General features: G+C 46.3%; 2 protein-coding genes across 3 annotated transcripts; both read right to left on the bottom strand.

Moving 5' to 3' along the window:
* Positions 1-838: 838 nt before the first annotated feature.
* On the bottom strand, positions 839-35,463 carry SNAPC4 (small nuclear RNA activating complex polypeptide 4). Its single transcript, XM_034427134.2, has 23 exons — positions 35,363-35,463; positions 33,724-33,867; positions 33,152-33,192; positions 32,011-32,178; positions 30,415-30,540; positions 28,069-28,147; positions 25,992-26,073; positions 24,224-24,328; positions 22,787-22,859; positions 22,484-22,648; positions 22,089-22,236; positions 20,368-20,474; positions 19,101-19,195; positions 18,319-18,413; positions 17,421-17,506; positions 14,615-15,019; positions 12,261-12,353; positions 9,593-9,821; positions 8,484-8,554; positions 7,713-7,820; positions 6,704-6,728; positions 4,066-5,702; positions 839-1,845 (listed from the first exon to the last, which is right to left on the bottom strand). The coding sequence occupies exons 2-23, from the start codon at positions 33,854-33,856 to the stop codon at positions 1,756-1,758; spliced, it is 4,161 nt and encodes a 1,386-aa protein (XP_034283025.2). The 5' UTR covers positions 33,857-33,867; positions 35,363-35,463; the 3' UTR covers positions 839-1,755.
* A 2,126-nt stretch (positions 35,464-37,589) lies between these two features.
* ENTR1 (endosome associated trafficking regulator 1) lies at positions 37,590-52,607 on the bottom strand. Of its 2 annotated transcripts, none has more exons than XM_034427140.2 (8): positions 52,040-52,607; positions 51,425-51,546; positions 46,732-47,124; positions 44,164-44,237; positions 42,157-42,268; positions 41,263-41,325; positions 40,107-40,246; positions 37,590-38,163 (listed from the first exon to the last, which is right to left on the bottom strand). In XM_034427140.2, exons 1-8 carry the CDS (start codon positions 52,113-52,115, stop codon positions 38,067-38,069), a joined length of 1,077 nt encoding a protein of 358 aa, XP_034283031.2. In that variant the 5' UTR covers positions 52,116-52,607; the 3' UTR covers positions 37,590-38,066. The 2 variants fall into 2 exon arrangements, with proteins under 2 accessions (XP_034283031.2, XP_060548750.2); XM_060692767.2 differs by having other exon boundaries at positions 51,783-52,200.
* Positions 52,608-54,330: the final 1,723 nt, after the last annotated feature.

Below are 54,330 nucleotides of genomic sequence, written 5' to 3'. Positions count from 1 at the left end.
AATTATACATCAATGGAAAGATTATTTAATCAAGAATGTAATGCAATAACTTTTATGAAGAATTTGCTATTAGAATAGCAGTTACAGTATAAAGAAGAAAAGTGAAACCCGTAGAAAAAAATGACATATACAAAAATGATCCCCATGTCAGTTAATACTTCGTTGGGTAACCTTTAGCATGAATGACGGCCTTATAACGTCTTCCCATGGAGTGAACCAAGTCTTTTAATTCTGCAGCTGTTATCATGTTAAACCAAGATTGAATGATGGCTTCTATTAACTGGGTTTTATTGCTGGGTCGCTTCTGACTAACACGTTTCTTTAGTCGGAAAATCCATAGATTTTCAATTGGGTGAAGGTCTGGGCTATTCCCAGGCTATTCATTCCAGCAGTGGAATAGGATTATCTTCAAACTCCCCCCCAAAAAAGTGGTGTTATTAGCCATCAAAAATACACTTTTCCACAATTTTGGCCACTACTGTATATATAAAGCCCTCTCTCAAGATTAGCTCCAGGAGGCCAGAGTGCAACAGTGAAAGCATCAAGGAGAAACTTCCTAACAGTGAGGACAATTAACCCATGGAACAGCTTGTCTCCAGAACTTGTGGATGCTTCTTCGCTGGAGGTTTTTAGAAAGTGACTGGACAACCACTTGTCTGGAATTCTATTTGCTTGAGCAGGGGGTTGGACTAGAAGACCTCCGAGCTCCCTTCCAATTCTGTTGTTCTGTTACTGGCCAATTTGGGTGAGCAGGACTACTTAACCCTGCCTTTACACACATGCGAAGCTTCCCCTGCTAACATCTCTCCTACCGGATGGTCCGAAATGAAACCCAGTCTCGTGAAACACAAAGATTTTAATGCAAAACAGACAAATTCAACTTGGAAGAGAGTAAAAAAATTAAACACGTGTTCGAAGCAGCTGCTATTCCAACTGTGGGAGCCCGTCGTTTGCTTACTCACGCACGAGGCTACACAGGGATTCAACTGACAAAGACATTTTAGAAGTATAATTTTGCTTCCTTTCTGTGACCACACTGTGCTCTGGGAAGCAAAATGAGAAGCAGTCCGTATAACCCAAATAGCTTCCTCCAAGGACCCCCATAAGTCGACAGAACAACTGCCAATAACTTCCTTGAAGGTCACTCCTATCACTGGGTTGAAGTATCCTTGGGAGTTGGTGTGAGGGAGAAGGGAGCCCACAAGAAGCTGCAACACAAAAAGTTACAGGTCCCAACAAAACAAACCCTTATCATGGCTTAACACCAGATCTAGCATGTCGGGACAGTCCCGCTGTCGCAAATAAGAGCAAAAATGCTGTTTGTTTGCCAGGCAGTGCGGTGTTCACACTGCAGGTGGACAACTAGGACTCCTGCCAATGTCCGCCAAGTTTCTATCCTCCAAAGTCCCAGAATTCTCTGTGTTGATCATGTCAGCTGGGGAATTCTGGAAGCCGCAATCCTCGCCTTTGTGGTTACGCCAGATTGGTGAAGGCAGCTTTAGAAGTAAGGAAGGCAATTTCCCCGCATCCGTAGACAGGAGATGCTGCTCATAATTGTCAAAATCTGCCCAGTAGCCAAGATGCCAGAGGTAGAATTTTGCCGCCCCAAAAAACTCGATCCCTCCCTTGGCTTTGGGGTTTCATCTCTGGGCCAAACACAGGAACAATGAAGTCCAGAGGGCAACCGAACTCCCCAGAAACACACGCTCAGGTTTAGGAATAAAGAGAATAATGGAAGCAAAGGGGCTGCTGCCATCACAGAGGGACTCCTCTTTTCCGGAGCCGCCGGCTTCTCCGGGTTCTGACTGGGCTGCTGTGGTCTGAGTCGACATCCGTTCCAGGCTCCTGAAAAGAAGACAAGATTCACAGATGCAGCACGAGACACAGGCGGATTCCTTGGCCTGGCATGTTGCCTGCATCCTTTGCTCCGTGGTTTCAGTCTCCCCCCCCAAAAAAAATTCCCAAGGAGTGAATTCAACTCTCAGGATTCCCACAACTGGCAGAGCCAAATCTGAGAATGCTACTATTGGGCAATTCTCTTCTTGGTCACCAAGAAACATGGAAGATTCAAACACACACACCCCACACACAAATGTTTTCATACCCAGGGGGAGGTCTCGCTATCTTTATCTGGATATCTCTATTCTAAGCTTCCTATACCCAGAGCCTTTTTTTTTTTTTTTTTGGCTTCCACCAACTTATCATGCTGATTTTACAGGTTGGAAGGCCACTCTGCTCAGACTAAGCACACAACCCTATTTGCTTTGGAAAATAGCTTGATCCCTTCCTCTCTGTGGCAGCCCCCCAAATATTGGGAGGCTGCTATCCTGTCTCCCCTGGTCCTTCTCTTCACTAGACCAGCCAGGCCCAGTTCCTGCAATCGTTCATCGTATGATTTAGCCTCCGGTCCCCTCATCCTCCTGGTTGCTCTTCTCTGCACTCTTTCTAGCATCTCAACTTCTTTTTTATAGTGTGGTGACCAAAACTGGATGCAGAACTCTAAGTGTAGTCTTACTAAGGCTTTATAGAGGGGTATTAATACCTCCCTTGATCTTGACTGTATCCCTCTGTTAATGCAATTTAGAATTGGATTTGGTTTTTTTGGCTGCCGCTGCACACTCATAGCTCATATTTAACTGGTTGTCCACTAAGATTCCATGATCCCTTTCACACTTCCTGCTATTAAGCCTGGTTTCACCCAGTCTCTATGTGTCCTTTTGGTTTTTCATGCCCAAGTGTAAGACTTGATTTTTCTCTACACTGAATTTCATTTTGTTAGATAGGGCCCAGTGTTCAAGTCTGTCAAGATCAGTGGTGAAATGTAAAATTTGTTACTACCGGTTCTGTGGGCGTGGCTGGGTGGGTAATATGACTGAGTGGGCGTGGCCAGCTTTTTTTTTTTTCATTTAAAACCTGACGATCCCAGCTGACTTGCCTGATCGGCAGAGGCTTTTTTTCCCCTTTAAAAACATTTTTTTGGTCGAAGAGGTTGTTAAAAAATGCTTTTAAAAGCCTCTGATGATCCCAGCTGAGCCACGCGATCATCAGAGGCTTTTTTTTTTAACTTTTAAAAGCATTTTTTTGGCCAAAGAGGTTGTAGAAAAAAATGCTTTTAAAAGTAAAAAAACAGCCTCTGATGATCTGGCGGCTCAGCTGAGCAATGGGGTGTGGGGGGCAGGGATTTTTGCTACCGGTTCTCCGAACCACCCGCCTCCATAGCTACCGGATCAGGCGATCTGGTCCGAACCGGGAGCATTTCACCCCCGGTCAAGATCCATCTGGATCTTGAGCCTATCGTCTAGGTTACTTAAATGGCGGACAGGACCACTTGTCCGCCATTTGCTTTTGCTCACTCCAGCATGAATGAGGGGTTGGGCACATTCTGGGATCCCCCTTTTACTTAAGCAGCATTATTTTGGGGGACCCAGCCGTCCTCCTTTCTCCATCACAGCACCTGCCCTGTGGAACAACATCCCGCCAAGATCCAGGGGCCTTCAGCTCTCTCGGCCTTGCGGAAGGGCCCACAATCTTGATCGATCGTTGGACATTTTTGGGTGTGGTGCCTAATTGACCTATTGTTGATTGTTTCGCCGTTCTTAAAACGAATTAAAAACCAATTTCTTTAAGACTTCAGAGATGTGTTATGCTGCTTGTAGCTGTTCATTTGTATTTTTTTTCTTTGTTGGAGTTTTTATTCCTTGTTTCAATTTATAGGTGTGGCCATGAATAGCAATAGCACTTAGACTTACAGTATATACCGCTTCACAGTGCTTTCCAGCCCTCTCTAAGCAGTTTTACAGTGTCATCCTCTTGCCCCCAACAATCTGGGTCCTCATTTTACCCAACTCGGAAGGACAGAAGGCCGAGTCAACCTGGAGCCTGGTGGGATTCGAACTGCCAAACTGCTGGCAGCCGGTGACCATCAGAAGCAGCCTGCATTACTACATTCTAACCTCTGTTCCACCATGGCTCTTAAATTGCATATTTGTGCTAAGATATCACAGGTCTACTTAGGAAAAAAAGCACTAAAATATCTCTATTAAGGATTCCCACCACCAAGATTACCTCCAGTTCCCCATTGGCCTCCGTTGTCTCAGCAGGGCCATCTCTGGTTGCTCCTTGGGGTTCTCTCTCAGCCTCCTCTTCTTCTCCTTCCTCCTCCTCTTCCTCCTCTTCCAAAGACGAGCTGGACTCTTCTCCCTGGCTGCTCTCCCACCACCTGCCCCCCGAGAGGGTCGTGGCCACCCTGGGAGGAGGCAGCGCGGCCAGAGCAGCTGGGAAACTGAAGGCCGCCAAGAACCGTTCTCTCAGGAGTTGATAGGCAGGGTTGTCCTGGAGTTTCTGGCGCACCGTGTGCCTCAAGGCCTCCAGGTCTGCCTGGCTGGCCTCTTCCCGCCGCCCTTCGGGGCCCAGAAGAGAGGCAGCGCTCTGCTCCAGGGACGGTTTATTCAGCAGCAGCGCCGAGAGCGTTTTCAAGCTGCACAGAAACGGGGGCAGATAAGGCAGGCCCCTTCCCAGCGAGGGAGCCCTCACCCCCTGGCTCTCCTTGGCCCATGCCTTCACTGCCGGCTCTGCTTCTAGGGAAAGGAGACGAGAAAGGGGGGAGGCTGTGCCCTCCTGGGGTGGACATGGCATGGGGCAGGCCTGCAGTGCTGCATCAGAGGGGACATCTAGAGCGGCTGGGCCTTGAGACAAAGCCTCTGAACTTGGGGTGCTGGCAGCAGTCCCTCCAGGCAAGGAAGGTGTCCCGACACAAGCAGCGGGTGGAGGGTACCGTGGTACTGTGGAGTTCCCAAGAAGTGGCAGAGGAGGAGGGGGGATATCCGTCAGCCGAGTGCCTGCATCGCTCTGTGGGCAGCCGGAAGGAAGGCCCGCTTGCATGGGGGGCCCCTCCATCACCGGAACCCCCATAGTTGCGGCGGGGATCTCGACTGAAGTCTCTGCCAGCTGGCTGGGATTTGTCGGAGTGCCACTGGCCAGTGGCTTTCCTTGACTGGGGACGCTCACCAGGGTGATCGGGAGAAGGCCTTGAGGAGTCACCACCCAACTGATGGGCAGGGTGGGTTGGACAACTGCACTGGGCTGTGCTTGGGCAGCTACCAGGTGGGGTAAAGCACCAGAGGCTGGAGTGGGGCAAAGGGCATCTGCCAGGATGGAGTTCACGTTAGCAGGAGGTCCAGCAGGTGTTCCGGCCACTTCAGGGTTTCTCTGAGGCGAAAAGCCCTCTTGGCCGCCATCTCTGCCTTCTTCTCTAGCGGCCTCATCTTTGTCCCCATTGCAGGGAAGGGTCCTCTCCTGAGAGCCCCCCGCCAGGTCTGCAAGGGAGGCCGAATCCCTTCCAGGAAATTGCCCCAGAGTCCCGGAAGCCAAAGCAGGAGGCGGCCTTGGTGACACCTGGCTGGCCGTGAGAGCGTGGGGGCCGTTGGCCAACGGGGCGATGGGACCCCTTGTCTGTGGGACCATGACAGAGGTAGAGAGGAGCAGCTGAGGGGCGAGGAAGATCTTCTTCTGGGCAGCCTTGCTGGCCATCTGTTCGCGCAGCCTCTTCTCCCGTAGCAGCTCCGAGACGGTTTTCAGCTTGGGGGCCGGGCCAGGTGGCGAACGGGCCTTCCATGTGTTGGTGGGGACGGGCCCCTCTTTAGCCTTCAGAGGAATCAGCTTCTTGCTGGGTTGGCCGCTGGCCGCTGGGAGGCCAGGCTGAGCTGGGCAGAAATAAAGCAGAAGCTCAAATTTGGGATTTTTGCAGCCACTCCACTAAAAAATAAACTAGCTTCCCAAAACCCTCCCTCCAGCTGCGTCACTTGGAGACAGGACACAACCCACTGGTGAAATCTGAACTGGTTTGCTATCAGCTGTGCCGCACGATTTAGCTTCACTATAAAGTAGGATGTCCCGCTTTCTAGCAAAGCTAAACCGCGCGGCACAGCTGATCCCCCCCCTGCTGTTCTACTTACCTTCCCAAGCCTCCTTTAGTACGCACCAAAAGGAGGCTTGGAAGGTAAGAACAGCAAGGGGGGGGAAATCAGCTGTGCCGCGCGGTTTAGCTTTGCTAGAAAGCGGGACATCCTGCTTTCTAGCAAAGCTAAACCCTGCGGAACAGCTGATCGTTGGAAATATCAGTTCGGAGGAACCAGTAGCTTTTTTAAACTACTGGTTCGGCTGAACTGGTAGTTTTCATCACTACCGGTTTGCCCGAACTGGAGCGAACTGGTAGTATTTCACCCCTGACACAACCCTGTTAGAGGCCAAGGCTCTCCTCTCTGCCGGAGGGCCCTCCATCCTTCCAAGTCAGTGCCTAACTTCACAGAGTCCTCCCTTTGTCCGCCCTTTGGCTCTGAAATCTCAGCCAGCCACTGCGCTAGAACCCTCTATTGGCTCAATTTCACCTTCGGGCATCTGCTCCTGCTACTGGGGAAGTCAGGTAGGAAGCATCCAGGCAGGGGCCACAATGAGATCCAGGGCAAGGAAAGGCCTCTGACAGCAGCCCGAGGGGTTTGGAGCCTGAGATTTGAGCACAGGTCCCGAGTGTCCCATTTTACTCCCAGGCTGGTGATGCTCTTTGGACCTGGCATGCGCTCTCGTCTCGTGCCCACAGATTGGCACTTGGACCTGGCAAGGACTGCAAAGTAGGCCAGGAAACAGCACCCTCCACCCCCAGCTCTGCAGGGACACTGGAAGCAAAAACAGAAGGAGACACACACACCTTTGCCATCCTGTGAAGACGAGGGCTACAAAAGAAAAAAGAATCGGCTTCAGAGACTGGCAGGTTAGATCCAGTCTCTTCCCCTGTCCCTGTGCTTATCTAACAGGGGCAATTGTTTTTGCCCAAACTCTCCCACACTAAAAATGCAGGCAATGACCTTGGATTTCCTGCTTGAAAAGCAGGTATTCCGTTTGGGGGATTTGTTTAGTAAACTATGAACCTATTTCTGATCTATCATCATCCTCTTTTAACAACCCCATAATCCCTTGCAGGGTGGAGTCTGGGCAATCGAATGGAGCTAGCAAGAGTGTTTATTGGCCGGATGCCTTTCCTGTTGCCAATGCGGAGTTTTGTTCAGCAGATATATTCTCATTGTACCGAGAGAGAAATATCTGCCTCTACCTTGGTGGTGCAGCGGACTAAGTGCTGTTAAGCGCTAGCACTTAGCTGCCAGCTGCCTGCAATTAGTGCGAGTTCAAATCTCGCCAGACTCAAGGTTGACTCAGCCTTCCATCCTTTCGAGGTAGGTAAATTGAGGACCCGGATTGTGGGGGCAATAAGCCAGTTTTGTATAGAACAACAAGGCTTGGGGGCAGGGGGGGCGAAAGCCCTAATAAGCAGGTATATACAAAAAAGTGTGCAGGCTATTGCTATAATGCATTGTAAGCCACCCTGAGTCTACGGAGAAGGGCGGCATATAAATTGGACTAATAAATAAATAAATAAATAATACCTAGGATCAAACTCACAGCCTCCTAATTGTGAGGCAAGAGCTTCACCTCTAGCCCACCGCACCACTCTACCTATTTCTGATCTATGATTTCTGGAAAAATCTATCCACCCTAATTGATGTGAAGGACTTCTAACAAGAAGAAAAGCCCCCAAGGATGAAGGTGAGCAGGGATTCCAGCTCTCCATGGCTTCTCCGTTAACAATGATCTTGCCCTGCCCGTCCTCCTCCTCCTTCTCCCCCCTTGGTCTTAAAGAAGAGACGCAAAGGAGGCCAGACCTGCTTGCTGTTGCCCACAGGCGCAACGATGGCCTTCAGCAGCTCCGGCTGCCGAGATTTCCTTCTCTGAATCACCTTCATGCAGCCGTCCACGTCGATATGAAGGAGCTGAGAGAAACAGAGTGAGGGGTCAGTCTCTGGGCGAGGCGAAAGGCATCATGGGAAAAGCATGTCTGTGCAGCCAATGTTAGTGTAAAATTGGAGGTGCTGACCCTTTAAGAGCTGTATGCAAGGACATTTCATTTTTAATGAATGCCAACATTCAAAGTAATAAAGTTTTTCTAGTCTATATTCTATTTTCTATTATTCTAATTTCTAATATTCTGTTTTCTTTCTTTTTCTATTTCTATTTCTATTCTATTATTTCTATTTCTATTATTTCTATTTCTATTTCTATTATTTCTATTTCTATTTCTATTTCTGTTCTGTTCAGTTTTATTTCTATTCTATTCCACTTTCTATTCCATTTTCTATTGTCCTCTTCAGAGAATTCAGAGGCTTTGAATCTGGATCAAAAAAATAGATGAGCCAAATACCCCAGATAAGCCAGGATCAGGGTGGAAATTGAGGCCCAGTTGTGCGAAGATACGAATTCCCATGCTGGACAATCCCAGCAAATCTGGATGGAGCTCCTCTGGAGACTTTTGACTTCCTGCCCCTCCTGAACTGAGACAGCCTGGTTTCCCCCCCCCCCCAAATCTCCCCAAGGATGCCTGACTGGAGGCCACTTGGCTGCAGCCCTGGAGAGGCGCAGGGGCTGGCGATCTTCACCTGAATCAGGAACGTGAACAGAGGTGTGCTTGTGAGGTGGGCCGTCTGCAGCTGCCTGAAGATCATGTCCGCTGGAAGGAGAAAGAGAAAGAGGCTCTCAAACCCTTTGCATTCTTTTTCCTCTCGGTGCTTCGGAGAATAGCTTGACTCCCTCTTCTTTGTGGCAGCCCCTCAAATATTGGAAGACTGCTATTGTGTCACCCCTAGTCCTTTTCATTTAACTAGACATAATTCCTATTTCTGCCCTCATCACATGAGCCACGGTGGCGCAGTGGTTAGAGTGCAGTACTGCAGGCTCCTTCTGCTGACTGCCGGCTGCCTGCAATTTGGCAGTTCGAATCTCACCAGGCTCAAGGTTGACTCAGCCTTCTGTCCTTCCGAGGTTGATAATATGAGGACCCAGATTGTTGGGGGCAAGAGGCTGACTCTGTAAAACCGCTTAGAGAAGGCTGTAAAGCACTGTGAAGCGGTACATAAGTCTAAGAGCTATTGTTATTGTCCGTCCTTCCTTCCTTCCTTCCTTCCTTCCTTCCTTCCTTCCTTCCTTCCTTCCTTCCTTCCTTCCTTCCTCCCTCCCTTCCTCCCTCTCTCCCATAAGTCTGCCCTCTGCCAGCAGTTCAATCCTGACTGGCTCAAGGTTGACTCAGCCTTCTGTCCTTCCGAGGTGGGTCAAATGAGGACCCAGATTGTTGGGGGCAAGAGGCTGACTCTGTAAACCGCTTAGAGAGGGCTGGAAAGCATTGAAAAGCGGTATATACCGTGTTTCCCCGAAAATAAGACCCTGTCTTATATTTTCTTGAACCCTGAAATAAGCGCTTGGTCTTATTGCCATGTGCTCAAAAGCCCGATTGGGTTTATTATCAGGGGCTGTCTTATTTTGGGGGAAACAGGGTAAGTCTAAGTGTTATTGCTATCCTGCCCTCCCGAGGGGCCTCTTCCTAACGCGGTCCAAGAATGGAGCCAGAGAGTCTCAAGAGCTGTCCTGCAGGGATATTTTCATGGGGATTTCTGCACCGAGGACGACACTGGACTTGATGGCGTTACGACCCTCTCTAAATTGACCCTTCGAGGCTTCCTTAACGCGAGGCTGCTTCTTGGATCGCAAGTACCTTTTGACTTGCGGGAAGCCTCCTCCTTCATCCGGAGGGCCCACTCCTGCACCATGTTCCCAGCCCAGGGCGTGACTGCCACCATCAATCTCCGGTAGAGGGTCGTCTTCCTTATCCCGTCCTTCTGCCGGCCAGCTCCATTCGTCAGAGTGGCCAGCGGGGCCAACTGGGAACCTCTGGGGCCAACAGAGGAGCTGGAAGCAAAGCGTTTCTTTCTTCTGATTTCCCGCTGGGAAGGACAAAGAATAAGACATGTTTATGCACGGAGGATTCATCCGCTGAACGTCTGGCCTTAGGAGGACCTCATTCCCGGGACCTTGAGGTACGAAGACATACATCTCCCTCAAGCCATCCAGCTGAATACGTCTTCCAGCCCTTCCTTTCATAAGCAAATCCCATTTTAAATCTGGTGCCCCAAAGCCTATCCCAGAAGTCAGCAACCTGTGGCTCTGGAGCCGCATGTGGCTCTTTCATCCCTCGCTGTGGCTCCCTGACGCAGGTCAGCACCATAATTTTGAGAGGAGCTTCCGGTTGGGGTGGGGGAAGGAAGGCGTGCCAGGACGAGACTCTATGGCGAGGGACAGGTTTTCCGGTCAGCTCCACAATTGATAGTGCTTTCAGTTAGGACTGGTAGAGGGAAAATGACGCTGCGCTAGGAGGTGACTCTATGGTGGAGGAACCAGACTTCCGGTCGGCTCCAGAATTGAATGAGGGGCTTCCGGTTAGGACATTATTGGCTCTTTTGAGTGTTTAAGGTTGCCGACCAGTGGTGGGTTCCTCCCGGTTTGGTCCGGTTCGGCCGAGCCGGTAGCGGTGACGATATGACGTCACCGAACCGGTTCTCCCCCCCCGCCCCCCGCCCACATTATTCTTATCTTTTATTTGGTCCCACCCCCAATCTATTGCTGCCTCCTGAGTCCCAGCTGATGACTAGAGAGAAAAAAACTGTTTAAACTCTTGCCGCGGGGCTTCAAAGGGCCGTCCTACAGCTGATCAGTGTTAAAAGCAAACAAATGTGTCGGGTCGTAAGTGCGAGGACTGGTCGTGTGAGGACCTTCCAGAAATGACTCTGACCAGCTAGCCACGCCCACCTAGTCACATGATCTCCAAGCCACACCCACAAAATAAGCCACGCCCACAGAACCGGTAGTAAAAAAATTTTGAACCCACCCCTGTTGCCGACCCCTGGCCTGCCCTATATCCCAAACCCATTTATAGAGGGTGAGGGAGGAGAAACCTTCCTACAAGCCCTTGGAGTCCTCCACTGGAAACAGATGTACAGGAAGTCCTTGGTGTATGACTGTAAAGGAGCCTGACCATTACGGTCATATGTTGCGATAACTGTAAAACCGGCCAGTTGCATAATTTTACGATTCTCCCAAAGGGGCTTTTTCAAGAGGCAACTGGACTTCCTTGGTTTTTCTTTTGAAGACGTTTCGCTTCTCATCCAAGAAGCTTCTTCAGCTCTGACTGGATGATGGTGGGGAATGGAAGGATTTATCCTCCTTGCAGACAGCTGGTCATTTGCATCCTTTTTCCCAAGCCTCCCCTCCCCCCAAAAAGGATGCAAATGACCAGCTGTCTGCAAGGAGTATAAATCCTTCCATTCCCCACCATCATCCAGTCAGAGCTGAAGAAGCTTCTTGGATGAGAAGCGAAACGTCTTCAAAGAAAAAAACCAAGGAAGTCCAGTTGCCTCCTGAAAAATGCACCTTTGGGACAACCATGACCTGGATGACTGAGAAGCTTCACAAACATGATTTTACAATGTTTTTGAAGCACTTGTTAAGCAAAGGCTGTGGTTCTGAGGTAAACCAATAATTCACTTATGGGGGTAATTTTACCAAAACCAGAAGTGCTGATTTACAGCCAAGGAGTGGAAAAAGTGGTCACATGACCATGGGACATTGCAAACGGCCACAAGTGTGGCCGAAGTTCAGCCACGTGACTGCACTTTGGGGCTCAGTGGTCATAACTTCAGACCCTCAAGCCCAGCCAGTTGCAACTTCAAACAGTCGCTAAGCTAGCGGTCGTAAGTCAAGGAATACTTATACTTCAATAAACAGAAGCGACAGGCAGACTTGAAAGGTCCCAGATCCGAGTTTTTGGGCACAGGGGAACCCCGCATCATCTCCCTCCTTGAAAAGTGGGGTGCTGTGAATGTTTTAACAGCGGCTAGAATTGTATTTGCTAAAAACTGGAAAAAGGAGGAAATACCTACGGAAGACGGAGTTATCAAGAAAATTATGGAATGTGCTGAAATGAGTAAATTGACATTTGAAATGAGAGAACAGGAAGACAAACAATATTATATGATATGGGATTTATTTTATCAATGGCTAGATAATAAAGCATGGAAATGAAATATGAAATAAATGTAATAATAAAATACATGAAGTGGTTTTTTATGGGAGATAAGCCATTGTTAAATAATTGTTAAATGAGAATAATAATATAAAGGGATATAATAAATGGTCAAATAAGAGAAATTAAATAACCTGTAAATTTTGGATATGGGATCAAGCACAAAAGAATTGTAACCGATCGATATGCTTTCTGTACTTGTAATGGATGATGGTTGTTTTATGTTTTGTTTTGTTTAAAAAATAAAAAAAAATTCAAAAAAAAAGAAAAGAAAAGAAAAGTGGGGTGCTCGGAGGAAGCTTACCTTTCTCCTCTGCTGCTCATAGCTGTTCCTCCTCAGGACACTTTTCACATAAGCCAAGGAAACCCTCCACGCATCCCTCGCCTTCCCAGAATTCTGCAGAAAAGGAGGAAGAAGGGGGGAAAAAAGAACAAAACACAACCGAACGAGAATTCATACTTCAATTTTTAAACAAGAATTATATCCTTAATCCAACGGAGTTCAACTTGTTCTTAACAGAAGGCTTTATATAAGAATTATATAAAGGACCCAGATTGTGGGGCCAATAAGCTGACTTTGTATAAATATACAAAAGTATGAAGGCTATTGCTTAATGCATTGTAAGCTGTCCTGAGTCTCCGGAGAAGGGCGGCATATAAATTAAAGCAAAAAAAAAAAAAATCCCCTTGAGGGTAGCTCAGAAACAGAGGTGGTATTCAGCCGGTTCGGGAGAAGCGGTAGAGGCGATCGGGTGCAATCCCGTCCTATATTGCTGTGGTTTTGACGCCACCCACATGGACGGATGGCACACGCGAGCAAGTTGCCGTGTTGTTTGACATCACACGCATGTATAGATGGCGTGCAAGAGAGAATTGCTGTGTTTTGTGACGCACTCATATTTCCGGTGCTGGATGAACCGGTTGCTATAGTATTCGAATCCCACCTCTGGTCAGAAACTCTACATTTTTATTTCTTTTCACATGAAAGTCAAAGGCAGCTAAGACCACCCTCCCAAGTGCTGCGTAATAGTTTTCACTGCGGCATCAAACGGTTCGGTTAGGCAGGGAGGTGTAAAGTCTGTGGTTCTCAGGCCAGGAAGTTTTGGGAAATATCACTCTTCCTTTTTTTTGCACATACTTCCAACTACCTGGTAAATTTTGGAGATCGTGGACGGGTGGGATTTGCCCTCAGAAGTGCTGGATGGGTTCCTGAACCCTCTCGTGAGACCTGCCTGCCTTTTATTCTTCTAAAATTCAGGACAGAAAGTGGAATTTGGACACTGGAGCTGGATTGCTGAAGTTCCCAGCCTGAACTATGTCACAGGAGTTGAACTTGCCCCCCAATGCTGATTTAGAACTACAATTAAAATCCCAAATTTGGGGAACCAAGAAACATTTCAGTTCCTCCTCAATCAAAACTTCAATTTGTATGCTTGCTTTAAAGCAGGGGTGAAATGTAAAATTTGTTACTACCGGTTCTCTGGGCGTGGCTTGGTGGGGGGGTAATGTGACTGGCTGGGCGTGGCCAACTTAAAAAGAAAAAACTTTTCAAAGCATTTTTTCTGCAACCTCTTTTTTTGCAGAAAAAATGCTTTGAAAAGCCTCTCTGACGATGAGACAACTCAGCTGGGATCGTCAGAGAGGCTTTTAAAGGCATTTTTTTCCTACAACTGCTTCAGCCGAAGAGGTTGCAGAAAAAAATGCTTTGAAAAGCCTCTGACGATCCCAGCTGAGCCGCGCGATCATCAGAGGCTTTTTTTTTTAACTTTTAAAAGCATTTTTTCGGCGGAAGAGATTGTAGAAAAAATGCTTTTAAAAGTTAAAAAAAAAAAGCCTCTGATGATCGTGTGGCTCAGCTGGGCATGGAGGGGGAGGGGGGCAGGGATTTTTGCTACCGGTTCTCTGAACCACCCGCCGCCATCGCTACCGGATCAGGCGATCCGGTCCGAACCGGGAGCATTTCACCCCTGCTTTAAAGGCAAAGATAAAAGCTTCCCCTGTCCAGTCATATCCAACTCATCCCTGTTTCTCAGCCGAGGGAGCCAGTGTTGTCCAAAGACACTTCCGTGCTCATGCAGCCCGCATGACTATTCACCAAGGCAAACAGAATGCGGGTACCTATTTATCTGCTTGCATTTGCATGCTAGATGGTTAGAAGCTGGAGCAAGTAATGGGAGCTCACCCTGTCGCATGGCACTCGGGTCTCAAACCTGGGCTGTCGATTTTCCAGCCAACGAGCCCAGCGTCTTAACTGCTGAGCCGTCATGCCCCATCCTTGTTTTAGGTTTCATATAAAAGCGAGGAAGCTGACCAGACTTTCTACCTCTGCTGTTCGGACTTCCATCCCAAACCAAGGATCAGAATGTTTTTCAGCCCAAACCCCAACTAGACCTTCAGAAAGGAGGAGAAGAGGACTACGGTCCTTTTTGCTGAATTAACTCACAATTAACTCAGTGAGTTACGGGCCGATGAGGATGGACGACTCCTCATAGTCATATTTTAATAGTAATTTTAGGATTTTCCCTTCTGCAAAAATGATAATTCAATGGCAATGCTAGAAGGTCTCTGGGAACCACATTCAACATCGGAAAAGGTCACCCAAAGCTGGGATTTTAGGTACCGTACATCTCGTGTGTGTGTATGTGCCTTTTTTTTTACCTCGTTCCCTTTCATTTGAGCCAATTCTGGAGTCTCTGGGGTGAGGGCAACGAAATCTTCTGCCCTCTGTCCCTCTTCTGGACCCAGCAGAGCCCCAGAGTCCAGCCTCCGCTTCCTGTTGACATCAAAACCTTTGGAAAGCAGAGTGACAGCCGGCAGCTCTCCAGGGTTGGCTTCAGACAGATCTTTCCTGGCAGGGACCCAGAGATCCAGGCTGGGAACTCTCCAGCGACCGGCCCCTTTGGGCCGATGGGCCTTGGGCCTCTCGTCCTTCTCCTCAGCACCGTCCACATCCAAATCCAGGTCTGAATATTCACTGCTGGACTCCGAGGGGCTGGAGCTCCATCGGTGGACACGTCTGCACCTTGGATGACGTTTGCTTCCTTGTTTCTTCCTCCTGTACCTCTTTAACACAAAGGAGAGAGGGAGAGCTGCAACACAGAGCAAGGGACTCTGGGAGGCTCTGTGTGTGTGTGTGTGTGTGTGTGTGTGTGTGTGTGTGTGTTACCACAACACCAGCATTATCCTTTCCTTCTAAAGCAGCGGCATCAAATTCAATTTCATTGAGGGCTGCATCAGGGCTGTCAGATCCCTAAAAGTGATACTGCCATTCAATCGGAGGAGGGGGACACTTGGATTCTATTCCCTAGCATTGCCTGTGTCAACAGAGATTTTACAACCTATATCCTGGCGCCAAAGAGCCCTGAGATCCCCTTTACCTGCAGGGATTTTTAGGATAGCCATGTGGGTTGTCTCACTTTAAAGGATAATGGTGGGAATACATGTTTGTTCAGATTCTCAGAGAAACTAGTAAAGGAAACATCTTCAAACTTGTGTATTGGCTGAAATCTGCATTCAGACTTAAAGGGAGGGGTCTCTACCACTTTAATCCTACTGCCTTGCCTAAGGGTATTCAGATCTTGCTTTACCTGGATGGCTCTCACTTCTGCTTAATAAAAGAATCCTTTTGAACAACCACCTTTCAAGAGTTCTCACTTTCTTAAGTAGGAAGGAGAGGCGATCCTTACAAGGGCTGTGGTTGACCTCCCAGGGGGTTGGGGGGGCTGGGCAGGCGTGGCCAGTCACTGGGTGTGGCCAGCAGAGTGGGTGTGGCCAGTTTGCAGCCACTCCCCAAATTGCTGGCAAGTTTCCTCTTTACATTGAGTAGACCGGGTCAAAGCGATGTGGGTCGGCCCCTGACATTTTCTAGGATGCCCCTGCAGGATGGATCTGACCACATCGCGGGCCTGCGGGCCTTGAGTTTGACACCTTGAGTTTAAGCATCTTACAAGGGCAGAAAGTACAGGTAGTCCTCCAGTTACGACCACAATCGAGCCCCAAATTTAAGTTGCTAAGCGAAAGATTGGTTAAGTGAGTTTGCCCCATTTTACCGTTGTTTCACGGTAAACCGTTGTTAAAGTGAATCATTGCCTGTGTTGTTAGTAACATGGTCGTTAAATGAATCTGGCTTCTCCGCTGACTTTGCTTGTCAAAAGATTGCAAAAAGGGATCATGGGACCCCGGGACACTGCAACGGTCATAAATATGAACCAGTGTTTGAGTGTCTTTTTATCACGTGGCCATGAGGACCTTGCAATGGTCGTAAGGGTGAAAAACGGCCCTATGTCACTTTTTCTCAGTGCCGTCGTAACTTTGAGTGGGTCACTAAGTGAACTGTTGTTAAGTTGAGGACTACCTGTAGCATTTCTTGGGATGTCTTTCCCACTGCAAAACCTCTCCTGTTTTAACAGGGCACAACCAGCCCAGCTTCAGCCTTTTGTGTGTCAGACCCAATCCTCAGCGCGACGGCGTCAAAGCGGCCTTCCTTAGATCTGGGTGGGACCCACAGGAGCAGGACCTGCCCCATAAAGATAGGGTGGCGGCCTGTCAGCTGCTGTAGAGGTAGGTCAAAGGTCGTAGTGCCAAGCTAAGAGCAACACGCTGCCTTAGCTCATGCCTATCATCTCATTTTGGCTCTGATCTGTATTATCTCATCTCACCTAGAGAGGATGGCATCTTGGGGGGTGGTGGTGAATAGTTTGTCCAATTAGAACACTGTTGCTGTCCTGCCTTTTTATCTGCCTGTGTAAAACTGTATAAAAAGTAAAGCTCTCTGCGAGAGCGGGAGAGACATCTTTGATCAGAGCAAAAGCCTGGACCTCTGATTTACAACAGGCCGCTGGACCCTCCAGCACCTGAATCAGAGGAGGCGGAGAAGGGGGAGGCGTGGGGGTGAGGGTCAGCATCAAGGCAACCTGAGAGCTCCGAGGGGGAAAAGGGAATGGAGCTGGCAGAGAGAGAGAGAGGGAGGGAGGGAGGGAGGGAGGGAGGGGGAGAGAGAGGGAGGGGGAGAGAGAGAGAGGCGGAGCCTGGGCTGTCCGTCAGCCCTCCGATGGAGAGTCAACAGCCCCCAGGTCTGGAGGTGGCTGATGAGGAAGAGGAGGAACAGCTGGGTCCAGTGCCTGATGCTTGGCTGTGTAGAAGGCAGAGGAGAGGAGAGCAGTGGAAATCCATGGGCCGGTCCTTGGGACGGAAGAATCAGCGTTGCTAGCGAAGCCCCACCCTAGCTCTGGGGATAAAAGGCAGGGGGTGGAGATGAATAGGTGTGTCAGACAACTATTCATCTCTCCTCCTGGACAGACTTGTTAGTCTGCATTGAGAGAAAAACTTTTTGCCGGGGCTGCTGGCGTTCCTAATAAAGGAATCTTCAGAGGATTCTGTTGTGTTTGGGGACAAAACAGATCAGAACAGATAGGCATTCTCAAAAAAAAAAAAAAAAATCACGTAAGGAAGAGCTGAAACTCACTCGATACCCCAGCAAGATTTTCCACTTGCTCAGACACTGAGATCCGGAGCGGTGGGGCAACTCTGAGGCTATTTTTGCCCAGTGGCCTAAAGAGAGAGAGAGAGAGGACAAAGGAGTCACTTCCTCCCCTGACTTCCTGGAACTAAAATAATCTATAAATACAGGGCAGGCTTGTCTATGGAGCTTCTCCGTCATCCAGGTCATGGTTGTCCCAAAGGTGCTTTTTCAAGAGGCAACCGGACTTCCGTGGTTTTTCTTTGAAGACGTTTCGCTTCTCATCCAAGAAGCTTCTCCAGCTCTACTTCTCTCAGAGCTGAAGATGCTTCTCGGATGAGAAGCGAAACGTCTTCAAAGAAAAAACCAGAAAGTCCAGTTGCCTATTGAAAAAAAGCACCTTTGGGATAGGGCAGTCTCTCTGAAGGCTACTCTCAGAAATCAGCCTGCCTTTCTTGCAGCAAAAGGGCTAAGAAAACTTGAGAAGCCATCCAATACGGATGATGATGTCCATAAATGCAAGACAAGCCTCGATTTTCAAAGCGCCGGTTGCAGAAGCCTTTAGCCAGCTTTCTGCTACCCGTGTAAAAATCAAAACAATGGAAAGTGCATCAGGTTTTAGAATGGAATAGAGCTGGAAGGGACCTTGGAGGTCATCTAGTCCAACCCCCAACCTTTCTGATTGACAAGCTCAGCGGCCAGCCAGAGGTGGCATTTGCTGGTTCTCTGAACTATTCAAAATTTCCGCTACCGGTTCTCCAGAGCCTGTCCGAACCTGCTGAATTTCACCCCTGCTCTAGGGCCTGCTGAACCTCCCTCCCCGCCCCCCGAACAGGGCAAAGGCACAGGCCTCAAGCTTCTCCCCAAACCCCAGTCTTGGTCAGGAAAGCCCCCCCTCCCTTACCCCTGCCGTATTTTTCAGTCAGCTCAATCAGTTTCTTTTCCTCCTCTTCGCTCCATTTCCCCTTCTTTATGTCATAGTGCAAGGAATGCAAGTACCTGCAATCATAGGTGGAGAGGAAAGAAAAGGTATTACTCAACCCCATTCATTTAACAACCGTCAGAAAGTTCCTCCTCATTTCCAGGCTGAATTTCTCCTTCACCAGTTTCCATCCATTGTTCCTTGTCTGGCCTTCGGGTGCTTTGGAGAATAGCTTGGCCCCAGGTGTGGCCAAATATTTTTTTAAAAAAAACTTTTAAAAGCATTTTTTCTACAACCTCTTCGGCCGAAGAGGTTGTAGGGAAAAAAAATGCTTTTAAAAGGCTCTGACGATCCCAGCTGAGTTGCCTGATCGTCAGAGGCTTTTGTTTTCTTTTAAAAGCATTTTTTTTTCTTTTAAAAGAAAAAAAAAAGCCTCTGACGATCAGGCAACTCAGCTGGGATCGTCAGAGCCTTTTAAAAGCATTTTTTCGGCAGAAGAAAAAATGTTTTTAAAAGTAAAAAAAAAAAGCTTCTGATGATCGCGCAGCTCAGCTGGGCATGGGGGGGAGGCAGGGACTTTTGCTACCAGTTCTCCGAACCACCCGCCACCATCGCTACCGGATCGGGTGATCCAGTCCGAACCGGGAGCATTTCACCCGCTTGATCCCTTCCTCTCTCTGTGGCAGCCCCTCAGGTATTGGATGTAACACAGGGCAGGCAGAGTAGCAACCCTCCAACAGCCAAAGTGCTCAGGTGGGACCTACCTGTCTCGACACTGCAGATCGTTCCTGCCAGGCACTTCCGCCCGGATTTTATACCAGTCCCGCTCTCCGTACTTTTCCACGGCCTTCAGGAGTAACTGGAAGAATAAGGCAAAAGGGGGAGGGGGGGGGCAGGTGAATGTGTGCTGCCGGCGGAGGAAGAGAGGTGGTCCTGCCCTCCTTCAAACAGCAGCAACTGAGGGAATCAAAAGGGAGCTTGGGCAAAAATACACAGTTGGCTAGAAAAGATATCAGGGAAACATGTACTGTATTTTTCGGAGTTTAAGACACACCTTAGCTTTTTGGGAGGAAAATAAGAAAAAAGCTGATTGGCGGGTGGATCGGCCTTCCGGATTACCCCCAATCAGCTGTTCTCAAAGGTGAATTTTAGCAACAGGTTCCTTGGTTGTGAGCTCTGTGCCTTGCTTTTTTTTTTTTTTTTTTTTTTTTGCCTCTGAAACTTCTGAAACTGTTTCAGAAAAAACTTTTTTTCCTGCCTCTGGAAGCCTCCGAAACAGAGCTTCAGAAAAAAAGCCTCTGAAACATCCTTTCAGAGGCTTTTTTTCTGAAGCTCTGTTTGGAGGCTTTTTTCTAAAGCTTTGTTTCTGAGACTTTTTTTCTGAAGCTTCATTTCTGAGGCTTTTTTCAGCCTCTGAAACCTCCGTTTGAGAGGCTAGGCAGGGCTACATTCGGAGTATAAGACACACCCAGATTTTCACCCTCTTTTTGGGGGGGGGAAGGGGCATCATATACTCCAAAAAATACAGTAGATTTTAAAAACCTGAATTGTTTGTATTAGGGATGATAACAGAAAAATTTGATAAGAAAAGTATCTATTTAATATTACATGTCTTAACAGCAGCAAGGATTATCTTCACACAATATTGGAAAGATGAAGGAACACCTCAAGGTGAAGAGATAATTAAGAAGATACTAGACTGTGCAGAAATGGATAGAGATTGAAAATCAAGCAGAAAGAAGACATGGAATATTATCAAACATGGAACTTATTTTACCAGTGGTTGGAAAAATGGGGTGGAGGTTAAGAATGTAGTATGTATTGTTAAGCAAATTAAATACTCAGACAACACAATGTTTATTAAACACTAAGAAATGTAATTAATAGAAAATTAATAAAATTTATTAAAGAAAGAAAGAAAGAAAAGGGAGCTGGTGGAGATGCCCACATAGTGCTACAGAGCAATTTTCCCAGGGGAGTTAGCCGACAGGTGTTTGTTGAGCGTCCCTACGGAAAAGGGCCCTTACTTACAGCATCCTCCTTTGGCGTCCAGGCGCCTCGCTTTAAGTTGGGGTCCACTCGCTTGGTCCATCGGTAGATCAGCTGGGCAGAGTCCCTCCCCTCCATGTAGTATGCCACTGTGGAACACGCAACAGTTGGAGTCAGCATTTTGCTGGACCAGAAAATCTCTGTGGCTTGATCGTCGCTTATGTGCAGCACTGGAGCAGCTGCTTTGCTCCCTCCCGCAGAAGAGGGCTTCCCCGCCTTACCTGAGCCAGGCGCCTCTCAAGATCAGCTGCTCCAACATCTCAAGCCTGGGCACCTAAACTCCTCGCATCTTTGGCTTTCAAATACCCACCGGGGACATTTTGGAAGGATATACAAGAATCTAGACCGGTGTTTCCCAATTTTAGCCATGTGAAGATGTGTAGACTTCAGCTCCCAAAATTCCCCAACCAACTTGGCTTCTTGGGGAATTCTGGGACCTGGAAGTCCACACTTCTGGGAGGGAGAGACTGGAATGTGTATTCCAGACGATAACAAGAAACAGTCTCATGGGAACCAAGGACATACCAGCAGGTGTCTGCCAGAGTCGTGGAGATTTTCCCATAACACCTGGACACCTAATTGGACAATGTGACCTGCACTGATGAAGGGAGGGAGGATTCTATACTTTAATTATACTGAACTGTCCGGGAATTAGCCAGAGCTGGTTTTGCTTTCATTCTGTGCCAAAATGATGTACTTTAATAAAGTTTTGCATTATTTATTTATTTATTTTATCAAATTTATATGCTGTCCTTCTCCCGTAGGACTCGGGGCGGCTCACAGAATAGAAACAACATAACAATAAAATAGTGCTAAAACAAGCCAATTTAAAATCCCCAGACAATTAAAACCTCGTGGCAGATCAGGGAATTTGCTGAAAAAGCCATGTCTTCAGGTCGGCACGGAAAATGCAGAGGTCAGGGGCCATCCGGAGGCTGGTGGGTAACCCATTCCAGAGGGTCGGTGCGACCACAGAGAACGCCCTCATCCTGGGGGCCGCCAGCCGACATTGTCTGGCCGATGGCACCCAGAGGAGAGCAGTCCTATGTGAGCGCACTGGGCGGTGGGAGGCTAGTAGGAGGTGGTCTTGCAAGTACCCCGGGCTCATGCCATGAAGGGCTTTATAGGTAAGTACCAGCACCTTGAAGCGGATCCGAAGAGCCACCGGCAGCCAGTGCAGCTCGCGCAGGAAAGGTGTTACACGGGAGTAATGGGAAGCTCCCGTAACAACCCGCGCAGCCGCATTCTGGGCCAGCTGGAGCCTCCAGGTGCACCCCAAGGGCAGCCCCATGTAGAGGGCATTGCAGTAATCCAGCCGAGAAATAATGAGAGCATGAGTGACTGTACGGAGGGCATCCCTGTCTAGGAAAGGGCGCAACTGGTGCACCAGGCGAACCTGTGCAAAAGCCCCCCTGGTCACGGCCGTCAGATGATCCACCAAGGACAGCCGTGAATCAAGGAGGACGCCAAGATTACGAACCCTTTCAGAGGGAGTAAGCAATTCCCCCCCCCCATCCGAAGTGATGGGGATACTAGATCATGAGATGCCGGTATCCACAGCCACTCAGTCTTGGAGGGGTTGAGTCTGAGCCTGTTCCTGCCCATCCAGACCCATTAAGTGCTTGCTTGGTTGGGTTTGTCAACCAAGGGAACCTTGACAGCGGGTGCTACAATCAGGATCCTCTCCTGGGGAGGTGGCTTACTTTTCCGGTAAGGAATGTGATTCCCAACTCGCATTTCCTGCACGAGCTGCCTGAGCATCTGGTCTTCTTCGGGGCTCCATTCGCTCCGTTTGAAATCTTTATTGTAGGACTGGAACTTCTGGAGGCACTGAAAGGCTGTGCGCTGCGTCTGGGGAAGGAGTAGAAGCAGCGGGTTGGGTGGGGAATGGCAGGCCAGAAAGGGGGAGAAATGGGGAAGGTAGAGGAGGTCAGAGCTGCTGCGCACGTGTGCATTTATTTCATTGGTTCACATGGACACCGGCGCGCGCTCATATTTGCGAACCGGTAGGGAAGGTAAGTGAATCCCACCTCTGCCCCCAGTCCTCGAGTTTGACACCCCTGTTCTAACGCATCCTGGCTAGAGTCGCTGGCTTTACCCCCAGCTCTTGGGCGACTGCTTCCCAATGCAGACCGCCGTGCCGGATAGCGATTTCCTTCAGCTTCTCGATCTCCTCCTCGCTCCATTCCTTCTTGTTGATGTTGGGATGCTCACAATTTTGCCAGTATTTCCTCAGCTCTTTGGCGTTGCGTGTTCCTTCAAACTAGGGAGGATGCAAGATGGAATAAATGGTCATCAATTTACATTTACAGGGGAAATTTCATTTCCAGGCTAAATTTCGCTCCACTGTTCCCGCAGAAGATTTTGGAGGCACAAGGAAGAGCGACTGGGGTGGACTCACATTGATGTTGGCAATCTTGTCCCAGTCATGCTCGTCATGTCTGTTTCCCAGCAAAGCTTCTTCTGGCAACACACTACATCCAGAGGAAACACAGCCTTTCAGGTTTCTAGGTCGTCTCAAATAAATTGCATTTCAAACAAAGTCTTTGAAGAAAACCTCCCATTTATGAAGCACGACATTCTAACTCTGACTCCATCGCAGCCAACACTGACTTCCAGACCCAAAACCCTCCCTTTCTGTTCCCCACTCCCCTGCACTCATTGGCCATCTTCCAAGTCATTCTACCCCTAATCTACTGCTCCAGCTCAGAGGAATTTCCCCCTCCCATCCCATCTCCTAGGGGATATTATCTCCAGGGAAAATAAGTAGGTGAAAAGTCAAACGTCCCTTTCCAGACGCCTCCGCTTCTCCTTCTTATGTCAGAACTAGAGTAAATGCAGCTTGAAGTGCCGACACAACCGTAGTTAGAAAAGCATTTATGCTGTTTTCTTTAAGCAGCCACTTGGGAGAAGGCAGATTTTTGCAGTCGTCTCCCCTCGTCTTAAATGTTGCTGCACCAGTTTCAGCTCCGTTTTGCTTATTAACCTACGGACAGTCCATGACTTACAGTCGCTTAGCTACTGCAGGTCAAAGTTAGAACAGACCTACCTTGGCTTGTGACCTGGATTCGAATTTCTGACACAAGTTCGGCCACATGAGCCGAACTTCGATCCCCTGCAACGCGGCCACAATCACAGCCATTTGCAGGGTCCTGCGGTCAGGGGTGGGCTTCAAAAATGTTAGCACGGGGTTCTCTGCCTGGTTGCTGGGTGGGCGTGGCCATGGTGGGCGTGGCCTAGTCAGCCTCCTGCACCATGGCTGGGGAGGGGAGGCTTTTTGCTCTCCCCAGGCTCTGGAGGTTTTTCTCAAGCCTCCAGAAGGGCAAAAATGGCCTCCCCAGGCTCCAGAGGCCTGAAATGGAGCCATTTTTGGCTTTCCTAAACTTTGGGAAGGCCCATTTTTCGCCCTCCCCAAGCTTCCGCACACACCCTGCACTTACCAGCATCCAAAACGGGCCGCAGTTGGGGCAGAGTGGGCAGGGAGGGGCCAGCCAGGAGTAGGTTTTTGGGGGTTCTCCGAACTGCACAGAACATTAGCTAGAGGTTCTCCCGAATCCCTGCGAACCCCCAGCAGCCTACCCCTGCCTGCACTAACATGGCCGTGTTTTACAACTGGTAAACTGGTAGTGGCGGCTGCTGGAGGCTCCGCCCACCTGCCCGGACATAATCACATCCTGTTTTTGACGCTCGGCGGATGCGCGGAAGGACCGCGTGCGCTCACATTTGCAAACCAGTAAGTGAATACTACCTCTGGCTCTCGCTCACATCTGTTTCAGGGACACAAGCAGTCAATAGAAGACGACCTTTGCCATTTTGGAGTTCGAGCTGCGAGTCTTACTTGATTTCACTTATTTCACGTTCTGTTTCCTGGATCTGCTTCGCCAAGATCTGCTTTTCCATCTCATCTTTAGATTTCTCTCGTTTTTCATTCAGATAATCCACCCTGTTGAAACAATGAGAAGAGATCTATGCAGACACACACACAAAAAAAACCAGAGATGGGAACAACTCCCTGCAACAAGCTGGACGATATGAGCGGCCTCGTCCTTTCGCATTTTTCCAGTCGTACTACGAAATTATCTCAAGAGGTACAGCCTTGGGGGCAGGACTCAAGCGTGCCCAGGCCAATTCTAGAGGCGCCTTAATTTGTGTCTTGAACAGCTTGGAGAACAGGAAACATTTACCTGAAGCTTTAAAGCCGGATAATCTATGCAGCAACGAAGAAACAAAGATTTTCACCCCAAGGCTGAAAAATTCTCACCCTCCAAAGTATAAGCGATGGCATTGTATAAATCTCCCTCTTAATTCAGGGGTGTCAAACTCGATTTCATTGAGGGCTGCATCAGAGTTGTATTTGAGGTCGGGGGGGCTGGGGTGGGTGTGGCCAGAGTGGGTGTGGCCAGCTTGACATCACTCATGTCTGAGGTGCCTGTGATGGCCCAAGAGCTCTGCCAGTCAAAACAGGCTCTCAAGCTCCATTTTCAGCTGCGACAGCCTCCTGCAACCCTCTGCCAGCGAAAACAGAGCTGGGAGGGCTCCGTTTTCGCTGGCAGAGGCACTGCGGCCTGGTCCTTCACTGTTTCCAGAGAGGCCCTGTGGGCCAGATCCAGCCCCTGGGTCTTGAGTTTGACACCCCTGTGCTATGGGAAAAACCTCGTCCCAGAAGAATGCCCTGAAATGGGAACATGCTTTGGGAATTCCCTAGGGGCCACTTAGATCCCAAGGATGGCACCTCAACTGACGGGACCTTAGGTGGCCCCAACACACAAGCCGAGCTAAAATGGGTTTGCGTGCCTTGTGGTTCAGCATCCGGTGAGTGTTGTGGCTCTGTTACCAGAGCCTGTGTCATCGGCAGGAGAGGACTCCGAGAGTGAAGGAGAGGAGTTGGCAAAGCCTCCCTCTCCAGGACCCTCCTCTCTGGCAATGCCTTCGGTGTCCGCCGAAGGGCAAGAGATAGGGCTGGGGCCAAGCACGTCCACGCAGCCACAGGTGGACAGTGATGAGAGTAATGAGTCTTGGCTGGATCCACGCCAGCGTCGCAGAGATAAGCGCGCACAACAGAAGAAAAGGCGTGCCCGAGATTAGGCTGAGTCACTGGACCACACCCCACAGGGTATAAAAGGGAACGTGGTGGCCAGTCAAACCTTGGGACGAACAAAGCTGAAAGCTTCCATGCCATTCTGCATTGCCGGACTTTTTGCTATAGACTTTGCTGGATTATCTCTGGACTTGATTGACTCCGTAATTATTGAGCTGTTTCTTTTGATGTACCAGGAGTGGGGAGAAGTTATCTCTCCTCTTCGTAAATAATAAACTCTTGGCAGGCCGCCACTAGGTTGTTGCCAAGTTCCGTTATCATAAGGAAAAGGATTTTGCCGGCTGGTTTGGTCTTTAACTCTTGAACGTCTGTTGGTGTGTGTGCGTGTGGTTGGGGACAGAACAGTGAGAAGCATTCCGTGGCAGATATGGGGAACGCATTATCTGGGTGTGATGTTACGAAAAGCCCAAATTGATGGAGAAGAAAGTGTGGATTGTTCCAGTCGACGGGACTACAAGGGTTTTTTTTGCCCCCCTCCTGTTTCTTACCAGAAGCCAAGGGAACTTACTTGAGCAGCTTTGGCTGCAGCAGATGCTGTAAGCGGTCACTCACGACGGCCTGTTGCAGCAGCAACTTCTCCCGGCTCTTCCCTGGGGAAGGAGAGATCAGGGTCAGGGTTCAGGAAAGTGGCATTCAACGCTCAATGGATCAAACTCAGGATGGAATTCTCAGTCTGGGGGAGGCAGGGGGTGGGGGAGGCTAGCTTTGAATGTTGTGAATTCCTTGTCAGGGAAAGAGGTAGCCCAGTCTCCCGGCCAGGACTTCACAGGCAGTTTGCAAGGGAATCAAGGAATAGCAATAATAATAATAATAATAATAATAATAATAATAATAATAATAATAATAATAATAATTTTATTTCTATACCGCCCTTCTCCCGAAGGACTCAGGGCGGTGTACAGCCAATTTAAAAACACAAGACACAACAATAATTAATAATTAAAATAAAATTAAAATAGCACTTAAGACTTATATATTGCTTCACGGTGCTTTTACAGCCCTCTCTAAGCAGTTTACAGAGTCAGCCTCTTGCCCCCAACAATCTGGGTCCTCATTTTACCGACCTCAGAAGGATGGAAGCCTGAGTCGATCCTGAGCCAGTGAGAATCAAACTGCTGGCAGCAGGCAGAATTAACCTGCAATACTGCATTCTAACCACCACACCATAGATGGATGGATGGATGGATGGATGGATGGATGGAAGGAAGGAAGGAAGGGCAATAGCACTTGGACTTGTATACCGCTTCATAGTGCTTTTACAGCCCTCTTTAAGCGGTTAAACAGAATCAGCCTATGGCCCCCAACTATCTGGGTCCTCATTTTAGTGACTTCGGAAGGATGGAAGGCTGAGTCAACCTTGAGCCGATGAGAATCGAACTGTTGGCAGCAGGCAGAATTAGCCGGGCAATGTAATGAATTGTATGAACATGTAAAAGCAAGATAGAAAGAATTGTAGTAAGAAAAATGGGGAGAAAGGAAGCACAAAATGAATTAATATAAACGTACAAAATTTGGAAAGGACGTCTTAACAAATTAAATGAAAATATAAAGATGTGATAGAAATACAGTAAGAGGATGGAGGAAGAAGTAGAGGACACAAAATATGTACTCAGATGACACACTGAATGATTAACGATGCGTTGTTTGTTTAAAAAAATAATAATAAACTTTTTTTTTTAAAAAAAGAATTAGCCTGCAATACTGCATTCTAACCACTGAGCCACTACGGCTCTTAATCCCTGTGCAAAGCACTTGGAGGCAATGTATAGGTAATCCTCAATTTAAAACTGTTTGTTTAGTGACTGTTCAAAGTTACAGTGTGTTCTGCCCCAGCTACGGACCCCAAAGAACGCAGCACACACAAAGTCTAAACAAAGCTTATTTTGCTCAAGTAACTCAGTCTTTTGCAAACACAGGCTTGTTAATAAATTTTCTTAACAGCCTGCAAGAATCCACAGATAAGGTAATCGCAGTCCTTACTAGGGTTGGCAGAAAGCCCAGAAGCAATGTTGCAGAGAATCCAAACGCGAAGGAGAGCAAACTAAAGTTGTTCCCTACAGCTTGCTGCAATCAGCGTTCCTCCTTAAATAGGCTAAGGGAGTGGCCAATTAGCCCCAAGCCTTACTCTCAAGGAGACCTCCTCCTGAGGAGCCACTCCTGCATTTTGGCAGCTCTGCATGCCTGTGCATTCAAAAGAGGATCCTCCTCTTCGTCCTCTTCACTTAAAGGAGCTTCTGGAGCTTCTGAAGGCCCTGGCTGAATCCCTGCCTCTGGCACCACATCTTCTCCAGCCTCCTCACTGTCCGACTCAAGCGCCAGCTGCACAGGCTGCTGGCGCAGCACTACACCAGCCTCCTCGTCGGAATCAACTACAATCCGCGCAGGCTGCTGGCGGGCCACAACACAGTGGCGCTACAAAATGTAACTTAAAACTGGTCCTTGCACTTCCATCCCCAGTCACGTTATCTGTGTTCAGATGCTTGGCAGCCAGCATACATTTACCATGGTTACAACATGCTAGGGTCATCCGTGAGGAGCTACATCCTCTTCCCCAACAAATGGTCCCCTTTACCGTAGCCTCTTACATTTGATAGTGACCAGCTCCTCGAAAGACTTGATGCCTTGCCTCGCCTTTTCTCGAGTGTCGTCGTTGGCAGGAGGGCCCTGGGGACGAAATCTGACATTTTTATTGCACTTCCCGTTTCAATCCCTGCCATAAGACAACTGCCTTCCCTGGGGACTTCTGGAACGAAGGGGAGACTCTGCTCAAGGGATTTCAGGAAAAGCATATTGAGATCGCAGGAGAGAGACAGCCGAATTCTGTCAGGAGGGACATCTGGCTGAAATCTTTCTCCCTGCCTTGACAATAACTGAGCACTACCACATGGAAACAACAGTGTTGTGGCTCCGTTACCTGAGCCTGTGTTATTGGAGGGAGAAGGCTCCGAACATGAAGGAGAGGAGTTGGCCAGGCCTCCCTCTCCAGGACCCTCCTCTCTGGCAAAGCCTCAGGTGTCTCCCAAAGGAGAAGAGATTTGTCAGGAGCCAGGTATCTCCTCGCAGTCGGACAGTGACGGAGATAAGTCTTGGCTGGATCCACGCCAGCGTCGAAGAGACAGGCGCACTCAGCAGAAGAGGAGGCATGCCAGAGATTAGGCTGAGTCACTGGACCACACCCCACAGGGGATATAAGGGGGTGAGGTGGCCATTCAGACTCTGTGACGGACAAAACAAACTACTAGTGAGTCACATTGTATCTTTGAAACAACGTTATCTGCCTTGGATTTAATATGGACTGGACTTGACAATTCTTGAACTGTGTGTATCTTGTTTGGGTTTATCTGTCGGAGGAACAACCCCTCCCTCTGAGTAAAGTTCTTGGCAAGCAGCTACTGGGTTGCTGCCAAGCCTCTTATCGGAAGAATTTGTTGTCTGCCAGTTTTATTTAACCCTTGGCTATCTGTTTGTGTATGTGTGTGAGATGGGGACAGAACAAACAGAGAATAACAACAACAAAGCTGACATTCATATGAAGGGAAAAGCAAACCAGGGAAATTAGAAATTGCTAAGGTCTATAATATGCGCAGTTCCATTTGGCAGGCACACTCTGAGGCTGGGAAGCCTGCATAGCGCGGGCGAGTGGGAGCCCTGATAACACCAACCCGGACATGCAACCACCTGCCTGGCCCACCGTCTGGTTGCTCATGGCTGCAACAGGACAGGCAAAGCAGGTGGCAGGGTGTGGGTGCAGGCCGTGGGGCAGCTCCACTCCCCCCCCCCATCCAATGGTGAGTTGCTCCTGGTTCGCACTGGTTCGCAAGAACCGATAGTAAAAATTTGTAGTAGTTCCGAGAAATGGTAATAACATTGGCTGGCCACGCCTCCGAACCGTTCCCCAGCCCAGTCGCCGCTCGCCTACCCTGCCCACATCATCAGAGGTTTTTAAAATTATTTTTAAAAGCATTTTTTCTACAACCTCTTCGGCCGAAAAAGTGCTTTTAAAAGTTTTTTTAAAAAAGCCTCTGATGATCGTGTGGCTCAGCTGGGATCGTCAGAGGCTTTTCAAAGCATTTTTTCTACAACCTCTTCAGCCGAAGAGGTTGTAGGAAAAAAAATGCTTTGAAAAGCCTCTGTCAATCCCAGCTGAGTTGCCTGATCGGCAGAGGCTTTTCAAAGCATTGTTTTCTGCAACCCCTTAAGGTTGTAGAAAAAATGCTTTTAAAAGTTTTTTTTAAAAAAATTGGCCACGCCCACTGTCACATTACCCACCAAGCCACACCCACAAAATAAGCCACGCCCACAGAACCGGTAGTAAAAAAATTTAGAACCCACCCCTGCCCCCATCTGCCTCGCCTCACATCATGGCGCCTGCCCTGTTGCAGCCACGAGCAACCAGGTGGCGGGATGGAGTGAGCAGGCTCTTAACTGGGGCTTATTTTTGGGGTAGGGCTTTAGGCGTATGCTAAAGATATGCTAGGGCTTATTTTCTGGTTGGGTCTATTTTCAGAGGAACACGGTAGAGAGCCGTAGCCTGGGGGTTGGGGACCCCTGATTTGCAAGACCTGGTTACCTGAGGGACTACCTGTCTCCCATTATATCTGCCTAGCCACTCTGATTTTGCAGGGTGGGCGTGCTCTGTATTCCTACAATTGTTTTCTATTTGGACCCTGCTCTACAGCAGCACCTGCCCTCTAGAATGAGTTTTCCATCCCGAGGTCCCAACAGCCCTCACTGTTGTTTAGCAGAGCTGTGAAGACCTGAGTCTTTTCCCAGGCCTTGGCCGAGTGAGAGGGACACCCCTCCCTTTAATCACACTTGCCCTCTTTTCTTTTTTATGACCTGATTGTAATTTGATCACTATGAACCCCGCAGAGATTTTCGGGGCCAGGCAGCATCTGAGTTGAATAAGTTACCATTGCAATTATACTTACAAACCCTGATGTTTTGTCCTTAAAGTACGGTTTCATAAAATGGCCCAAAAACATATTTGCTGGCAAGGATTTCCCATCGCTCGATTTCATGCCTTTTGTTCCGGCCAGCTCCCAGGTGAGTTTTTCCTGCAGGACATTCATACACAGAAGGCGCCCATGAAGCCAGAATTGTGGGCAACTACATCCCAGAATTGAGATAAACAGTAACAAGAGTTGGAAGGGACCTTGGAGGTCATCTAGTCCAACCCCCTTCTCACACAGGAGACCTTTACTAGGGATTCGAACCGCTGAACTGCCGACCTTTCTGATCGACAAGCTCAGTGTCTTAGCCACCGAGCCACCTAGCCAGTATAATGAAGTCAGTCAGAGGAAGGCATCCCACCATCCAATTATTCAGACAGTTCAGCTGAGTGAACATCCTTACAAAATTCTCCTTGCTTCTAGCAGGGCTGGGAAAAAATGCAGGCCAGGAAGCCAAAATGCAAGCCAAAGATAAGGTTTCTGGAAACCGCCTGCCAACAGACTACAGTTCTTGTTGCTTAGCGAGCCCTCCCCAGACTCCAGGACTGGCCCATGATCCTCCCCAACATCCTCACTATCCGAGTCTGCTACCAGCTCCGCTGGCGGGCCACAACAGAAAAAGGGAGGGGGGAATTCACAACAGGATGAATTATTCGAGCAGCCCTGTTTTTCTAATTATCTTTATTCTCATTTCAATTTCTTATTCAATTATTATTTAATTTTATTACATCATTTGTGTAGATCTTTATGATATCTCACTTTTTTCCCTTTTACTCCCCCCTCCCACTTTAGATTGAACTGAAAAGGGAAACAACAGGAGAGGGAGGGAGGAGTAGAGAGAGAGGAAAGGAGAAGAGAAGAGAGAAGAGGAGATGAGAAAGAAGAAAGGGAAAAGGAGAGGAAGAAAAGGGAGGGGATAGAGGAGCAGAGGAGAAGGCTAGAAGGCGGGAAGAGAAGGGGAAGTAGGAAAGGGAAGGAGAGGAAGAATGAAGGAAGGAGGAGAAGAGAGAGGAAGGAAGAGAAGGGGAGGAGAAGAAGAAAGGGAAAAGGAGAGGAAGAAAAGGGAGGGGAAAGAGGAGCAGAGAAGGTTAGAAGGGGGGAAGATGAGAGGAGTGGGGGAAGAGAAGGGGAAGTAGGAAAGAAAAGGAGAGGAAGAACGAAGGAAGGAGGAGAAGAGAGAGGAAGGAAGAGAAGGGGAGGAGAAGAAGAAAGGTTGGAGTAAAGGTAAAGGGTAAAAGAGCAGCCCCGAAAAAGTAAAAATGAAAAATGAAAGTTAAAAGAAAAGATGAATGAAAAATGATGGAAATGACTGTACATGTAAATGTGTTTGAGAAATAAAAATAAAAACTTTAAATAGGAGAAAAAAGGATGAATTATAATGTGTGTTTGTGTGGGAGGAGGGGTGGACTTGTATGCTGAAGATCACACCACATGTCCTCTACAGCTATTAGACGCTCTGATCCCCATTAACCTGTGAAATGGGCAAACTGTGACAACTCCTCTGAGAAAGCGGAGAGTCTCAAAGGAGACGAAGCTTTTCCACCCTGTTCCCGAGGTCCCTGCAGCTTCACTCACCTGTTGCTTTTTATTTTGGGCAAGGAGAGTGTTGATCTCCTCAATCTTCTCCTGGATCACTTCCTGATAAACCAGGTTCATCTGGAGGCAGGTTTCTGGGGTTTGGGGTAGGTTGACTTCCTCCTCATCTTCCTCGCTGTCACCTTTCTCCCCGCCTGGGTCCACCTCCTGATACAGAAGAAGGGATTAAAGCTAGAAAATCATTGTTCCTGAAAACAAGAAACTCCTCTCAATAAAAATGTTAAGTTCAAGGGCTGCAGGATTGGGGAAAAAAAGAACATTATGTTACTACAGCTTCATTTCTTTTTTCCATCTTTTGCTATTGAATAGAGTAGAGTAGAGTAGAGCAGAGCAGAGCAGAGCAGAGCAGAGCAGAGCAGAGCAGAGCAGAGCAGAGCAGAGCAGAGCAGAGCAGAGCAGAACAGAACAGAACAGAATAGAATAGAATAGAATAGAATAGAATAGAATTCTTTATTGGCCAAGTGCGATTGGACACACAAGGAATTAGTCTTTGGTGTATATGCTCTCAGTGTACATAAGGAGAATAACATACATTCATCAAGAATAAAAAGATACAACACTTAGTGATAGTCAAGGTTACTAATAAGCTATAGAATTGTTATAGGAAACAAATAACAATATAAATTGAAAGAGACAAGAAATATGGTTATAGTAATAAGTGGAAAGAAATAGATACTACTAAGGAAGAGAAGAATAATAGTAATACAGTCTTAGTAAATTATTTTGAGAGTTATTTAAATGCTAGGTATTATTTCTCTTTAATCATTAGAATCCAGGGAGTTTAACTACGGGTTATTTAGCTGTGTTATAAGTGTAATTTAAGAGTGAGTTGCATAGTTTTAAAGTCCTGTTATGAGTGGAAAGCATGCAAATTGGCTGTATCCAACATTGGCTGTACATTTAAAATCTTGAATATTAATATGAGAGGCCAACATGGGTTGCAAAAGGCGGCTAAATCAATTCTGCTTTCTCCCAATTTCTAGCCATTGCATTGCTTCCTTCTTTTTAATCATTCCTGTATTTCTATAAAGATGGATGTTAGAAAGGAAAACATGCCCAGTAGTGCAATGATATTCAAAGGCATCCCCTCCCAAGGCAGAATTCCAGCTTGGTTACTTGCCATGTCAAGTTGAGTATCAGATTCATCCTCTTCCAGGTCATCTGAGGAGAGAAGATATAAATGTATGTGAGAGAAACAGTTTAATTATTTATTAAATTTATATGCATCCCATCTGGCAGTTCGAGACAACTTTGGGCGACTTGGAACGTAAAGACTTCAAAAGATCACTTGGAAACAAGGGGCTACTTAGGACTGCGTTGCTGAGACAGCACAGCATATGGTGATCAGGAAGCCCATTTTACACATAATTTACAAGTGATCTTTACGATAACAGTTCTCTCATTTTTGTAATAATTAACAGTGTTGTGAGTTTCTGCTAATTTCCACCAGGACCCATCACATTTTTCTCTCTTGTGGTGTTTTACAATATCATTTAAGCACTGTGCACATCTTGTAAAAGCACAAGGCAAATCTTTAGCACAAGAATGCGGTTTATAATACCCAAGGCCCTGCTTCTAGTTTTAGTTATTTCTTGGCTCTCTTCCCCACCAAACTGGGGTCCAGCCACTGGAGACTTGTGATAAAAAAAGATATGAAAAGGCAAGATGGAGATGTTTTCCACCAGGCCGCACCTTCCTCTTCAGAGCCAGATTCCAAACTGGAGTCCAGCACTCCAATCCCATTTGATGGAATGACTGGGCCCAAACTCCTCTCCAGCTCTTCGATCTCCTGCCTGATTTTTTCTCGTTCCGCCTCGAGTTCCATTGCTGAGGTGCCTGTAAACAAGACAGAAAAGTCAAAGAATAGAATAGGAATGGATAGGAATAAGAATAGGAGTAGAATAGAAATAGGAATAGAATAGAGAATAGAACACAGAACACAGAATAAATAGAATTAGAACAGAACAGAATATACAATAGAATTAGAACAGAATGCAGAATGGGATGGGAAGGGACAGAACAGAATAGAACTTTCTCACTTTATATGTACCATAATCAGCATACATTAAAATGAAATGTTGTTGCATTCAGCTCTCAAAGGATAACCATTATGCATAGAACCACATAAGCACAATATAGGACACAGAGAAACATAGTACACACAGTCTAGTATGCAGAGACATGTTGAAAAAAAAGAATCCTGCGAATTTTACAAGATGGATAGCATAAGGAACAAAGCTGTTACAGAATCTAGTAATCTTACTTCGAAACCTCCTGCCAGAGGGGAGCAACAGAAACAGACAGTAAAGTGCAGAGGTGGGCTTCATCAGGTTCTGACCAGTTCTGGAGAACCGGTAGCAGAAATTTTGAGTAGTTCGGAGAACCGGTAGTAAAAATTCTGACTGGCCACGCCCACATCTATTCTCTGCCTCCCAAATCCCAGCTGATCGGGGGAGGGGGGGAAGAATGGGAATTTTGCAGTAACCTTCCCCTGGATTGAGGTGGGAATGGAGATTTTACAGTATCCTTCCCCTGGAGTGGGGTGGGAATGGAGATTTTACAGTATCCTTCCCCTGCCATGCCCAAGTCATGCCCACCAAGCCATGCCAGGCCCACCACGCCACGCCCCCAGAACAGGTAGTAAAAAAAAATTGGTAAAGTGGGTGCGTGGGGTCTCTAACAATGCTTTGAGCTCTAAGCACATAGAGTTTACAAGCAGCATCCTGAATAACGGGGAAACAAGCTTCCTATAATCTTCTCCGCTGTCCTCACCACTCTCTGTAGGGGCTTTCTATCTGCCACCAAAGGAGACAGGGATGCAGTTTGTTAAAACGCTCTCCCATCAGAAGGAGAAAGAGGTTCTCTCCTCATCCTGCGCAGGGAAGGCAGACTCTGGTTTGCACAAAAGATAACATCCGAAGCCAGGACTATGAAAAAAAAGGGCCACGACTCATTTCTTTTATGTATTTTATTTATTCAATTTTGTCCACTGTCCAAAGGGATTCTGGGCGGCTCCTCAGAGCAGCCCGTGCTGTATTTTTTTACGACCGATTTTATTGCCCTTCGCAGGTGCTTCTGACACGTATCAGCGCCACACGCAAAATAAAAGCCCCCTCCGAACGTGTGGATGGGAAAGGGACCCTCGGGAGGGGCGGGGAGGGGGTTTCTCCCCCCGCTTCTTCCATCCCCGGGTCTCCTGCGTTCACACGACACGTTCATAAAGCACAGCTAATCTAGCCGTGGCTTCCCGCGGGCCTAGCTGCCGGGCGCCGCTCCCTCGGGCCGAAAGACGCTGAGGTTGCCCCAGCCTGACCGACGACGCGGGTCTCACCTGTTCGAAGCCGCTACGGCTGGAAGAGTGCTTGAAACCCTCGGCCGGAAGCGCGGGAGGAGGGGGAACATGCCGGGTGACGGACCAGGAAGTGACGTCACGCACAGGCTTAATGAAACCGGAATGACAACCATTTTTCCCCCCAACTGAGAAAGCCACACCTACTTGGGGGTGTGTCCAACGATCGCATAGGCTCCGCCCTCTTTGCCCACGCGTCGGCCAATGCGGCGTTCGCTTTCTTTTCCCGCCGCGAAGCGTCGTCCAATAGCGGCGCACAACGCGAGGGAGAGCGCGTGCGCTACGAACACGTGATGCGCTGGGAACAGCCAATCAGGAGGAAAAGAAACAGAAAGTGGGGGGGAGTGTTGCTACGTGTGGCGGTAGCCAATGAACGGAGAGGACGCAATCCGCCCGGCGGGCTTTCAGAAGGAGCCGCTCAGTCCGCGCGATCTCCCGCGGCAGACGGACGTGGTTCCCTTTACGTGCCGTGGAAGAGACAGAACTGTCACGTAGAGGCTCCCCGTTCAACGGCAACCCTTTTCGGCCTCATTAGACGATGTGGAGCGAACCGGCCTACCCCGCAGGGTTGTTAGGGAGAAAATAGGAGCGCTGCCTCTGAATGGAAGCAAACTAAAACAAGCCACGGCTTGTTCAATCGTGGCTTGTGGAGGGACCCAAGAGAACCATTATTATGACAGCCATTATTATCTAGGCTTGAAATCCTAATATTTGCATTTAATGGGATTGAGCAAAGCCAAGAGAGGGATCCCAAAATGCCACTAGGAGGTCAGAGTATTAAAATAGATGAAACGGGAGAAATGAAATGAGTTAGTTGATAGACTTCTTTTTGTGTGTGTGTGTACTGTATTAATGTATATGTACGTGTTTTTACATGTATTTACGTTGTATGTTTGTTTAAAAATAAAAAATTTAAAAATAAAATAAAATAGATTAAATGGGAGAAATGACACCTGTGTGATTTTCGGTAAAAGCTATGCAGTGCCAAGATTTGAGAAAATACTGGGGTTTAACGCTGTTTTCCTTTGATGAACTTGGGGCCAATTTTAATAGGTGGCTGAATCCTTCAAGTTGTCTGTGAGATTATCATTCAGTGTTTTGGAAGTCAAAACACTCTGCACAACTAACCTTAACTGGAGCTGGATGCATTATTTTAATTAGTAACCTTTTAAGAAAATTATTTCTTAAAGGATATTAATTAAAGTAATGCATCCAGCATCCATTACTTTAATTAATATCCTTTAAGAAATAATTTTATTAAAAGGATGCTAATTAAAATAATGCATCCAGCACCAGTATCCTTTAAGAAAATTATTTCTTCAAAGACTTAATCCCAAGATTAGGAGCCTGGTGGTGCAGTGGACTAAACTACTGTTAAAGTAGTATTTAACTGCCAGCTGCCTGCAATTACTGCGAGTTCAATTCTCACCAGGCTCAAGGTTGACTCAGCCTTCCATCCTTCTGAAGTAGGTAAAATGAGGACCCGGTTTGTGGGGGCAATAAGCTGACTTTGTATAAAAAAGAACACCGCTTGGGGGGGGGGGCAAAAGCCCTACTAAGCAGGTATATACAAAAGTATGAAGACTAATTGCTTAACGCATTGTAAGCCGCCCTGAGTCTCCGGAGAAGGGCGGCATATAAATCAAACTAATAAATAAAATAAATGTTTGTTTTATGTTTATGTTTTATTAGATTTATATACCGCCCCAGAAGACATAAATAATGTCTTTAGCACTTCTCAGTGGGTGGCCATGAAAGCCTTGGTTGGCTTAATTCGTTTTCGATCAATTTCCTTCTGTGACTGGTTCATCCATATATACACTACTTTCAAAATGCTCCAATCATCGTAAAACAGCTTCATTAGCACTACTAAACACTACTATGAACTGGAAAAGAGGTGCATTTTATATCTATATATCTATACATTGTATCAAATTTATATTTACTGATAAAGAAATAAAGGGAGACTAGTATAGATCTATTTCAAGCTATTTAGCTCTCATCAGCTAGCCATACCTTTACTCGGATTCGATACATATGTATCATATTTATGAGGCTGCCCAATCTTACAAAAATGGGATTCTGGGCAGTATATAAGTCTTCCAGAACCAATCCTTAAAGAGGAGGCATTTGCTTACGGGCCTGGTTTTCACCATGATTGAAAAAAACAAAAAACAAAATATAAAATAAAAGCCCAAACCAAACTCCATACTTGCAGTTTCATTTTAATTTAAAAAATAATACTATTACAAAACCCGGAGAAATTAAAAAGCTCCCAGAACTGTATATTCAGAAAGTTAAATCTTGGATACCTTGCTATGCAAAAGCAATAAAAGGTTTTATTGCACCTGTACAACAGCTGGCTTTCCAAAAAATAAATGTGATTTCTATCAAGAAGACAGTTTTAGTAATAATACCTGTCTTCTCGAGGACATCTCTGACTGGCACCCATTGTTAAATAAATATATTCCTGACTAGACTTTTAAAGCAATCTCTAAATGAGCAGCCAAACAGTGAAGTGCGAAAATATTTAGTTATCTCTGCACATTATGAAATGCGTTCCATTGATCAATCCAGATGTAGTAACTCAGAGCTGCAACCACCTTAACAGTCTCAGAAGTTAAACAGCGCAAAAAATCCAGCTTCCAATCTTTGTTTTCTCCAAGAATGAGAGGTAATAAGATTCTCAGGGGGTTCCTTGTGATGGTATCTCAGACATTTTGTCTAGCGACCTCAGAAGGTCAGCCACAAGCTGCAGCTCTTCTGCACCAGAAACCAGCTGCCTAGAAAGAACACAAGATGGAAATAAGCACAATGGTGACAATTATGTTGCTGCCTGCAGGGACTCTGGCAGACCCAATTTTAAATAGGCTAATTTAATGTAAAACTCCATGTTTCCCACCTCCCCAAAAAATCCTAAGGAAACAAAAAACCCCATCTCTATCCTCTTTGAGGTCACAACTCTACCCTCTTGGCATCACAGGCCCAACCTCCATGGAGCAAGCATCCCTCCAAATATGAGCCACTACAACAAGGGCGTCGAACTGGCAGCCTGCGGGCCAGATGTGTCGCACACAGGCCACGCCCACCTCAGCTCCGCAAAGGCAAAAACCGTCACGATATGTCACGTGACACAATCGAGTTTGACACCCATGCACTGCAAGGTTTTCTGCTCTGACTTTGTTTTCCAGACATTTTGGATACTACCAAGATTAAAAATTTGGGAATTCAAATGTCTGGTTCAGGATAAAGGTTACCAATCTGTACACCCCTATATAAATAAATGCACCTGAATGATACTTTAGCAGCTGGGGCAGCTGAAGCCAAAATCAATTAAGCTGGAAAACAATGGTTTGTAAAGCCCACATTATTCTTCCCTAGCTATAAAGAATGAACTTTTATGTTATAATCGATGTAATTCAGAATTACTACCCAGCGCTGGGTAGCTACCACACTGAAGCCAAAGGGCAGAACTTATCCTTGCTATATTTAGCACGTTAGAAGTGTTTTGAAGACACTAAAAAAAAAAAAAAAGTAGGAATTAACATACCAACACCTGGGAAAGGCTGCTCACACTATTTTGCTATTTAGCAGTTTGTTTAAACTCCAGGGTCATTTTTAAAAAGGCATCCATTGGAACAGAAAGGTTTATTATTTATTTATATAAATAAATAAACTTTTATTATTTTTATTATTATTTTTTATTAACCTTTTATTATTTTCATAAACAATTCAAGGTGGGGAACATATTTAATTACTCCTTCTTACAACAACAAACCCTGTGAGGTGACTTAGGCCGAGAAAGGGAGCGGCCCAAGCTCACCCAACTAGCTTTTATGGCTAAAGTGGGATATAACCTTTCTGGATCGGGACGCCTTGCACACGGTCACTCATGCCCTAGTCACCTCCCGTATGGACTACTGTAATGCTCTCTACATGGGGTCCCCTTGAAAAGCACCCGGAGGCTCCAACTGGTCCAGAATGTAGCCGCGCGGGTGATTATGGGCGCAGCTCGTTGCGCCCATGTAACACCTCTCCTACGCGAGCTGCACTGGCTCCCGATGGTCTTCCGGGTGCGATTCAAGGTGTTAGTTATCACCTTTAAAGCGCTCCATGGCTTAGGACCTGGGTACCTACGAGACCGTCTTTTGCCACCAATAGCCTCCCACCGACCAGTTCGTTCTCACTGGGAGAGACTACCCGGTACCGTCAGTCAAATTATGCCGACTGGCGACTCCCAGGGGGAGGGCCTTCTCTGTGAGGGCTCCAACCCTTTGGAATGAAGTGCCCCCAGAGATACGGAATATCCCCAACTTTCGTGCTTTCTGCCGTGCCCTCAAGACCCTGATGTTCCAACAGGCGGGGCTAAACATGTGAATGATTTTTAAAATGTTATCTAATTCTGGGTTTTTATTTAATTGGGCCAAACATTGTAATAATTTTAATGAGCAATTTTATGATGTTTGTGTATCTATATTTTTCTTGACTGTACACCGCCTTGAGTCCTACGAGAGAAAGGCGGTATAGAAATATAACAAACAAACAAACAAACAAACAAACAAACAAACAAATAAATAAATATACTACAAACCCTCAAATTGGCTAGTGCCATATGCGCCACTGAGTTCTAACCAGGATTGCTTTGCTTTAAGCCAACTATGGCTTGCTAAACAAAACTTTGTATGAATTCAGTGTTTTTATCTGCTTCACCCTACTCAAGACTTACTTGATGGATGATTTAGATCTCGTTATCACAGCGAGGAGATTCTGCAAGGCAACATCTGCATTTTGCTTGACTGCAGTCAGGTTTTCCTGATGGGCAGACTTCAAGGTTTTGTTCTCCGATTTGTAGCTTTCCATCTGAACCTTCGTGTAAGCAGAGAAGCATTTATTACTTCCCAAACATTGCTTTTACAGTCCCTGTGGTTTTCAAAGCGTGACATGAGCTAAGGGTGTTTCTGGCAGAACCTTCAAGGCCCAAGGAAAACCTCTAAGGTTTACTTCCAAGTAGGTTTGCATAGGATCAGCTCACTTCACTATATTATTTATTTTAGAAAGCCCCTTAAGAAAAAGCTTTTACAGGAAACAAGTTGCTTTGCAGAGCGTACCCTTTCTACCTCACTGACTTTTCAAATAGGAACTATTTGTCCTTACAAGGCCTGTAGCAAGCAGGTTTTCCCATCAGCATCGAGTCAAAATCGTCTTAGAACTCAGAGCCACAGCCAGCTAGTATCACAATTCCAGAAACTGGTGCAAGCTGCTAGTTTTAGCTCCCTAGCTGGCTTGGGAAGAAACAGGGCAGAAGGGAGCAGTCAGAGGCCGTCTGTCTATACAACTGTGCATTTGACCCTCAGAAGGTCTATGCAAGCAAGGATAATCTACTTCGGAGACTACTCACTGGTGGGACTCTGCACAATTTACGAAATCTACGTTTGACAGCTCCGATACAGGTGGTTCTCAACTTGCAACCAGCTTCTTAATGACTGTTCAAATTTATGATGGTCACAGAAGAAAGAAACCCCCTGGCCATTGTAAATGCCACCCTGTGATTGTAAATCAGGTGCCTTGCATCGACTTTACAACCAGTTGCAGTGTCCCAGTTACAGTGTGAATGCAATTCGTGATGGTTTTTTTGCCAGTTTTCCAGCACAAAATGCCATTTGAATGAAGAGATTCACTGAATAACCACAGTGTTCACCGGAAAGCAGAGTTCACTTAAGAAGTGCCACCCAAAAAAAAAAGTTAGAAAAACAGACACATAGAAGGCTTGACTTACGACCAGATTTCCGGTTCCAAATTCAGTTGTAAGTCAAGGACCATCTGGATTTTAACTCCCCAAGCTCTTTCAGAATTTTTCTATCTGCCCCGTTGGCATTATGTACCTGAAGGTGCATGTTTTCCTGCTTCAGCTTAATGGCACTGTTTTCTGCTTTCACGGCCCGTTTCTGGAACACAAAGCAGAGAAAGGTTTATTTGAGGAGCTGCGGGCAAACACGATCCACAGTTCTTAACACCAGGAGAGAAGGAATATAGGGGCACGCAAAGAGTGGATGGCTCTCATAGCCTATTAATTCTGGCGGGAGGATGAGAGAAGCACCCTGTTGTGGCTCCGATCCCCGAGCCCATCTTATCGGAGGAAGAAGGCTCCGAACATGAAGGAGTCGGCCAGGCCTCCCTCTCCAGGCCCCTCCTCTCTGGCAATGCCTCAGGTGTCTGCCGAGGGAGAGGAGATTGACCAGGAGCCAGGTGTCTCCGATGACAGCGATGAGGGTGATAAGTTGTTCCTGGATCCACGCCAACGAAGGCGAGATAAACGTTTGCAGCAGATGAGGAGGCGTGCCAGGGATTAAGCTGAGTCACTGGACTACACCCCACAGGCTATATAAGAGAGTGTGGTGGCCATTTAGACTCTGTGACGGACAAAGCTAACTTCTGGCTAGTCACTTTGTACAACACCAAATCTGCTGAAGGTTTCATGTTTGAGCTGGACTGTTTTGAAAACTGTGTGTATTCGTTGGTGTTATCTGGTGGAGGAACGCTCCCTCTTCTTGTAGTAAAGCACTTGGCAGACGGTTATTGTATTGCTGCCAAGTTCCTGATAACGAACCTTGTGTATGCCGAGTACTTCTTTAACCCCCGGCTGGCTGTTTGTGTGTGTGTGGGGACGGGGACAGAACACACCCATAGCTCTCAGACCCCCAGAACGAGACGAGCTCAGCTACCACCTTACCCAGATTCACAGGAGAGGGCTGGTTCCCACAGCGCCCCAGACCCACCGTCATTAACTGGAGATTCTCTTCCACCTGCTGCACCATGGCCTCCAACTCACGAGCCTCCTTCTCCTCTTTCCGTTTGCTCTTCTCCAAAGTCCTTTCCAGATGCCTTATTCTGGTTGAGAGAAGGAATGAGTCCACACCTTGAGCTCCAGCCCTCAGCTTAGTCTCGTGAGTTCTGCCCTCTGCTGCCTCCCGGGAACACGAGATAAGCCAGGATGCCTTTTAAAGCAGGCTTGCTGTTTTAACACCAGATAAGCTTTCTAAGATGTATAAAGGGATGTCAAATGAATGTTGGAAGTGTAAAAATAAAGAAGGGACTTTTTATTATTTATGGTGGATATGTGATAAAGCAAAAAGGAATATGGTTCACACTTGATAATACAGAAAATCCTGCACATGGAGATAGAAATGAAACCAGGATTTTTCCTTTTGGGACTAATGGAAAAAGAACCGGAGAAAAAAAATTGGAACTTAGTTACTATATATGTTGACAGCAGCAAGTATGCACAAAAATGGAAAAGACACTTTGCGATACCTATCACGGAAGAATGGCTGCAGAAACTGATGGAGTTGGTGGAAATGGCAAAACTGACTACCCTGATTAAAGGAAAGAACATAAGTACTTTTGTTTCCACATGGAGACCGCTTCTGAACTTCGTAACTCTGGCTTTTATAGATAAGATGGATAGATCTTTATAGAAATGGCTTGTTCATATTATTATGGAAAAACAAAAAACTGATTGGAAGCGAATGCCTTATTTTATTGTGACAGAGAGAGTCGGACGTCAATGCTTTTTCTTTAATTTTCCCTCACTTCTCTTTCCCCTTTCCCCTCCCCCTCATTGCTTTTTTATTTACTTTCTGTACTTTGTATTTTATAACACTTTATAACTTCATAAAAAATGTTTGGATAAAAAAATATTAAAGCAGGCTTGCTAACCCCCATATGGTAAGTAAGCCCTTTGCTATCTTGTTGGAACTTGGAAGTTTATTTCCCCCGAACGAGATGAGGATAACTTATATAAATGTCAGATCCGTGTATCTGCCATTCTTCGTGGAAGGAGGAGGTGGGATTTGGAGTTGTCATCTTTAGTTCTCTTTCCTGTGTATCCTAAGTATCCTATTTCCTGCCTGGTCCTCTTTGTATAAACCTTAACCTGATTTATAACCGTTGCCTGGCGCCAGGAATGCCTGGAGAATTCTCACACCTTGGGAAATGAGAGGGGAAGGGGGGAACGAGTGGATTGCAAGATGACCCTGAGAAGCTCTTCTTATCTGTTTCTCAGAGAGGCTGGTACAATTCCATCTTCACACCGACGGACTGGTCGGAATCCACATCGGACGGTGGGGAGGGGGGTTCCTAATTTCCTTTATCCTGAACTGTATGCCCTGAGGGACCCCAGAGCCTGCTTTGAGTTTTGACTTGCTTTCATCCCTTTCAATAAAAAATATAAATCCCTTTTGAAATACAAAGTTCTCAAGAGTTCGTACTTTCTTGGAAGATGGGGAAGAAGCTGGTCCTTACAATAAGCATTTTAGCACTACAGAACTGGAAGGGGCTATTCAGTCCTAAACCCCCCACCCCTCCCATTCAACAAGGAATCCAAAAGAAGGCATTCACAATTCATTGGGCTTGGCTGCTAGTCTTATAAAGATGATTTGACTTGATGGCTCATCTCTGCAGCAGGGCATCCCATGAGGGAGACCCCAATACCTCCCCTGCTTGCACTGCAGAAATGGTTCGGCCACAAAGAAGTATTTTTCTAACGTTCACCAGATCTGCCTTCATGTAACTACACAGCACTGTTTTGTAACCTACCCTCTTGAATCATCAGGTCACCTTCAGGTCTGACAAGCCTTCATATTTTTAGAGTGCTATCAGTCCCCATGCTTTATTTCTCAGGATTAAATGTTCTCTCTCTCTCTCTCTTGATTCAGGGGGTTCAAATCAGAGAAATAATCAATTAAAGGGTTTGTTTTTTCTACTGATCTTAATTTCGCACCCACCTTTCCGCCTGTGATTCGGAAACAGCTTGAATTTGGCTTAGTGTACTTCTTAACTTGGAATTTTCTTCTTTCAGCTACGTAAAAGAGAAAAGATTCAGACGTTGAAGGATTTGGGAATTCTGGGAAGGAACTGTTCCAAAAGTGGATAGGCAACAAGATGGAAAATCAATCCAAGGTCACAACCGGGAAATGACAAGTAGCCAAAAAGTCTTGAAAATGTCTTGAATACAGAATTTGTGTCTTTGGCTGGGATCCACAAGATTTCTGTCCTTGCAAATGGCCCAGTTTGTGTTTCTCACACAGCCCCTAGCAAACCTTTCAATGTTTCAAAATCTGTGGAGTTTTTGCTGCATTCCTATATTCCGCCCCACAACCAGAAAGTAAAACAAACAAAAAAACAACCCAAGATTTCCCAGACCCGCCTGCCCATTCAGCCACGTAAAAGGAATTGCACTGGAGCTTTGCAAAGATAGAATCCCAAGCTTTCTGATAGGAAGGAGAGATTTCCAATGCCTCAAAAATGGAAACTTGATACGAAACAGGATGAGATTAACCTTGGGAATAGAGCGGGGACCTGTGAGCATTTGGGAGCTGAAAAACAAATTGTGGGCATTTTTGCAGCATAGCTTTGAACGAAATACTGGCATGTTGTTTTTACTCCCCCCCCCCCCCAGACAAAACTGGTGGGTCTCCGATCCAGAAAATTGGTACTGGTCAGCCAGGGAACCCAGTGGACACTTAGACATAATGTAATAGCAAAAAAAAAAAAAAGTACAAATACAGGAAAATCTCTATCGCTCAGAATTGACCTGAGGGGTCCTTGGTGCTCTCTAAACTGGGTTGTTGTTTTTTTGCAGACGTTACATTACTCCAGGTAGGTAATGTCATCAGTGCTTGTAAGGAGGGGAGTCTACAAGGATACAATTAAGCTCAGAGAGGACCAAGGATCCCTCAGAAAAAGACTATTTAGACAGCCCTTATGCAGCAAAGCCTAGAAAGCAATGACAATAATTTTCTTTTTGCTATTGATATTTTATTATTCTTTTTTAATTGTTTAATTGTTCTGTTATTTCTATTGCTTTGTTTACACTCTTTTCACTTCTTCCTTTTTGTTGTAAGCCACCTAGAGTAGCCCCATGGCGAGATAGGCAGCTGTCCTTAGAAAGTAAACAGCACAAACTTAGTCCCAGCAAACCTCTTTCATTCACACGGCTGTGAATTATTGTCATTCCCAGTCCGAAAGGCCTCTCAAACAGTCTTTCAGAGGAGTGTTGATAAACACCCACCTTATCTCCCTTGGAATGCTGCCAGAGAACTAATTGCCACACGCAGGGCGAGGCCAAACTTAGCACAGAGTCAAACAGATCTTTTCCAGAGCTTTTACCAACCAGATGAACTAATTGCTTCCTGCAAAAGCTCACGTCCCATTAGCTTCTCTTTTATGTCTTATGGGAGGGGCCAATCATCTCCAAGCCTTACTCCCAAGTCGACCCTGTTTTCTTAATTGTTCCTGTCTTCTGGCAGCTCTGTGCATGCGCACACTGGGAACAGGCTCACAGTTTTTCTGCCTTACTGATGTCAGACTCCGGAGGCAGCAAAGAACTACCAGATGGCCTTGGCCCCCTCTCTGCCTCCGACTCAGAACCCTCGTCTAAGCCTTCCCCAGACCTCCTCACTGCCCGACTCTGCTGCCAGCACTGCTGGCCGCTAGTGGGATACAACAGCAGCCAATAAATTAAATAAAATTACTATTCAGAGTTGTGTTATGGTGCAAGTTCTGGGTTGGGCAGACTTTGGTTCAATTTCAGCTTTAACTCACTGGGTATCTCAGAGGGAATAAAGAACAGGGGGGAAAGAGCTGCTATCAGTGATCAGATAAAAGAAACCCAAGTCCAGGACAGAGCAGTAACTTGAGAAAACGCCTCAGACAAGCATCTCCTTAGTACACAGGATGATGAAGTGAGGAAGCCTGCAAAATTCTATTATTACACCCATTCTAACAAAAGTAATTTTAGGCCTTACACAGCATTGACTTCTTAGTCTGGCCTGCCCTATAGGGCTGACGGTATCTTTATATTACCCTGTTTCCACTAAAATAAGACATCCCCTGATAATAAGCCCAATCGGGCTTTTGAGCGCATGCGCTAAAATAAGCCCCCTCCCCAAAATAAGCCCTCCCCGAAAATATTTAAACGCATGTGCATCCGGTCCCCACCATTTCCTCTGGTGACAGAGCTGGAAATCAGGTAAGGCGGCAAGAGGAGCCCCGTCTTGCTCCACGCGCCCCGAAGTAATAAAACGTTCCCGAAAATAAGGCCAAGCGCTTATTTTGGGGTTCAAAAAAAATATAAGACAGGGTCTTATTTTCGGGGAAACACGGTAATCACATTGTTAGCTCAACCTACTTCATAAAATTGTTCCTGTGGGGATAAAAGTTGAAAGGGATTATACTATACATGTTACCTCAGAAAAAGAAAGGTGGGATATATATTTGCTAAGGATTTAGCCTTATTGTCCTGAGGAAGCCAGGAGGGAGAACAGCTTCCCAAGAGAGGCATCAACACTCACCTCTCGGTAATGCAGCTGCAACAGTCGGCAGAAGTCATCTTCTGGGGACATCTGATCACTCGGAGAGCTTTGGTCTCCTTTCCCAAGGCAGCCACAGGAGACGTGGTCATTTCTTCCCAGCTGCTCTGGAGAAAAGGTCTGGAGGTCCGAGACGTTGCAATAGAAAGAGTCTATTGGGCTGCTGCTGAGCGAGGCGCTGGGGGCGCTGGCCGAATGGGCTTCTTCGACGGCCGAGGGCTGATAGGAGCCGCTCCAGTCGTCCTCGTCATCTTGCAGCAAGGAGTCCGAGGCAGTTGGGTCTGCAAAAAACGGCTTTCGCAAGTCCTTGTTCAACCCCAGCGACTCGGCCAAGAAGGAGCTCTCATCCAGCAGGAGGCAGGACCTCGATGGCCCCTGCAAGCGAAGCAAAACGTTTGGGATTTTGACCATCTCAACGCTTTTCCTACACTGAGGCCAAAGGGCCTTTTGCACCAAACTGCCTAGCACAGGAGTCGGCAACCCGCAGCTCTGGAGCCGCATGTGGCTCTTTCATCCCTCTGCTGCGGCTCCCTGTCGCCGGTCGGCTCCACAATTGTTAGGGCTTTCGGTTAGGATAGGTGGAGGAAAAAGGATGCCGCGCTAGGAGGAGACTCTTTGGTGGGGGAACCGGACTTCCGGTCGGCTCCAGAATTTAACGGGGGGCTTCCAATTAGGACCTTTGTGGCTCTTTTGAGTGTTTAAGGTTGCTGATCTCAGCCTAGAAGTTGTAGCTTTCCAAAAATCCCCTCCATTAACAGCTCATTTATTGACAATAAAGAATTGCCTCAAGTCTTCAAAGAATGAGGAAAGCCAAGAGGCTGAAGACCTTCTCCATTCATGGCCACTTGTGTCAGCCGAGCCAGTACAGGCTTTCCTTGACTTACGACCACAACTGAGCCCAGAATTTATGTTGATAAGTCAGAAATTTGTTAAATGAGTTTTGCCCCGTTTTATGACTTTTCTTGCCACATTTGTTAAGTGAATCACTGCCCTAATTTAACCGTGTTAAATTAGTAACATGGTTGTTAAGTGAATTTGGTTTCCCCATGGACTTTGCTTGCCAGATGGTCGCAAAAGATGATGTAACCCCAGAAGAGTGCAACCGTCATAAGTAGGAACCACTTGTCAAGCATCCAAGTGTAAGTCACGTGACCACGGGGATGCTGCAATGGTCGTGTGAAAAACGGTCATAAGTCATTTTTCAGTACCGTCGTAACTGTGAATGGCCACTAAATGAACCGTTGTAAGTCGAGGAGTGCCTGTACATCAGTGTTTCTCAACCTTGGTAGCTTGAAGATGGGTGGACTTCAACTCCCAGAATCCCTCAGCCAGCACTGCTGCTGGGGGGTTCTGGGAGTTGAAGTCCACCCATCTTCAAGCTTCCAAGGTTGAGAAACACTGATGTATCTGAAGACACCACTCTGTTCACAAGAATGTTTTTGTTTCCCTCACACTTTTTTTTTTTTAAGTAATTTTATTAGAAGACATATTGGACATTTACACAACATACAACATATAAATAACTTATCATATTTAAGCATTGTTTCATAGTGGTCTTCCAATTATTACTTTATTCTTCTTCTCCTTTATCTTAATCTATTTATCCATCTTCTTCCCCTCCTTTTCCTTCCCCCCCTTTTTTCCCTTTTCCCCCATAGAGAACTATACATTTTAGTTATCTCTTTACTATTATACATTTCTACCTTCATATTATATACATTTTTATTCCACTCCGCACATATGATACATCTCTATTTTGTACTTCTATTTTTCTCTCCTAATAGTTATTGTTCTTCATTGTTAGTCTTAAGGCAATTATACCTCGCTGGTGCTTAGGTGGTGCAGCGGACTAAGTGCCGTTAAGTGCTAGCACTTAGCTGCCAGCTGCCTGCAATTAGTGCGAGTTCAAATCTCACCAGGCTCAAGGTTGACTCAGCCTTCCATCCTTTCGAGGTAGGTAAATTGAGGACCCGGATTGTGGGGGCAATAAGCCAGCTTTGTATAGAACACCGCTTGGGGGGGGCCAAAGCCCTAATAAGCAGGTATATACAAAAAAAGTATGCAGGCTATTCCTATAATGCATTGTAAGCTGCCCTGAGTCTACGGGGAAGGGCGGCATATAAATTGGGCTAATAAATAAATAAATATTATTTATTCCATATTCTATAATATTCTGTCTCTTCTTTTTCCTTAATTTCTTTTGTTAATCTGTCCATCTCAGTTCATTCTAAGATCTTATCTATTAGTTCTTCCTCCGTTGGGGTTCTTTTCCTGTTTCCAGTTTTTTGCATACGTTATTCGTGCTGCTTTTTATTTATTTTTATTTTTTTATAATTATTTTTATTTATTTTTATATGCTGCCCTTCTCCGGAGACTCAGGGCGGCTTACAATGCGTTAAGCAATAGCCTTCATACTTTTGTATATTTTATACAAAGTCAGTTTATTGCCCCCACAAACCGGGTCCTCATTTTACCCACCTTAGAAAGGATGGAAGGCTGAGTTGACCTTGAGCCTGGTGAGAATTGAACTCGCAGTAATTGCAGGCAGCTGCATGTTAAATGCTGCCTTAGTAGGAGGCATTAGCCTCCTACGCCACTCAGGCTCCTTTTAAGATGTGTAGCATCCAATATTTTATTGGATTTTATTTTATTTCTTTGCAATATGGTTTTGTAAAAATTCCTAACAAGAATGTTTCTGGCTTCTTGTCTATTTGTTGTTCTGTAATTTGTTCTATCCACCACACTTCTCCTCTTTTGAGAGAGATTTCCAAACGCTCTTTTGTCAATCCTGAGAAAAATTGGTAAGAACAAGATGAGGAAACTGCACTGTCCACCATCATTTTTGCAGCCTCACCCACAGAGGTGAAGCAACACCGTTAAAGAACTCCATTAAAACAAAATTCAGCTACTACAGCATGTATTTTACTTGCTCAATTCACATAGCCACCCCCACCTCACATATATGAGCAGCCTGACAAAAAAAAATCACATCAAAACAATTACAACCAAACCTTCAAATTAAAACCGTTGAAAGTAATTAAAAGCCACATACACAAAATATAGAGCAACCAATAATTTGGACAAACAAGAGATTGCAGATTCCTTGGGATTTCACGGCAAGGCCTCCTCTTCTAAAAGGCCAACAGGCATCGAAGGGGCTCTTCGGGCCAGCCAAATGTCTCCCTTTGGAAGTTTCCTCAAATAATAAGTTTTATGTCAAGCTACCCCAATATCTTGGGGTTCCCCCAACTCCTTACGAAGAACTGCTTGAGCAGGGAGCTGGATTAGAAGACCTCCAAGGTGCCTTCCAGCTCTATTCTATTCTATTTTAATTTATTTTTTTGATTTAAAAAAAAAACTTTATTAAACATATAAAAAGTAAAATGTTATACCATGTATATACAAGATACTTATATATTAATACAGACGACAATACATAAAAAGAAAAAGTGACTTTGGTCTTACATCCATTATCTTATTAACGGTGCATATTTAATTATTAAATATAATAATTATATAATTATATATAATAAATATAATATTAAATATAATAATAAGGGCACAGTGCCTTCCGCCGTGCCCTTAAAACCTCCTTTTGCCAGCAAGCCGGGCTGGCCTAACACTTTTTAAAATGTTTTAATTGTCTGTTATTGTTTTTAATCATGGGGCCAAATTTATATAAATCTTTTTAATTGTATTTTAATGTTTGTAGTTTATGTTTTTACTTGGCTGTTCACCGCTCTGAGTCCTCAGGGAGAAGGGCGGTATACAAATTTATAAATAAATAAATAAATAAATAAATAAATAAATAAATAAATAAATAAATAAATAAATATTGTACAGAATTTTACATTTACTCTCATAGAAATGAGAGTAAATGTAAAATTGTGTACGATAATAATATTTTATTATAATTTTATCGTACAATAATATTGTACAAATTATCCAATTATACCACTTATTCCACACTATATAACCTTTTGAGTCTACCTTATCCTTGTCCATTTCCGCACAATTATAGATTTTTTTGCATTATTAATTGGTCCGTTGGCAATTGATCAGTTTTCCAATATTGGGCGAGCGCGCCAATCTGGCTGCAGTGACTGTGTGTAATATTAAGTACTTTATTTCTTTCCTATAGTTTTCTTTAATCATCCCTAGTAGGAAAATCTCTGGTTGAGTTCTATTTTTTCCGAAGTTATTTCTATTAGCCAAATTCTTATTTTTTCCCAATATTTCCCAATTTTTGGGCAAAAAGAAAAATTGTCTATTCTATTTTAAACTGCTGCACAACAAAAGCACATTAATCAGCAGAGTAAATGGCTATTATATTGTGATGCTGTGTGTTTTTTTTAAAAAAAGATTTCTCTCCTGTCCTTCTGCGGCAACCACTGGCCTGCTGAATATCTCCCTCTAGGGATCAATTTTGCACCGATCTGTTTTGTATTGATCGATCAGCATTATCTCCCTTGCAGCTCCTCTTCTCCAAATTCATAACTGACTCTAAATCTACAGCAAAATTCTCCCTGCTTTTTTTGCCTAGCTGAATCGCTTTGAGGCAGGCAGTGTCAAGATGGGGGGGGGGTTTCCTGGAGAGGAAAAAGCCCAGTTGCCCCCCTTTTTTTCCTGCCCCCCCCCAAAAAAACCCAACCTCTCCCCCCCCTTGCCCCCTCACCTCGGGGCTGCCGTTCTTGGTGCCCGCATAGGAGGCTGTGGTTGCCTTTTGCTCCTGACTCCTCACGAAAGCCTTGAAGGAAAAAGGGTTGGCTCCTTCCCCCAGGTTGCCAGGCGGCCCACCTGCGACAGGTAAGGAAACAAATAAAAAGGACAGGAAGAAAAAATTTATCTCCCCCCCCCCCAACCCCTTCCAGGCAATTCGGCTCTCCATCAACTGGGTTTGCCAATGTCAGTCCTTAGAAGTCCAGGCAGGGAACGCCTCCCCTTCTGCAAGCAAAAAACACTTTGCACATGCTCAGAAACACTTTCTTCCTTAGCTCTATTGCAGAAAATGGGAATTGTACATATATACACACCTCGCTGAATGCCACCACCAATATATCCCAGCCGCACCCCAACCCACGACCCCTGGGTGGGAACCATGGGACATGGAGTCCTCTCTGAGAGACGCCGCTTCTCCTCCAGGCCTTACTTCCCCAGGAACCATCCTCCCCAGCCTGGCCAGGAAAGAGGCACAGCATCCCAAAGGAACTTCATTTCCCCCCCCCATCTCGCTCTGTAGAAGGCACTCTGCACATGCTCAGAGGCTGGGGCCCAATAAGGCCGTCCTTACCGGCAAGGCCTGCCCAGGGAGGCTCCGTGCTTTCCCCGAGGACGGAGCCGGGCGGAAGGGCGCTATGCCCGGCCATGGGCCGCGGGAGACGACCGAGCGTCTCCCCCTGCTCCTCCTCTGCCGCCAGAGGGGCGGACTTCCGGAGGGGCGGGGCGTGGGCGGGGCCTCGGCGCCACGCCCTCCGGACCAGAGAGCTACTAAACTGGAAGAGGCGCGCGCGGGGAAAACCTTGCCTTCCTCGGCACTTTAGTTGCGTTTGGGGCCTGGGGTTTTCAATCCGTCCGCATCCTGAATTTTGAGCCCGTTTTTTAAACCGCTGGTACCGCCAATTAGATTGAGTTCCCCTTCTGACGCCCGCCCCCCCCCGTCTAAATTGTTTTATGAAGATAATGGAAGAGTACTTGGGCCCCCAGGCGGAACCTTAGGGAAGGGGTCTCCAACCTTGCCCCCGCTTTAAGCCTAGAGGACTTCAACTCCCAGAACTCCCACTGCCTACTTCCTTCCGTATGTGAAAGCAATTCTATTAAGGGAGGGGTGGAAAACTATGAGGATCCCTTTAGGGCAGGGGTGGGCAATTGTGGCCCCTTTATGACCTGTGGACTTCAACTCCCAGCCAAGCTGTCTCAGGAATTCTGGGCGTTGAAGTCCACAGGTCATAAAGGGGCCATATTTGCCCACCCCTGCTTTAGGCAGAGGTCTTCAAACTTGGCCGCTTTAAGGCTTGTGGCCTTCAACTCCCAGAATTCTCCAGCCAGCATAGCTGGAGAATTCTGGGAGTTGAAGTCCACAAGCCTTAAAGCGGCCAAGTTTGAAGACCTCTGCTTTATGGTCTGTGGAACTTCAACTCCCAGAATTCCTGAGCCAGATGTTTTGTACATATTCAGGATGGATTCTCTTACTATTCCCTTCCTATTTTATAATAATAATACAGTAACTTTATTGTCATTGTACGTATACACAGTATACCCGTACAACGAAATTCACTTAACACCCAAAGACCACGTCCAACACACATAACAATCCCCAAACACACTCCCACCCACCACAATTCCCCACTCCTAAACCACCCAAACATCCACACAACAGACCAAGTAATGCTGTCCAACAGCTCACTGATGGTGGCCCTTTAGTTCCTTGTTGAGTGCAATTATAGCTCTGGGATAAAAACTATTCAGAAGACGTGAGGTCCAAGATTTAATTGTTCTATATCTTCTGCCAGAAGGCAACAGTCCAAAAAGATTGTAAGCATACTTGTTCGATCTGCCTCAATCCTGCTTTTACCTGAAGTTCAGGACACAATAGCCAGAAATTTGGAAACTGCACTCACTTCACCTTGGATTATCTTCCATGGTTATATCTTCCTTACCACGTTTCAGAATTCAGTCGTGCATACTCTACACACCCTATTATAGAATTAGAGATCTCCAATACAGGTCCTCAATTTACAATTACAATTGGATCCAAAATTCCCATGGCTAAGAAAGGAAGTTGTGAGTTGTGCCAAATTTAAGACAATTTTTGCTAAGATTTGTTTGTTTATATAGCCTACTCACTCACAGCGACTCTAGGCAGCTTACAAGCAGGTGTAAAGCAAATCACTGCAGTCATTAAGCGAGTCGTTATTAAGCGAATCCAGCCGTTGTTAAACCAATCCAGCATCCCCATCAGGGTGGATTTGATTTAAATCGAGTTGATTTAAATCACAATTTAAATCATGATTTAAATCACTAGTAAAAAGGTTTGATTTAAATCAACTCGATTTAAATCATAATTTTTAAAGAGCATCTCTGCTACTCCTTTGACCCACTGTTGACTCATCGATAGTCCCAGTGTTGCAGAATATACAGCCTTGTGCTACATAACTAACCTCCATTTCATGCTGAATAAACTAAATTATTTATGTATCTTAAAAAGAAAACTATCTTACGATAGATTTGTACCCCAAGTTTTTTATTAAAATAAATCCGATAAAAATAAAAAAAATCCGATTTAAATAAAAAAAATCCGATTTAAATAAAAAAAATCTGATTTTTTTAAAAAAAATCATTGATTTTTATCCACCCTGATCCCCATTGACTTTACCTGTCAGAAGCCAACTGGTTGATCAAATGACCCTGGGACACTGCAACCATCGTAAATACATGCACCTGAATTTTGATCCTGTGATTGTGGGGAAAGGTGCCACAGTCATAAGTGCGAGGACCAGCTGTAACACACTTTCAGTGTAGTTGTATCTTTGAATGGTTGCTAAATAGATGGTTGTAAGTCAAGGACTACCTGTGTATCTGTAG

The sequence above is a fragment of the Pantherophis guttatus genome, chromosome 16, assembly GCF_059756535.1.
Source record: "Pantherophis guttatus breed Tessera chromosome 16, ASM5975653v1, whole genome shotgun sequence".
In the NCBI taxonomy this organism is placed as follows: Eukaryota; Metazoa; Chordata; class Lepidosauria; order Squamata; family Colubridae; genus Pantherophis; species Pantherophis guttatus.
This window is presented reverse-complemented; position numbering and strand designations above follow the sequence as displayed.

Coding starts and splice junctions, on each gene's coding strand:
- ENTR1 (XM_034427140.2), bottom strand. CDS start 52,115: ATGGCCGGGCATAGCGCCCTTCCGCCCGGCTCCGTCCTCGGGGAAAGC. Junction 47,125..51,424: donor CCAAGAACGGCAGCCCCGAG/GTGAGGGGGCAA, acceptor CTTCGCTTGCAG/GGGCCATCGAGGTCCTGCCT. Junction 38,164..40,106: donor AGATCTAAATCATCCATCAA/GTAAGTCTTGAG, acceptor TGTTCTTTCTAG/GCAGCTGGTTTCTGGTGCAG.
- SNAPC4 (XM_034427134.2), bottom strand. CDS start 33,856: ATGGAACTCGAGGCGGAACGAGAAAAAATCAGGCAGGAGATCGAAGAG. Junction 33,193..33,723: donor ATCTGGCTCTGAAGAGGAAG/GTGCGGCCTGGT, acceptor TTCTCTCCTCAG/ATGACCTGGAAGAGGATGAA. Junction 19,196..20,367: donor GGACGCCAAAGGAGGATGCT/GTAAGTAAGGGC, acceptor TTATTCTTCCAG/TTACTCCTGAAGGCCGTGGA.